Genomic DNA, 62,347 nt, shown 5'->3' with positions numbered 1-62,347 from the left:
CCAAAACATTTCTTCACCAATGTGTTTGTAAAGGTGTCTAGTAACACATCTCACAAAGACTGAAATTCAGTTTCCCTAGGAAAATCTTTGACAGCTAGGGTAATTCTGGGTCTCATTCACTCACTATACACTATACTATAGGGGAAAAAATCACTCCCAAAAAATATGCTTTAAGTGGGATGTGAGGGGTCTAACTAGGTGTTTTTAATTATTCTGAATCCATTGCAAGCATTTGTTTTGCACAAAAAAACATTAATTGGGCTAAAAACAGACCATAAAATGATGGTTTAGTGATGAGTCATCACTTTTCACAGTGGTATGGGGGTCCATTTCTAGCCCAAGGAATGTTTTTGGTACTTCCAGTACTTTCTAAAGATATCCCCCGACTATCTACACTTCCTGCAGCATGTCCCTGAGCATTAAAAAAAATAACTAGTAACTCAAGTTTTCAAATAATTGTAGTGAAGTAAAAGTACAAGATTTGCCTCCAGGATGTATAGTGGAGTAGAAGTAAAAGTACAGAAAATTGGAAATACTCCAGTAAAGTAGAAAATACCTCAACATTTTATTTAAGTACAGTGCTTGAGTAAATGTACTTAGTTAAATGGTTACACACTCCTGTCCTTGAGGCAAACAGCATCAAAAGGTTCCTCTTTGCTTAGTCACTGGTGATGTGCACAGAGCATTTAGTGGTCACTCTTCATTGCTACAGAGACATAGTTTTTGGGGGGGGGGGGAAAGTGAACTTATGTGTGCGCATCCAACCCAAAAGGGTTCAGATGCAGGGTAACAAGAACAACATATAACGCATGTAGTAAGCCCTGCCGAGCATGAGGCCCATATAGGGCATGAGCCTATCTCCTGTTTCTGTAGCGTGAGGCAGCTTGATGTACAAGTACACCCTCTGGACATGACGTGACTATGTCGCAGGGACTTACTCGCAATCCAACCCTTGATGCTGAGTGCCAAGCAGGGAGACACTAGATCCCGTTATTATGGTCTTTGGTATGACCTGACCAGGGATTGAACTCCCAGTCTCAGAGCGGACACTCTAACCACAAGGCAACTGAGTTGCTTATGTAACACTTATTACAGTGAAAACTAGCATACTGTATCAAGGCACATTGTGTCAGTCTCTTGTGTGAGAGAGGACAATATTTAATTTGATGTCAGCAGCAGAAAAACAAATTAACGAAAATCTTTGACAGCCCATGGACTGACTGCCCCACCTGAAGCAGCCTCAGACTCATGATATGCAGCCCTGGGCCTTTAATTGTATTTCTTATTCAGTGGTGTAACATATTTACTCAGTTACTTTGTAGATTTAACATGTGGTACATGAACAAATTTAGCCCTAGTTTATACTTTCTCAATTTGAAAGCTTATATGCCATGTTTCATGTTGTTGTATCAGTATGAGTTATAAAAAAGGGACCCCAATTGAAATAAGCCCAAAAGCTTTCCTATGGTATTTATCACTTTAGTTGACCTTGTGCCAGTGAACTGTAGCCTACTGTCCTGTAGCCTACCTTTTCCTGGGCAAAACCTCTAAAAAATAACATCTTCAATCAATCAATCAATCAATCAATCAATCAATCAATCAATCAATCAATAAACCAATAAACCAATCGATCAATCAACCAATCAATCAATCAATCAATCATCTGCTATTTTGACAAGTTTAAAAAGAACTGACGCATATGGCCATGAGAACTTTTACTTTTAGTACAAGTAAATGTAATGCCAATGTATGCAGAGAGAGAGAGAGAGAGAGAGAGAGAGAGAGAGAGAGAGAGAGAGAGAGAGAGAGAGAGAGAGAGAGAGAGAGAGATTGGTAGGTACATGCCATGGTCAGCTAAAAGGATACACCCCAAAAAGCCTATGGCTTGTTTCAATTGAGGTAATTTTTTTTTTACTCATAACATTTAATGACAGACGGATAGAACACAGTACAATGCAGAAGATATCATCAAAAACTAGTACAATATTACAATAGGCTATACAATATTAGACAAAAGGTAAACTTACTTACTGTACATTTAAAATTCTGCATGTGCTTTCTGTTGGAGGCACTGGTCCTGTGTTTCTCACTGCAGCCAGCAGGTGACGCTAAATCACTATTGTTAGGTTTCTGCGTGCAGGCCTGGGATTTGACCATGTCTCTCACTCTGTCTTCTACTTTTTATTTCTTTAAATATATATATATATATATATATATATATATATATATATATATATATATATATTTTATCAAATCACACAATTATTAATTGGTAAAGTAACATTTTTCATCTAGAACTTCGCTTCGGCAATAAGTGTAAGCCAATTTCTTTGAGGACATCATCATAGCCTCGCCGTAGGCTAGAGCCTACCGCAGGATGCAGAAGGCAGGACGAACATGTGTAACCGCCCATTAAAACAGAATTTATCTCTGACACTCAGTGATGTTGCAAGAAGTGGTCCTGCAATGCACGCATTTCATTTTTACAGCATGAGAAGAACGAGTGACAGCGATGATGACTAATAATCTATGACTATGAGTCTATGACCTTAACCTGTCATTCACGAGCCCACTCTTCTGCTGGCGAGCATCAAGACAGGTGAGTAGTTAGCTCTGTGTTGTCTTTTAACTGTGCTCTCTTGCAGTTAGCCTAAAATAATGCATTTTTATTTCTGTGACTTTCTCTCTCTCTCCGTTCTTTTTAAGACCGGCTTATATGCAGCCTTTGATAGTATCTAAGCTATATATATTAACATACGACATTGTGTTTTCTCCAGAACTTTGCATCATGTCCATTTGGGTATTTTTCTCCCTGCTACTGCTGCTGCTTCAAGTGTCATCTTCAGTCGGTGAAAGTGGCTCCAGTGGTGAGTACACGTTATCTGAACATATCTTAACTAACTTCACTCTTCAATTGACATGCCATTGATCTCAAGCTGCAGTCCGAAACTTGTTATTATTGTATTCTGGAACTTGAAGTGAGTGAAATGATGACGAGCAGACGGAGTATGGGAGTCTCTTTACTACTTCCAAACAAATATGAGCAAACACACAGGTACAACCACTTCCTCAATTAACCTCGTATCTCCTCCCATTACCACCCAACCAGTGTCCATTCTGAGGTGAGATAGATACCTCCATCTAGTGTCCAGAGATGTGTTCTCCACAGTAGGCCTATGTCAAATGTCTTAATGAATACACAGGACCACAATGGAAACAAGCCCTCAGGGCTTTTTGTGCTATCCTTTTAGCAACATCTTTGTCTCTGTACTATTGCAAAACTGTTAAGTTATTCAATCAATACAATGTTATTGTATTGTATGGCAGGTAGAGTATGTTAATACAATCTGGTTCTCAAACTATTTTATGTCATGGAGACGAGACATGGACCCCCAAATTGATATTTGGCTGCAGTCCTCCTTTGAGGAATGCAGAGACCCCGGTGTCAGGAAGGACACCTAGTGATTGACAAGCAGGGACGTGCAGAGGATGTTTGAGGGCAGGGGCTGAAATGTCCTTTTGAATCCTTCTAAGATTTTTTGAAAAACCTTTTGATTCTATGTCAGCAATCTGGCCAGCCATCGTCAAAGAAAAGGTCCTTTTCACTTAAATGGAGCTCAGTTAGTCTGTTCTTGAGAGACTACTATGTCAGAGGTTCTCAAACCTTTTAATGTGAAGGACCCCCAAAATGATATGTATTTGGCCACGGACCCCCTTCTCAAAATATTTAGTTCCAGGGACCACCCAGAAGCAAAATTTGAGTTACAAACGTTCGCTTTGACAATACATATATTCAAAAATTTGCACACATTTTCACGACTTTTTCAAAAATAGCAGATCTACAAGCTCGCAGCGCGGCACTCGGTGCTGCGCTGTGAGCTTGTAGATCTGCTATTTTTCACTGGTTTAAGCATTCAACAATTCTAGGCCTACTTAACATAGCAAAAGGACCAAATGTATTAAAGGTTCTGTTAGCCAGGAGGTCCAGCTCACATAATATCAAACACTTTTTTAGATCCACCTATCGTATGACAATAGCACACTGGGTTTGAAACAGTGTTGTAAAGAAACTAAGTATGTTGACTTTTACTTTACTATTTACAATTTCAGTAGACTACTTTTAATTCTACTCCACTACATCGACAAATATTGCTCCTTTACTGAACTACAATCATATGAAAACTCAAGTGACTAGTTACTTAGTTTGTAGATGTCGATTATTACAAATCACTTCAGCCCTCTATACATTTTGTCCTTTTGAAAATAGCCGATCTACAAGCTCACAATGTGTCACGAATCTCGCGATGCGAGCTTTTTACATTTTAAACATTGGAAAACTTGTGAAAATAGACATTCTTCATAATGAGTACTTTCTACTTTTGGTAATTTAAGTACATTTTGATGCCAATACTTTTACTCAAGTACATTTTGAATTCCGTACTATTACTTGTATTTCTACATCGCAGTATTGATAGTTACTGGAAACGAGACTGCCCTCTCCCTCTGTTCCCAGCAAACCCCTGTTGCCACTACCCTTGCCAGAACTCTGGAGTGTGTGTGAGATTCGGCACCGACCGCTATGACTGTGACTGCACACGCACTGGCTTCTATGGGGAAAATTGCACTAACCGTAAGTTGAACCGAATAACGTTTCTTTCCATTTAACTGTTGTGTGTTTGTGTTTGACTGGAGTCCCCCAGAACAGGAGTATATACTGGGCCCCCTCCTTTCCCCCTAAATAAACCTTTACCGTAAAACTTGTCACGGTGTGACCAGTTGTGAAGTTGTAAATGACGTGCTGTTCCCACAAAACGTTCGCCCCGGCACACAATTCATGTAGTCTGGGATCACTTCACTTTTCGAGGTTTGATCCGGTCGGGAGAGGAAACCACTTTACGTCATGTTGTAGTACTCAAAGGACTACAATTTGCCGGAACTATCAAACCGGATTCAGTTTTAACCCCAAATAATTCCCCTGCGCTCAAGGACATACTTTTAGGGCCTACCTAATAAACTCCTTGATTGGCGTAGTTTTGCTTTAGAAAAAAATGTTTGGGATATGCATCTTTTATTCCAACTCGTAGCGACTGGCAAGACTACACTAGGCTACTCGAGCATTTTAATAGGGATTGGGGAAACAAACGGAGGGAACCAAAACAAAGTGACGCCACTTCTTCGGCTTGTGGTTTCCGCCTAGACCGGATCAAACCGCCCGTTGTTAACGATCACCAGGCTTTCCCTCAGAAAGCCTGGTGGGCGAGGTTTCAATTCATGTGGTTAAAACAAGGAGTAAGGACCATGTTCTAGAATTTAATAACAAAGGAATGATGAGAGAGCGAGAGAGAGAGAGAGAGAGAGAGAGAGAGAGAGAGATGCACAGTGACAAAGCAATATTCAGTTTGTGGTTAAAGGCCTGTGTCATTTCATGCAGCTGCAGTATGACCTTGCCAATGGGACATCCTCCAGTATAAATGTTTTGTGTCTTGTCTAACCATGAGAGAAAAGTGCCATTGAACGCAATGAGTCTTTTTCCCGTCTGTCACAGACACAATAGCTATATAGCTATAGCTATAACTCACCTTCTAACCAGTCCAGTTCATGACACATGGCATGACACAGGGCACAGCCATTGAGATAGAAAGTCAGTGTGTTGCATCGTCTTTGTTCACTCCGCCAGGTCAATGATTTTACAGCTATGGCAGATCATTCAAACCAGTGGTTCTCAAACGTATTAATTTCAAGGCCCCCCAGTTTGGTATACACATTATACCACAGAACCCAATAACTCGGAGAGTGTAAATATGGAACCAAATGGGCCCGTATGGATAGATAGATTAGATACCCTCTCAGAGTTACAGACCTGTAAGTGTCCAATGTGTTCCTAATTATTAGGTAGGGAACCCCCGTCAAGGACCCCTGGGGCCCCCTTGACCCCACTTTGATAACCACTGATGTAAACAAAGAATATTCATATAATATTCAACATTCAATGATGCAATTGCCAAAGCCAGCTTACAGTTGGAATTTGTTAGACAGGAACTCGTCAAACACAGTTCCATCAAATACTTGTCTTGGGTGCACGGCTCAGGGAACAAATGAACTTTTAGAAAGGAGATGCCTGCACTCACTTTAGAATGGAATCTTGGAATTTTTATTTCAAGTTGCCCCAGCAGCACAGCAGCAAACAATCTCAGTGTGTCTCAGAGATATACGCTGAGGATGACCCCGACGGGTCGAAACGTCCTTTGTTTGCTGCTGTGCTGCTGGGGCAACTTGGAATAAAAATTCCAAGATTCCATTTTAAAGTGAGTGCTGGCATCTCCTTTCTAAAAGGCCCTGTAGGCAACCACACTAAATAAGAAGAATGCAGAAGTAATGTTGCCATCGGACAACCTAAAGTTTGACACACTAGTACTGTATGGTTCCAAATCTTTTATATAATGTGTGTTAATAATGAAGCACACACGATACATGAACCACGTGACCTGTGGTGTTTCTGACCGCTCATTGAAGCAACTCTTTCTATCTTGCATGGGTCCAACACCATGCACTTATTTTGTGGGAAATTCATACATGGATTGGAGAAGCTCTGAAAAAAAAAAAAAAAAAAAAAAAAAAACAGACTTACTGTAATACTGCACAGACCCTTTCCAAAAGCCACGTGACCAACTCATTACTCACAGTTAAAATGGGAGTAGGAGTATATTTTATAAAATAATTGCTTTAAACAAACAATAAGTCAGCACCCACGTGACTGCTATGACACATTTTCCTGGATCTTCCAAGTATGAGACATGTGAAAGGGAAATGAAGTGGGGGGCTCCTCTTACACCCTAGCTTGTTCAAGTTGTAATGCTTTTGTTTCTTAGCTTTTTGTTATTTTTAAGTGCTATGAAGTTTGTTACAAACAGCATTGTTTGCGCTTTTGACTGAGGGTGAATATTTCAGAATATACCTCTTAAATATAATGAAGTCTGCACACTGGACCATGTTCCACATTTTAAAATGTCCCAGAACCACTGCTTTACAAGAACCAATACATTTTAAACTTTGGAGCATGATCCAGTGTGCAGACTTTATTTTGGATTCTGCCCAGCACCTTGTTTTTTAGTGAGTGGATGTGCATGCTTCATCGTTTGTTTATCTCTTAAAATTAAGGTTTATATTGAAGCTCAAGGTTTATAATTTAGTACTACTAGGATTTGTTTCTCTTTATCCGTTGGGCCAAAGTGCAACTGGAGGGCTTTTTTGGTTGCTACAGATAAGGGGACGCATTTTAAATACTGCCCAAAAAAGAAACAAAAGGAAATACGTGCCAACGGGCAGATAAGGGGGCTGTCGCCTGGCCATCGACAACGTTGTTCTTGGGTTGTAACTTTCTACGTCCAGGGACTTACCATCTTAACAACTCATTTACTGCCTATGACTAGTTTGACGAGTTATATAAGTGTGTCCACTCTGCCTATGACTAGTATGACGAGTTTGTAAAAGAAAAAAAAAAAAAAAAAATGTTTTTTTTTTTTTTTTTTTTAATTATTTTTGGACCCCATCAAATCTAGTAAGGATGATTTCAATCGCGATTTTGCATGTTCAACCCCCATACAACCCCATCTTTCAAACAGGGCGGCCATTTTTGATTACATAACATGTAAAACATAATGGCTATTATCTCAAGAATGCCTGAACGGATTTCCAATCGGATTTTTTTGTTTGAAAGCTGTGAACAAACTGCACAAACATGGTGCATCATCTGTGCATGGGCGTGCATGATCCGTGCACTATAAATTACATTGAAGTCTATGGAGGCTTCTGGCGGGGAGCCCTGATGGGAGCTGTTTCAAAATGGCAGTAAATGAGTTAACCACTTAAACTCTATTGTTGACCCACCAGGGGTCTAGACCAGGGGTTTTCAAAGTGGGTGACGGGGCACCCTGGGGTGCCGTGAAGGCTGTCCATAATTTGATAATATTTAGAATTTATTTTGACACTTAAAATTAATATTCTGTATAATTCTAAACTAGAAGTACAAAGTCATTTTCAGTTCTAACCAAAATAACTATTAGGGCTGGGTTCAATAACCACAACACCGCCATACCGTGGTTGTTTAATGCATACCGCGGTGTCGAGTTCATAACCGTGATTATACCACCATTATTTTTATAACTAAATATATTATAAAATAAAATAAAAAAACATTCTAACTTAAATGGATGACAGAGTTCACACCAGAACTATGACGACAGGTATCGTTATAGTGCTTGGTGTGAACTTACTTTAAGGCCAGTCCACACCAATGCAACTAGTCGCAACTCCTTGCAACCAAACTGTTGCATGCAACTACTTGCAAGTTGCAACCATTATCCTTAATAGCTGTTGCAAGGAGTTGCCACTATTTGCAAGGAGTTGCTTTGGCGCGGTCTAGGGCTACAGCAGTAGTGTAATGCATGCTGTGGTGCTGTTTTTTAATCATTCAAAACAACCTCTTTGGGGATATACCATGCCGATACCGCCATACAGTCGGTAAACAGTGACTTATTACCATGATAACCAGTCAAAATCCATAATGCCCCAGCCTTATTATCTCAACATTTTCCTCACAACATAATCACGGGGAGAATAATGGCAAAAATGCCCTTATGTTTTCCCTTATATGGAGGTGAATTAATTTGAATGTACAACGCAATTCTGATTTACTCAATTAAACACAAAGCTGGGAGTGAATTATGAATATATGTAGGGGTGCCTCAGAGGAAAAAAATATTTATAGGGGTGCCCTGAGCCGAAAAGGTTTGGGAACCCCTGGTCTAGACTACTAGGCCCCCTCCCCTTTTCCCTCTACACCAAATCTATTTGGTGAAAATAGCTAATCTACAAGCTCTTCAATCCGATGTGAGCTTTTAGACCAGTTATCCCCCCCCCCCCCCCAGAATAGGGGTGCTAGCCGTTCAGATTGTTATGTCTGAGTTTTCCTTTCTAGTAACACAAGCTGAATTGTTCACACTGTGTTCCGCAGCCGAGTTCTGGACCAGGATTCACCACCTGCTGAAGCCCAGCCCAGATACGCTCCACTACATCCTCACACATTTCCACTGGCTCTGGAGTCTCATCAACAACAGCTTCCTGCGAGACAAGCTCATGACAATAGTTCTGACAGGTTAGTGGTCTGCAGCAGTTCTGACAGGTTAGTGGTCTGCAGCACCAAATGCCGCTGTTGTACAATGAACTAGGTGTAACATAAAGAATACTCCCCCCTCCCCCTGTCCGAAAGGCACTTTATAGGCCAAATGGGAAGTGGTTGTTTAATCGGCACCCATGTGGCTGATTTGAAAAGGTTGTGGTGGAGGCTCTCCCTTTAGTTCCTTATACTGGCAGTTTGTGTGCAAATGGCAATGGCAGACAGACGGACAAACAGACAGACTCACATGATCAGATAATCCTCTGCCTTCGGCCGTTCTGGCCTTCCAGCCCTTTCCGGCGAGTATAAGAATACACATGTGAACCAATAGGGTCATAACACAATGACAAGTCATCTAACACCGTCATGCTCAAATAATGGGCCGTCTACACCAAGCACTAAAAGGATAACCGTTCCAACAGCGGATGGCAGAGTCCACGCTGGTGCTACAACGAGAACATTAACTTAAACAATATAATTATAGTGTTTGCTTGGTGTGGATGGCTTTTCAGACCAAACGTACAGTACTGATTGATTAATCAATTATTCAACTATGTGGGGACATCCCTAGAGCGCCTCGACTAAAGAAGCTCTTAGTCCACTAATTGTCACAGGAATTTGTCAACAAATTGATTTAAACAACAAACCTGAAAAGCCTTGAACACACCTAAGAATACAAAGCAAAATGTATGAGCTATATTTTGAAAAAGTTGTTATCTAGTTGTTAGCTAGTGCTGTTAAGGGGTCTAGGAACGCCAGGGGTCCTTAAAGGGTTTCCAGGCCGTCCTCAGCTAAATGATTGATAGTTAGTCTGGGGTCCGAGATATTTAAAACAATCTATTCCATATCTAACTGGAGGACCATGAAACGAAAAGCCTTGAGAACGACTTCAATAGCGGACTCAAACGAAGGCAACAGATAAATCAGCTTGCTTACAACTAACGTCTTTTTGCCATTCGCCTCAGTTCCCTTCTGTTATGTTCACGACACGTAAATATTTGGATCGGTCGCATTGGCGGGGATCTCTGGTCACTTCAGTGCTGCCTCATTCATGGAAGAGACGAGGCAGGTCGTGACAGAGATATTGCTAAGCGTGGGTCAGACACAGTGAGGTAATGTTAATGTTATGTGAGAGGCACGGGTGTTCTTAGCAGAAAGAAGGAAGGGGGAGTTCACAGAGGGCTCGTCTCATCTGCAGATGTACTACATACACACCACGCACATGCACGTGCACGTGCACACTAATAGACTTTTTTATAGTCACAAATAACATCTGCAGCAGCTGTTCTGTTTGGTCATTTAAATGTTTGCGTGTTTATCCGAGATTGCCAAATTGCATTTTAAAAATCCTATTTAATCAGTTTATTTCCTGCCATTAAGATGCCCCGTGGACAGTTAGAGCAAAGAGATACTGCATGCAAAAACAACTTTATCTGACTTTACTGACTTTAAAAGCTGCTATTTCTATTCTGTTGAATATGTGCCTTTTTTTGGTTAAGGATTGTCCTTGAGAGAGCCTTACAAACTTTCTTGAAGAGGATTTAATTCGATCCGGAAGGTGTAGGGAGTGAGCAGTCCTGAAAATATTATTTCAGCACGGAGTTACCAGGGGGGAGAATAGTCAGGCTGGGTGAGGTGATCGAAAAGATCACCAAGGTGGTACAATTTCATTATCCCGGCGGCCCATTGTACTGACATCCCGGAATTATGAGAGGGCCCCTGCAGGTATGGACATAGAGCTCACCTACCGGTCTTGTATATCAGCCCTGCACAGTCAAATCTGGACTGTTAACACTTTGAGTGCCATAGTTTTGCCATAACTAATGTCGATTACTGCCATTACTGCCATTCCTATTGTATTTACCTGATTTTCGGCGGCTCTGTGCACGCGACGCGTGCCCATTGTGCGCGCGGGTGCTCCCATTCACGGGCGCCGAAAGTCTTTTCTTTCCCGTGGAGAAGAAATGAAAGCCTTATATGCTTTTAATTTGACACCACTAACCACATGGGCCTGTTCAGTGTCCAAGTGGCATGCTACTGCCCCAACTGTCTCTTGGGGGGGGGGCTTAGGGTGGCAGGTGAGCTTTTAACAGTGGATGTTGGTGACACTATAGGAGGCTCTGGGCACTGTGGGTTGTCTCCGGGCCTGGCTCCTCCTACGTCTCACTAGAAGTGACTTTTAAAAGTGATTTTGAAACCCTTTTGATTCTTGCAGGTTTTACCGCTGTATATAGCTTGCTTTTAGGTTCTTCATCTCAGAAGAAGTGGTTTTGGCTGCCAATCCTCTCCACCCCAGGTTGCCGTCTCTCCCTAACCCTAACCCTTTTTAATTCATTACATGGCGAGAATTAGGTACACCAGGTTGAAAGGGGTTAACATTAACCAATGAAAATGATAAGTACTAGTAAGACACCTCAGGGTGACATGCGCCAATTCTTGGCCATCTGGCCAGTGATGTACCGGTATATGGTTACTCATAAATATGGAAACCCCTGCATGATAGTCAACAATGTTATGTCAAAACATGCCCATATATGGGCATTACCAAATATGGGCCATCCCAGTTATGTCCTTAATATTGATAACATAATATCCTTAATAATGTCCTTAATATTGGTAATATACTGTAGGAATCTCCATATATGGGCATACAACTTGTTAATTAGTAAAGCCAAGCAGGACCTTGGCGAGTCAGGGCCTGGGTTTGATGCCTTGGGATCTCCACACATAATGCATAAGGGGGTACCCTAACAGGGCATCATCTGGGAATGCCCATACTGTATTTGGACATTTTATTTATTTTATCCTTTTATTAATATATATCCATATACCGGTACATATATGGACTTAATATTAAAGTTTTTGGCCTGGGATTGATGACATCAGAAATCTCCATGTATGGGCATAAAAGGGATTTTGTTTCAGGGAATGACCATATATGGACTTTATATTTTATTTTATTCTTTATTAATAATAATATGCATCCATATACATACAATATATTTTATGCCCAGCCATCTGGCCAGTGATATTTACCAATGACATCAGGGATCTTCATATATGGGCATAAAAGGGATACACATATATGGACTGTCACTGTGATATCACCTGTGATGTCACAGTGACAGAATGGATATCCAGGGTTTGATCTTTGATGAGGTGATGTCACGTGACATCACTTCCTGTACTGACTGAAAGACGGAAGGACAGACAAGCTACGACATTTCTCATGGTATACTGCGACCTTCGGTCACAATTAAATCTCACATGCAATTCCAGTAGACCCACTGTAACAGGTTTTTCTTAGATTTTTTCATATCACAAAAATTAACCATTTTGGACATAGAAGGTTTTCCCCCCCGACAGTGAAGGCCATGCCTGCATTATCCACTCCCTCATGTTTCTCTGCGTGCCAACTGTTAGAGGGTGGAGCGGCCTCCCCTATCCAGACATCCTGCTCATATTTACTCAGTCTCTCCCATAGCTCATGCTGGATGCTCCTGTTGGCTATCTACCAGCTCGCTCATAGATATGACTTCCACCGCGCTCAGATATATGGATATTTGAACCCTTTTCTTGGCCCTGGTAGCTTGGGCACGGCTAAGGGGTCACTTGAAAGTGCTGTGGTGGAGGAAGGGAGGTGGACAGGGGGAAGTGCCCTGGGTGTCGCACCAAAGACCCCAGAAGCAAAATTCGAGTTACAAATGTTCGCTTAAAAAATATTTGTATTCAAATATTTGCACAAATTTTTACGACTTTTAAAAATAGCAGATCTACAAGCTCGCAGCGCGGCACTCGGTGCCGCGCTGTGAGCTTGTAGATCTACTATTTTTCAATAGCTAAAGTATAAAATAATGAAGGCCCCTCCAGTTTGGGCCCTAGTAACTCAGTCCCACTCCCCCCCCCCCCCCCCCCCCCCTTGTGACGCCCCTGGAAGTGCAGGTCTGTGGAGCTGCGCTATGAGTCGAGCATGGTATGAACACATCAACCACTCGCTTATCTCTTTGCGCAGGCCACACCTGCTCGAAGTATATACACGTTCCCGGTACAGGAAGGTGCTTCAGATAAAACCTTCACTTAAGAAGATCTTGTTTATAGATGATGTGGAAGCCTCTGTTTGGCTGTTGAACAGAATACACTGAGCTGAACACACTATTTAGTTTAACAAATAACCCCTGAAATAACTCATGTGCAGAGTTCTTCCTGTCAACTCTAATCGCCTGAGAGATATAGCAAACATTAGTTAAGTTGACTGTCCTCAGCTCACTTCTCTGGCAGCGGAGCTCACCTAACATTCCACTGAAAATTACATTCCCTTCTTGAGCGCTGGAGACATTTCCATCCCAAAGGATATGTTTTATTACTCTGCCTTATGGGAAGTGATTTGGTCGACCTAACAACACAAAGACAAACGGAGTCTGGACAATAGATCATGATCCCTATTAGTGACTTAAATGTAATAGATCACCACCAAGGTGGTCTTTTTATTTGACTATGTTCTTCTATCCAGCACATGGGTTTTTTATCTGTCGGATGTGTGTGCTTTGTTGAATTCTTTACATGTTTGAAATTCAAACATAAAGAGGTGGCTGATTGTATTTGTTGAAAGTTCCATAACATCTGTGTTCAGATGCAAATGATCATCATAAAGCAGTTTGAATCCATACATTGTATGTTTTATCCCAATAGCAGATCTACAAGCTCACAGAGCTTGTACTGAGCTTGTACTGTACTTAAAGTAAAAGTACCTCAAAATTGTACTTACATTAAGTACAGTACTTGAGTGAATGTACTTAGTTACTTTACACCACTGCTATTCAAACCCAAATACAACATATTGGAAAGCAGAATATCTGCTGCATAAATAGGCAAATGTTACATTATACTGAATGTAATGTACTGTATGATGCTAACACTGTAAAAGGCAGATCTATTTTTTTATGTGAAAATTATTATCATTTCTGTGAGGTAGATTTAATATACACACGCACACACACGCGCGCACATGTGTTTGAGCGCATGTGTGCAGTGCTGAAGCTGTTAACATAAGCTACTCACACAAACTATTGATGCCATATTTATTTGCCCAAGATGCTGGTACTGTATGATCAATACGTTAATTGGACCGACTTTGTCTTTTTCTTCCCAAAGTCAGATCCAATCTCATTCCAAGCCCGCCGACTTACAACTCCAAATATGGCTACCTCAGCTGGGAGTCCTACTCCAACGTGACGTACTACACCCGGATCCTTCCCCCCGTGCCAGAGGACTGCCCTACACCCATGGGAACTAAAGGTGCTGGTCTGTGTGGGAAGGCTTAGCCCAGGGGTCTTCAACGTTTTCAGGCCAAGGACCCCTTTGTTGAGAGAGAGATGAAGCAGGGACCCCCACAACCTTATCATAGATCCGATATAGTTTCATTGTTTGACAGCTCAATCATCAGTGTATTTTGGATTCATGTCAATTTGTGCTTTCAGATATTTAACCACTTGAACCGTCAATACTTAATAAACTTGACCTTTCACTCTGTACTTAGTCTGCTCTTTTTACCCTCTACACCAAACCTCTTTGCCGAAAATAGCCGCTCTACAAGCTCACAATGGCGTGAGCTTGTAGATCTGCTATTTTTGGCTAAAGTTCTTAGAATATGGACACTAGGATTCAAGTGGTTAATATATAAAAAAGGAGAAAAAAAATATCACTCAAAGATTTGGAGGACCCCCTGTAGGAACTCCTACAGGGGGTAACCCCCTGTTGAAGACCCATGGTTTAGCCCGTAACACACAGTTTTAACAGAATATCCTGACACGTGTAGCTAATAGTCTACTGGAAAATCCTGAGTGATAATTTAACTCTTGAGGGTTAAATGTTGAGTACCCCAAAGTAGTTTTCTTTTTTCTTTTAGAAATGTACAGTACAGTACTGTATGTATGTATACATTAGAAACTGCAGCTAACTTGTGTATGTTGACATATATAATATTTGCAAAATATGTATGATTTACAGTAATTAGAATACTATTATGGATATATTACAACTCCTCCTACTTCTAAAGCATATATTGGGGTCGTTGAAATCGTTAAAATATCATCGTAGGAATTTGTTTGAGTAAACTCAAAAGACACATTTTTGATGTGTCTTCTGGTTATTTGAAACAGCTGTATGGTTGGTTAGGTGACTGGCTGTCTGGTTAAGCAGCTGTGTGATTGGTCTGTCTGTCTGTCTGTCTGTCTGTCTGTCTGTCTGTCTGTCTGTCTGTCTGACTGACTGACTGATTAGCTGCTTCTCTGGTTAACTAGCTGGATGTTTGGTTACTGGTAGTGATGTTGGGTGTTGGTTTGCGCTTCTTGGGTTGGCTTATTTTCCACACACCATCACACTTCAAACCCCAACCTCCCAGTCTCTGAGCTGGTTGTCTTACTTGTGGTGCATTCGCAACGGGCATGCACGATAAAGATAAATCGTTCTCAGCTCATGTGGATGGTAGTGTCCACACCACAACGATAACAGCGACATAATTGAATGATGTATACACCGACATAATTATCGTTAGCGATAATTATGTCGGTTATCATCACTAACGATCATTATCGATATAGTTACCTTTGTCGTGCCCGGTGGGAATGACACTTTACTGTGGAGCCAACATTACTGAAGAATGTTGAAGAAGAAGTGTGTGTGTGTGTGTGTGTGTGTGTGTGTGTGTGTGTGTGTGTGTGTGTGTGTGTGTGTGTGTGTGTGTGTGTGTGTGTGTGTGTGTGTGTGTGTGTGTGTGTGTGTGTGTGTGTGTGTGTGTGTGTGTGTGTGTGTGTGTGTGTGTGTGTGTGTGTGTGTGTGTGTGTGTGTGTGTGTGTGTGTGTGTGTGAACTAGCTGGAAGGTTGGCTGATCAACCGTTAAGGATATAGGTTTGAGGTTCTTGTTGGGTTCGCTTATTTTCCACACACCATCACACTTCTCTTTTGTGGTGTGTGTGTGTGTGTGTGTGTGTGTGTGTGTGTGTGTGTGTCATGTTCCTGACTTCCTTGAATGTAAACCAACATCACCTCTCTGGTGTCAACATTTCTGCTGTATATACCTTCCCTGTTTTTGAAATGATGGACACTTGTCAATGTCGGGTGGCTCAACACTGGTACTGCTTGTTGCTCCTTGTTGTCATACAGTAGATAACATTTCTAATCTGGAATCTTGACAGCTAACTTGAATTAAAGCAATGAGTGATGATAGGTGAGATGTAAACAGATATGAACAACATGGGACATTCCTCAACAACCCTCAAAACTACTTCAATATTGTCCAAAATGGTCAAGCAGTTAGTGAAATATTGTCCATGTAGGTGATTGTTTATGCTAATTGTATTTATTATGCAAATTGCCCAACATATGCAAGTTAACATACAGCAGTTTTTAAAAGCTGGAGACACTTCTTAGACTTTGGGCTACTCAATATTTATGGGTTCACAATACTACCAGGTAGACCACCGTATAACTTTATTTTTTTGTTATTCAGGGAAAAACATTCTCCCAGACCCCAAGCTCTTGGTTGAACGTTTTTTACTAAGGACAGAGTTTAAGCCAGATCCACAGGGGACCAACTTGATGTTTGCCTTCTTTGCCCAGCATTTCACCCACCAGTTCTTCAAGACCCACAATCGATTGGGACTGGGCTTTACCAAGGCTCTGGGGCATGGGGTGAGAAGGATCATTCACTTCAATTACATTACAGAATCTCTAGGCCTGTCACAATTATTACTTAAATAATCGTCAAATCGCAATTATTTGAGATAATCACAATTTGCATCGTCATAATCATTTCCATGTTGAGAAATGTATAGTTTCACACAACAATTTCAAAATGTAGTGGAAATAGCAGATCTACAAGCTCACAACGCATCACGATATGATGCTTTGTTAGCTTGTAGATCAGCTATAATTTCCACCATAAATCTATAAAGAATAAGGTTATTAAATATGCAAGTCATTCCTTTGTATATTTAGGTTATTTGTCATATCTGCCCTGTGCAACAGCCAAACAGAAATGTAATTTGTATTCATATATTCCAGTATTCAGTGACAAAAACACAATTAAATTGTTAATCGCAATTATTCGTGTGACAATTAATCATCATCGTGACAGCCCTAAGAATCTCTGTATATCTGATTCGAAACGAAGTATAAAAAAATCTGACTTTAGGTCTCAAAATAACCAGCCTCAAGCTTTAGATTTCATTACTTGTTCTGATACTTTTATAATTACCATTTTCTAAATGTGTAGCTAAAATGTGTAACTAGCTGATTATTTGGTTTTACTGTGCATGGGAAAGGTCTGTTCTTATTTAGCAAATAGAGCGCTGTAGAATCCAATTTTCTTTTTACAAATGTCTGCTTCTCTGACTGACCCAGGTGGACGCTGGTCACATCTATGGAGATAATCTTGTCCGACAGCTCAACCTCAGGCTTCATAAGGACGGAAAGCTGAAATATCAGGTACTGTAGAAGATTATTCAGGCCAGCACCAATACGGGATGCATATACTGTGTATTGTTGTATTGTTTGTGTGTTTTAGTGTCCCGATGGCTGTATGGCATAAAACGAACAAATAGACAAACGAAGAATTGATAAAGAATCAATATGTCTGTCTGTCTGTCTGTCTGTCTGTCTGTCTGTCTGTCTCTAAGAATGATGCAAGAGTAACATACAATTTATTACTATTAGAGTGACTATGAAATCATATACATTCTGCTGTCTGTCACGTCACTTCTGTCTTTTTTCTCCACAACTGACTTAATTAAACTGACTTTAAATAAATCTACTGAAATAGTTACATTCAGAAGCGCATGGTGCAACTTTTGCGGACGATTCCTGCAAGTTGTCTAATCTTAGATTCTTTGCTCAGATTGCATTCTGAGAAGGCTATCTGAGTTTTAATGTGGTAGATGATGCATCAGCTGGCATAAGAAGTGCTGACTGTTACTACGTTCCCTTGATGCCTTGGTGTGATAAGATTCTGAGATTGGTACCTTGCAGTGGTGGAAGTAGCAACACCAAAAAAACATGACTCTGATGATGTTGTGAGCTGCTTGTAGATGTTATTTTTAAGTATAAAATAGGGTTTAATAATCATAACCTACAAAGTAACTTAAAGGTAATGTAAAGTAAAGTAGCTACAATTTTCAAATAATTGCAGTGGAGTACAATTTATGCTTCAGAGATGTGGTGGAGTAGAATTGTTGCTATAGAACAACATACTCAAGTAAAGTAAAAGTACTTCAAAATTGTACTATACTTAAGTAAAAGAACTTTACTTTCCAGCACAGTTGCCGTGCGGACAGTATGTCTTTCTTTGAAAGCATCTCTGCTTGACAGCACTTTGAATTTCACAATAACCCTTCACACAACTGTTTTTTAATAGAAAGGCCAACGGGGGGAAAAAAAGAAAAGAAAGTTGGATGTTTAAATAACACAGGATCTATGGGAAACGCTGACTCGTTACATATAAAGTCGTACATCTTTTTTACATCACAAACTCCTCCTTTGCAAGAAATTTGCAAGAAAAAAAAAGAAAAGAAAATGACCATTTTAAAGTTCCGTTTCTTGTTCCATTCATGCAGGTGATCAACGGTGACGTGTACCCCCCGACCGTGGCGGAGGCCCCTGTGAACATGAGCTACCCGGCCGGCTTGCCCGCCGCCCAGCGCATGGCCATCGGTCAGGAGGTGTTTGGCCTGCTGCCAGGCCTCACCATGTACGCCACGCTGTGGCTCAGGGAGCACAACAGAGTGTGTGACGTCCTGAAGGCGGAGCATCCCACCTGGGGAGACGAGCAGCTCTTCCAGACCGCCAGACTCGTCATCATCGGTGAGGGATGGAGAGAGGCCGGCTGGCCGACGTTTAGTTCTTTTTTTGTTTACGTTTCACGGGAGGAAATATTCCCTGACACAGTTTACACAGTGAAGATCATCTGGGGGAAGCGACTGTGTAAATAAAGGAACCACACAGTGCGTCAGCGGAGAATCCAGGCTGTTTAACCCGGGCGACTAATATGATGGAATATCATCACTTGCATTCGATTAGATGGGAGCTGAATTGATGCAGAAAAAGTCTCTGACTCACTTGAATTTAACGTTAACAAAGGTTAGATTCAAGCATCATTTTCAAGCGTCTCTTGAAAATGTACTATTTTTGGCGAGCGACACCGTCGCGTGACAAGGTATGATCATGAATGAGGCTTCACAGAAAAATCCTCAGTGTTAATGCATCATGCAAGAGGTATTGCATGAAACTCAAATGGAAATAACTTGCCTTCCAAAACGTGCCTTATACGTTGTAGCTCAACAGTAAAAATGTTGTTGCTCTCACGGGGGACCTGTCATTCAAAACTCATATCCTAAAAAGATGGGATATGAAAGTTACAGATTACAGCTTAAGATGACCGCAACACTGAGCGTTTCACTGTTTAGTAGTCAGTTATTTTAACTAAATTCTTTTTAGGTAATGTAGCCTTTGATATGTTTGATCAGGGGTGTCACAAGGGGGGGAAAAGTGGGACTGAGTTTAGTTACTAGGGCAGATTTAAAAGTTCACTGCTGCGAGCTTGTAGATCTGCTATTTTGGAAAAGTCGTGAAAATGTGTGTATACCGTATTTTCCGGACTATAAGGCGCACTTAAAAGCCTTTAATTTTCTCAAAAAACTACAGTGCGCCTTATAGTCCAGTGCGCCTTATATATGGATCATTCATTGACATTGACATTCCCTTTAGCACAGCTCCATCTGTTGGATGCATAACGCAACGGTAGCGTCTATTATGTGCGCCTTATAGTCAGGTGCGCCTTATATATGAAAACAGTTTGAAAATAGACCATTCATTGACAGTGCGCCTTATAGTCAGGTGCGCCTTATAGTCCAGAAAATACTGTATATGTATTTTTTAAGCGAACATTTGTAACTCAAACTTTGCTTCTGGGGGTCCCTGGAAGTGCTGGAACTGCAGGGAATCCTTGTACCCCAGGGCCCAGAATTTGGTGCGACACCCCTGTGTTTGATAAACGTCACAATTTAACAACAGCAAAACGCTGTCTTTTTCCCACATGCGTAGGGGAAACCATCCGCATCGTCATCGAGGACTACGTGCAGCACCTGAGCGGCTACATGCTGGACCTGAAGTTTGACCCCACCCTGCTCTTCAACTCCCAGTTCCAGTACCGCAACCGCATCGCCGTTGAGTTCAACCAGCTGTACCACTGGCACCCACTCATGCCCGACCACTTCCACATAGACGGCACGGACATCCCCTACTCCCAGTTCCTCTTCAACACCTCTGTCCTCACGCACTACGGGGTGGAGAAGCTGGTGGACAGCTTCTCTCGACAGCACGCAGGAAAGGTAATCGTAAACTGTCTTGATCACTACATCTACAGTTACGTAATCTCTGAAGAACAGATTCCGAGATGTGCTATTGCAAAAATATTCAAATATCCACTTTAACCCTATGAACACTATCGTTAGCGGTCTCAATCTAGCACCCTACTTTTTTCCTTCTACTTGAAAATAGCCTATCTACAAGCTCACAATCTGTTTTAATAGGCAGATGTTTGCCTATTTTAGCTGAATGTTCGCCTACACATCCAGAATAGGGACACTAAGGTCCATGTGCTATCATTCTCTGTTATGGAAATAATATATTGTCCATTCGGAAGGTGAACGCATATCTTAATTCTAACCAAGACTATTATTGAGAAGGGTGGATCGGAAGGGGCTGGTCGTTAGTTGAAACTGTTTTGTGAACATGCAGGTTGAACTGCAGAGTGCCAGGGAATAAACTTGAGTTATGAACCTATTGCTGTTAAAAGTGAAGAATGATCCACAGGCGTATCTAGGTTGGGGTATCCCCGCTTCCCGCACCGATGAGCAAGAAAGTCGAGGAATATTTAATCAGAATAAAATGTGCTTGTTGTTCTGTGTCTCCCAGATTGGCGGCGGTCACAACATGCATCGGGTGGTGACCCACGTGGCAGAAGGTGCCATCAAAGAGTCCAGAGCTCTGCGTCTGCAGCCGTTTAATGAATACAGGAAGCGCTTCAATCTCAAGCCGTACACGTCTTTCTCAGACCTGACAGGTGAGCCATATTGGCCTATTGCAGGGGTCTTCAACAGGGGGTCCGCGACCCCTAGGGGGTCCTCAGAGTTACTACTGGGGGTCCTCCAAATCTTTGTGTGATTTATATTAACCACTTGAACCCTAACGTCCATATTCTGAGAACTTGTAGATCGGCTATTTTCGGCAAAGAGGTTTGGTGTAGAAGGGAAAAAGAGCAGACTAAGTACAGAGTGAAAGGTCAAGTTTATTAAGTAGTGATGGTTCAAGTTGACATGAATCCAAAATACACTGATGATTGTGCTGCCAAATGAAAAGGTTGTGGGGGTCCCCGCTTCATCTCTTTCTCAACTAAGGGGTCCTTGGCCTGAAAACGTTGAAGACCCCTGGCCTATTGCACATACCGTACCATTCCTCAGAAGGCGTTTACAGCGCCCGGCAAGCATGAGGAGATATTTCAATTTCCTGTTCAGTGGTACCAATTCCAAATAACTCCCGTCCCTGTCCCTCCTGTGCGACGATGCAATCATTTGTAAACTACTTCAGTACCAGCTGACTCTCGCTGTAACATACAAACGTTTAAAGGGATTGCTATTTATTACCAAGGAATGTTATGTTTGTGCATGACCCTGTTGCACAAAGCATTACTGTAGGTTGATCACATGTGGTTGCAAGTTGAGCTGGCTGAATATGAAAGTCTGTTTCATCACAATCAAACTAGATGTTTGCTGTCATCTCCTATATTTTTAACCATACGAACCCTTATATGGTTTGCTGACCAGAGTTCCCCAGGGGTATAATACTGGGCCCCTCTTTTTTCCCCTCTACACCAAATATATTCACCGGAAGTAGCCTATCTACTACTGTACAAGCTCACAATGACCACAACCCAGAATAGGGAAACTACTGTAGGGTTCAACTGGTTAAACAAAAATCAACCAGCGGCTTCTCTTTGTCATTTTGTCTAAGTAGGAAGTAGGAATTGAACTCTGATCACCATTTCATGCAGTTTACATGATTTAATACCAGTGGCGTAAAGGAACTAAGTTACAATTTTGATCTACTTTTAATTTACTATAGTATTTCCAATTTTCAATACTTTTACTTCTACTCCCCTACATCTCAGAGGCAAATATTGTACTTTTACTCCACTGCAATTATTTGAAAACATCATTAAAGTATTTATACTTTGTGTATTATGATTATTACAAAAAAAAGAAATCATTAATGACTTCAGCCATAACTATAATATTTCGGCCATTTGAATATAGCCGATTTGCAAGCTCACAATGAGTCACGATGCGACGCATTGTGAGCTTGTAGATCGTCATTTTCAAAATATTATTTTTATTCATTTGAAATTTGAACATTTAAATTTAGAATTCTTGACTATTACTTGTAACAGACTATTTCCACATCGCCGTATTGATACTTTTACTTAAGTAAAACATGCGACTTCTTCCACCACAGTTTAATTCTGAAGTCGGCCTTTTCCCTTTTCCAAACAGGTGAGAAGAAGATCTCCAGGGAGTTGGAGGAGCTTTACGGAGACATAGACGCCCTGGAGTTCTACGTGGGCCTCATGCTGGAGAAAACACGTCCCGGCGCCATCTTTGGAGAGAGCATAGTGGAGATGGGTGCACCTTTCTCCCTGAAGGGCCTTTTAGGAAACCCCATCTGCTCCCCGGAATACTGGAAGCCCAGTACCTTTGGAGGACAGACAGGCTTTGATATAGTCAACTCAGCCACACTGAAGAGTCTGGTGTGCCTCAACACCAAGTGGTGTCCTTACGTAGCCTTTAGTATTCCAACCACCGCAGAGGACCAGATGCCAAGAAAACCAACCACAGAACTATGAAGGCCTTTTCACACGGGGAGCCAGGGTTCCATTTGAAAACTAAAACAGAGAGGATTACATTTTCTTAACCACTAACGCACTAAATGTACAGTAATTCTTCGCACAACAAATTAAGGTAACATTTTCGATTTGTTAAATTGTGATCTTGTCAAACATAAATATCAGACAGTCTGACATTTCACCAAAGGAAGTGCATGTATTTAATTCAGTCTGATCTGAATCAGGGATAATATCCCAACCAGCCATACAAATTGAAATGTCAACAAACCAATGATCAAGTCAACAGCAGTCAATCTCTATACTACCAGCAGACGGAACCCTGCGGGGAATGACACCGCGCCTGTGCACTGCACTCGCCTGGATCCATGGGGTCGCATTGCACTCCTCATGCCAATACCGTAGATATGCTTTTACGCATTGCGGCCCACGCCTCTCTGCCGGCCCGCTCCTCTCTCAGTGAAAATGAATTACTTGGTGCTTCATTCGCTCCCCTTGTGAAAAGACCCTTAATGATGATAGTGAGCCATTACCGATGCTAAATTATTACGATGTATACTATTATGTCCTTATTCTTGTGAATTTTGTTTGGTTAACTGAGCAGCCATCTTTGTACACATTAATTGAATACATCAAGTAAGAGATTAGTATTTTCAGTATTTGTTTTCTAGTCGGCCTGAGCCCCACTTTTTTCAAAGTATAGGTCCCCAGAAAAGGAAATGTATAATGAATACATTCTTCTTTCAATTTAAATGTCATTGTCTTAAAAAAAAAAAAAAAAAGTATAGCAAATCTAAAAGCAATGTTTTGGAGCTTGTAGTTAAGGGTAATGTTTTTGTAAAAAAAAAGAAAAAAAATGATCACCGTTTTTCAGCAGTTAGCCTTATTCTACTGTAAAGGTATATCGTCACTGTGGGGCAGAAACCTTGTATCTACAAGTTTCAAATTTGTATGTTTTTTTTTTTCGTAAAGTAAAGCCCTGCTTCATCTCACAAGACGCACAAAACTAGTGAAAATAGCAGATCTACAAGCACACAACCCCTCTCGATGCAAGGCGTTGTGTGCTTGTAGATCAGCCATTTTCACTATTTTAAATCATTTTAAAAATGGACATACAAGGTTTCCACCCGACAACAACGATATGCAGGATCAAGCCCAGTGGCTGCAGCTTGGATCTACAGTATCATTTTATATTTTCTGCCCCGTTATCTGTGCAAAAACAAATCTCAAGTCAAAATGTGTTAATAAAGGCTGTGTTTATTAACTGTTGCCTACTGTATATAATGATTTCTCTCATTCACATTGTGAACACAGAATTGTGTCATCTTGAGAAAAAGTGGTGGCTTCTTTTCAGCTAATATCACAGATTTACAGTAAGTTTATTCTCTAAGCAGCCTAATAGAACAACCATTATGTAATATGGTCTATTGTTTCCCCGTATGTATTAATAGAGTAACTTCAAATAAATAGTTATTTATCTAGATTACATTATGCAAACAGCAATATTTTATACAAAAAATAAAACTAAGATTTTATACAAACGTTTTTACAGAACCGTGTCTTGAGTAAAATCATTTGAGTATACAGTACAATATCCCTGTGTTCTCTAAATGTGATAAATATAGCCCCACTGCAAAGTGCTTTGGTTTCAATAGAGGTGTTAACAGTCACTAGCTTGATGCAAAAATATTACCTCAATTTACTACAATGTGCTTGTAAGAAACTGAAATATCTGACAAATGCAGTTTCTATCCTTGGCAGTTTTGATGAAAAATGCTATACATATGTACTGTGTCAATCATCTTAAATAATCAACATGTTACATGAGATGAATCAGAATTAAAATATTCTACGGCAAAATAAGTAAGCCCGTGAGTGTAGTAAGTTTAGACCTATACTGTTTCTTTAAAATATAATCAAACAAAATACAGTAGAAAATACATGTAAGAGGTTACCTTGAACACATACAGTATAATTGAGATCAAGTAATTAGCAACATAAATAATTTGCACATTTAGTGATGCAAAACTTACTGGGGCTACAAAGCATAAATGAACACGATCACACAGGCATACACAGTATTATCCTTAATGTAAATTAGTCTGAGCTTTTGTACTTTTGCTACAGTATGCAACAGTAGTTATTTTCCTTACCAAGGCTGGGCCTGGCCATAAAAAAAACTTAAATTGGAAAAACATTCAGTGATGAGGACAGAATGTTCCACACCAGGACGTTTTGGACACTGCATTCCCGGGAGGTGCCCTATAGCTTTCCCCACCACCACACCACCTACTTATTGCGATGCATTCTGGGAGTCGACTGCACGTTCTCCTGGCTGTTCGCCAGCGAGGAGGCGAACAGGGCGCTCGTCATTGAAGTGGCGCTCGAGACGCCCGAGTTGATATGCGTGCTGCTCGACACGCCCACCCCACCCGTGGCGGCGGCCGCCGTCGGGTAAAAATGGACGTCCACCGCCACGGTGGTGAGCCCCACGGAGACGTGGTGGGAGAGGAGGAGGGGCGGGCTGCCGTGCGAGATGCTGAGGCTGTGGTGGATGGGTGCCACGCAGGACTCGCTGCCGGTCCGCAGGGTCAGTGAGGATCGCAGGCCCTGATCGCGGGTGGCCGGCGGCGGCGGGGAGGGCGAAGGGCACCCGGATGGCAGAGATGACGGAGGAGGTGGTGGCAGGGCCTCCTCCTCCTCCTGGCTTGGACTGTGGTTGTTGTTGTCCCCTCTGTCGGCGTTACCGTCGGCCCAGTCCTCTGTGCACTGGAGCTGGATGCTGGGCTGGGAGGACAGGCTGCGGCCTTTCTCCCCCTCCGTAGGAGGAGGGTCGATCTGGAACGGTTTAAAGAGGGATATTGATGACATTTGTCCTTATGGAATCAGGGATATAAGGAACCCATGGCCATGTGCAACAGATGTGGAGTATATTACGGCATCTGGGGGCGGAATGTTGTCTATAGCAGTGGTTCTCAACCTTTTCAGTCCGCGACCGCCCCCAAATTTGCACTGGTGACCTGGAATTGTAGGAGTCGGTTCCACAGATAAATACTGTGAAAATAGCAGATCTACTAGGCACAAGACAGTGTGAGCTATTTTCACAAAGTTTACATGTGGAACCGAGTCAAACTAAAAACTGGTCAAACATTGACCAGTTTTTATAGTTTGACTTTTTATGTTGTTTGTTGATTACTTTTGGTGTCTTTTTTATTTAGTTACAGAAAGGGTCTTAAAAGTCCTAAATTGTAACTTTACTGTCATCTGGGGAGATCTGGGGAAAATCATGTGTGGGGCCCCGACCCACAGGTTGAGAACCACTGGTCTATAGCACTAGCCTTGCGTAGCCAGACAAATCTGCCATTGAAATGAAAGATTGGCCTTATGCGAGGCTACTATAGTGCATTTCAGCCGGATGTACAACCGCGTTGACCACTTGGCATTTTTATCATTAGCAGCTTTTGCGTATGTACTTGTATGTATGTGCATATCGTCACTGTCCAAGTCTTGGAAGTCTCCAAGTTTCAAATTTGTATGTTTTTGGAGCTGTGTGAAACACAGGCTCCCTATACGTGGCCGTGTGTGTGTGTGTGTGTGTGTGTCTGTCTGTCTGTCTGTCTGTGTGTATGTAGCCTGAACTTCCTAAACTTCGGCACGCCACTAGTCCCACAGTTTTGCCACCACACACTCGCGCCATATGTCAAATCGACCGGCTTACTCAGGAATCGTGGGCTATTACTTTTCTAAGAGAAAGGTTCTATAGTTTAATTGATATTAATTTATTAGTGAATTAATTTTCCCCATTGACTTATAATGGGAAGTGCAAAAACTCACATTCAATTATTTGTCTCTCGCAAACCATAGGGGCTAGAGTTTCAAGACTTGGAGAGGAGGTTCATAATGCTTTCAAGGATTAAATAAAAAATAATTGTGTCATTTGGCCGCATGGTGGCGCCATAACACCCCACTTTACGTTTTGGCCTGTAACTCTTGAACCGTAGGTCGGAAAATTAAAAATATTTTTTCCCTGGATTCCTTGGGTCATGACGCATCTCCCCATATAGGCCACGCCCATTTGCGCCATGATAGATTTTCCGCCATCTTGAATTTTCTCCAAAACACACTTTTTGCTCCTTTTCCTACATATTTTCTTCAAATGTCACAAAAATCGGTACACATGATCCACACACACACACACACACACACACACACACACACACACACACACACACACACACACCATTTTTCGTAAAGTAAGCCCTGCCTCATCATACAAGACTGTCACACAAGACTAGTGAGAATAGCAGATCTACAAGCACACAACGCCACACGGTGCGAGGCGTTAAACGCCAAACGGTGCGAGGTGTTGTGTGCTTGTAGATCGGCTATTCACTATTTTAAATAATTTCTAAAATGATCAATACAAAACGAACGGTTTTGAACATACAAGTTTTCCACCCGACAACGACAATATGTGTATGTACTGTAGGTATGTATTTTATGCATGCATGTATGTGATTTGATTATGACCTGTGTGTCAAGGAGAGGGTCAGGATAGGTCTCCACGGTGACAAGCTGGTCCTCCAGCGCGGGCTGCAGGTCTTCCTCCAGCAGGTCTTCCACGGCCGGCTCCATCTGCACTGTGACCAGGCTGAGAGCGGGCGGCCGGGCCCGCGTGTCCGCCGTGTTGGGGCTCTGCTCGATCACCGCCATGCACTCATCGTCCTCGAAAGCCCTGCACGGGCAGGACAAACACTCGCCATTTGACGCGCCACTAAAAACCCCACGATAGGCTGGTGACTCCTCAGCGTTAATATAACTCTGAGAATGTACGGTACAAATTTAAATGAACACTGAGGAGTGAGGATTCTACTGTGTATTTGCGCGGCATCGGTATAATTTTGAATAATGCATTAAACTGTACGATTTATATGTGCAACCTGGAACTTACTTATTATAACGAATAAAATGTTCTAGCACATCTCCAGTAGAAAGCTGTGTCTCAACAGGCTGTGTCTCACCCCAGTCCTGCAACAGGTTAACCCCTGCAAGGCTGCGGGGCCGGACAATACTGTATATCTGGGCGAGTACTTCGAGAACAGTCGAAGGATGTCCCTAGAGACATTTTGAACACATCCTTGCATCAGGCTGTTGTACCAAAATGCACCATAATTCCAGTACCAAAGAAGTGCCCTGAGCCTTCTGCACTTCTGCACTCACGTTTTTTACAGGTCGCTCCAATGAACTGCAGCAGCGAATGAGCTATCAAGTTTTTTATATCTATGCTCAACATGTCTCTCTGCATGGATTCTGGACTTTCTCACCTGCAGGCCACAGTCAGTTAGAATAGGAGGAAAAAGTTCAAGCACCATCACACTGAGTACCGGCTCGGTTCCACCTTGTGATATATCCGCTCTAGACCGGATCAGAAAACTGAAAAGTTGTATTCTGTCTTGTAAGAGTGGTAGAAGCTTGGTCGACCCGGGTTCAAATCCTGGGTAGAATGTTAAACTCACGGATTAGCGTCTTTAAATACTCACCTATTTTCATAAGTTCTAGCGATGGCAAGGCGCTCTGCGTGTCGCATGGGGACTCCGAGGTTCCGCTGTGCTGTAAATTGATCACCTGAATAAATAAATGCTGTTTCTGATCGATGCAGATTCTTTCCGAACGGGGATACTTGTGGGTGTCATGAGGTGCGTGTGGTGGTGAAGCAAGGTGGTGACAGACCTGCTCGGCTGGTGGGTGCAGGCTCGTTCTTCTGGACCAGAGAGTAGAAGGCCATGGTGACGAAGATGAAGGCCAGGGACACGCCCACTCCCACCACGATGGGGATGTCGTGTTTCTCCAGGACCGGCAGCCATGACGGAGACCGTTCTGTCTTTCTGCATGACACACGGGAGATATACATGATCATACCCTTTGACCGTGTTAAAGGTATGAAATGTACAGTGGTGTAAAGTAGAACTATATGTTTATTTTAGTTTAGTTTAGTTTATTTGATCAGCTCACAGTAGCAAGCATACCGGTACATGTACAGGTATACAAGTCTTACATCCACAAAATCATAAGAGAACAGTAGCAGTGTTTGAGGTGATCAAAAGGAATAGGCTGAAGCTATAAAGTTTATGAATGCATATCCTACATATTCATGGTTTAAGATATAGTAATATGTTATAATATGTTATATGTTATAATATGTACTCAAGTACTGTACATAGGCCTAAGTGCAATTTTGAGGTAATTTGACTTTATTGGAGTATTTCCAATTTACAGTTCTCTTTCTCTACTCAACTACATTACAGAGTAGTTCCAAATATTGTACTTTTACGCCACAAAAAAAAAGTGAAACGTTTAGTTAATAGTTACTTTGTCGTTTTTGATTATTATTACAAAACATATACCGGTACACTTCAGTACAGTATATTTGAAAATAGCCGATCTACAAGCTTACAATACAGTCCTGTAGTCCCAACGTTTTATTCAACTTACTTGGGATCATTGCTGGTCATGGGGGACTGTGAGGTGTTCCTCTTCAGCCACTCTGTGGGCTCTGTGTCATTGGCTGATTCGTCCTGCTGCGAGGGGCGAGCTTGCTGGCTGGCATTCGGGTGGGTCTGACCGGCCGCAGTTGCCCGTTGGGTACCAGGAGCCTTGACGTCTGAGGTGGAAGCGCTGGATGTCAAATCAGGAAGACGGACGGTTGAGCGGGGCGACTGCGGAACAAGAGGAGTTCCAGGCTGGTCCTGGGGCGTCCAGGATTCTGTCTCTGGTGGTTCGGGTTGCGTGCGGAGGGGATGATGATATTGCGTTGGAGACGACTGGGTTGGAGGAAGGGCAGGCGTGGTAAAAGTGAGCTGTGGTTGGGTCGCGGATGGCTGCTCCGGAGTTTGGGTCTGTTGATAAGGGGTCTGTGAAGGTTGACCGGTGTCGTGAGCAGGCTGAGTTTGCACATACGGATTCTGATGCTGTGTTGAGGGCGGCAGAAGTTTGGATAGGGGAAGAAGACTTGGGGGTCGCAGCGGATGACTTCGAGGCGTTTGTGAGCGGGCGGGTGAAGACTGGGTTGCTGTAAATACAAGCTGTGCTCGAGGGGATTCCGCAGAATCCAGAGATGAGACACCTGGACCTGAACGATGAAGGTTCAGCTTTGTTGCAACGTCCTGCAAATCGGTGAACGATTGCTCTGAAGACCCAGAGGTGGACAACTGAGAAATCTGTGTTTGAGTGGAAGCAACCAGGACTTTATTTAATGAAGCCACAGTGGGTGGTTCTGATATCAAATCCTGAAAGGAGACTCCACTGGTCTGGGCGTCATGTGTTGTAGCCCGTGTTGGTGGCTCATTGATTTCATGTTGGATATGTGTATCTGATGACATCTGTGTTGTCTGGAATTTACCCTGTGAGAGTAGATACGGAGTGTGTAGGACAGACAGCTGGTTGCTGATCATTAAAGGTTGACTGTATGTTATTGGGGGCTGAGTATGTGCAACTGAAAAGGGAGCATTAGTCAACTGCGGTTGACTGTGTTGGTCGGTTGACTGGACCTCCAGATATGGCACAAGAGGCTGCAGCAGCGGAGGCTGCATCTGTGTGACTATGGGTTCGGTTGGAATGGTTGTGGGCTGATCTGGTGGGAACTGTGATTGAAAGTCAGGTGGCCCGTGCAGACTAGACATGGCTCGGTCCTTCAGAAGCGTAGATGATATTAGAGGCTTGTCGGCAGTAGGACCTCCATGAGAAGAAAATCCTGGAAATAGAAAAGAGTCATATAAGATTGGGGTTTTCAACATGCAACATTGCACACATGCAACCTTGCAATACTTGCATGTGTTCAGTCTGCTTCTGGTCATACTGAATTGAAAACATGCATTTCCTTTTGCAAAATGTAAAGTGTCTGATCATTTTGATATGAGTTCCTTTTATCACTTTCAACCTGGTGTCTGTTTTGGCCAGGTTTTTATATAATAAAAAAAAATCACACGCAGGGTGAAGTAAGCATTGCTATATATGAGTTCATTTCAATAAGCATCCCACGAAGCTTGGCCAGTGTGGGATGATGAGGCGGGACATACGGACATGGGAGATACATACAGTACAGACCATAGGAGCGGTTAGCACCGCTCGACAAATAAAAAAATAGATAAATAGCATACTGTATTTAGTGCTCACATCGCGTCGCATCATGACGCTTTGTGAGCGTCACATTTTTTCATGACCAGATATTACACACAATAAGGTTAACACCTCTGTGTGCATGACATATACTTACTTGACTGGATAAAATATGTAGGTGTGGTTTCTGGTGAAACTCTCTCACTGTCATCGGTACTCTGGAAAAATACATACAATGGCTGTTTTCTGATTCAGAGGAGGAAGTGGAACACAGACATGACGGTAACAGTCAATAGTGACAAAGGTGACACACTGAGCGAGGCACCGGGAACAAGCCGCAAAATGAGTCACGAAACGTAAACTGGGCCACCACGCAAGCTACAGGAGTTGCACAACAGTGTTCTTACTCACTGCTGGCAAATTCAGTCTTGTCTGCTCGGCCGTACCAGTCGGATCCTCTTCTGCTTAAGATAAAGAGGATAACCATGAGCAGGAACAAAACAAACAAACAAAGACTCTGCTGCCATTTGAGTGTGCTGATGCTGCAAGCTGTGTGTGTGTGTGTGTGTGTGTGTGTGTGTGTGTGTGTGTGTGTGTGTGTGTGTGTGTGTGTGTGTGTGTGTGTGTGTGTGTGTGTGTGTCTGCGCGTGGCCGCGCGCATGTGTCCACGCGTGTGTGTGTGTGCTGGTAAGAGGCTCAAGGCTTGCATATCTTCGCATGTCGCTTCAAGTAAGCTAGATCGACCCTTTTCCCCTGCCACCCCGTTCCTTTGAGTTTGTGTAGAGCAATAACTTCGCATCATATGACTTTTGGAATGGTTGACACATCGGGTAAGAAACGTGGTTACGTGGTGCCTGAGATTCAGGTTACGAGGAAGCTGATCAATATCTGATCTACGGTATGGATCATTGTTTTCACAGAGGCAAGAAGCGCCTATGTGAGCGTGGTGTTATTTTCTACTCCCTAGTTTGGAAGATTTCCAAACGGGGAGGCGGGGGGAAAGGGTCGATCTACTTCAAGAGCTAATGAAGCCCCCCCCCCCCCCCCCTCCACACACACACACACACATTTCCATTGCCCCAAAATGTGCCTTTCTTGATAAGAGCTGTCAATGCCATTGTGCAATCTCAAACGTGTTTCCAGCTATCTATGTGAGCGTGGCGCACATTTTACTTCTCATATCAAGCCTGAACTAGAAGCAGTGCTCTTCCGAGCACAGGTCTCCACAGGTCTCCATCCCTATTTTGCAATTTTTTACTATTTTGAAAAACCTTTTTAAATAAAAAGAGGATAAGGGGTAAAGCATGGATGAAAATATTGCTCCATATGTTCAGCATCATCTGCCCAAATCTTTCAACTGCCATGTTAAATGTGAACGCAAATAAAGATGTTAAATCTGTGTGCGTGTGTGTGGTTCTCAACCTTTTCAGTCTGCGACCCCCCAAATAATCATATTTTAACTGGGGACCCCCCGCCCTAACGAGCACTAAGAGTTGAGGCATTCGATTTTGTATAACATGGTTCTATTGTGAAAATAGCAGGTCTACATGCCCACAACACCTCATAACGCGAGGCGTTGTGAGCATGTAGATCTGCTATTTTCACAATTTCTGACTCTAATATTTGACAATTTGGTCAATGTTTAATTTGTCATTTTAGAGGTATTAAAAAGTCCTTAAATTGTCACTTTAGCAGCAGATACCCTCTATACACTTAAACTTTATGTTGGTTTGTTTACTGTTGAGTGACAAAACAATGTTGCACATTAAGTTAACTTTCTGGGGGCCCCCAAAATAATTTGGGTCCCGACCCACAGGTTGAGAATCACTAGATTGCACAGTAGGAAACTGGTTGACGGACATACTAATACTGTCTACAGGGAGTCTGTGTGTGTGTGTGTGTGTGTGTGTACCAGTGACAGTAAGGAGCGTTGGCCTCTCCTGCCGTCCAGCTGTGTTCTCAGCAGTACAGTAATACTCCCCTGCATCAGACAGCTGTGCACTGGAGAAGTGAAGATCACCGTCCTCTACGTGCAGACAGAGAGAACACAAGCAACAGATTACATCACCCACAGGGTGACGTAATCAGATTAGATGTGACCAGATTATCCACCTCACGAATAAACATCAGTTTTACAGACGTCAGTAGAATTCTACAACTCTAGAATGGCATTTACTGAAAGGTGTGCGACGGAGTGTCCGTTCTAACTCAGGGCTCACGATTAATTAATCAGCTCAGTGGCCTTGAGGTTAGAGTGTCCGCCCTGAGACTGGGAGGTCAGGGTACGATTCCTGGTCGGGTCTTACCAAAGACTGTAAAAATGGGACCCAATACCTCCCTGCTTGGCACTCAGCATCAAGGGTTAGATCACCACTACTGACTTCCCGAGCGCAGTATGGCTGCAGCTCACCGCTTCAAGAGATGGGTCAAATGCAAAGAACAAATCTTGCATACAGCAATGTATGTGACAAATAGTAGTAATCTTAATCTACATGAGACCTATATATATATTTATTTATATATCTTTCTACTGTAGTTATTCTTAACCACTCGAACCCTAGCGTCGCTATTCTGGGCATGGGTCATGGGACCCAATCGAAGCCTATACTTGAGGAACCAAGTAGGGTTTAAGTGGTTAATGTATAGCTGTGAGGAGGTGCTGTGTTTTGAAGAAGTGGGTTCTCACCATCGATGTGCCTGTCCTCGCCGGGAACGACAGCGGAGCGTGTCCCGCCTCCGTCTCTGGTCCAGGTGTACGCGATGGGGAGCACACCCACTGCCCTGCATGGCAGCGACACCGAGGCCCCAATCCTACTGCTCACCTGCCGCGCATGGGACAGTATGATGGGGCTCACTGAGACGAGACGGGAAGGGAACACAAGGTGCACAGATAGAGTACTGAAGTCAAAACCATGTGTTACGACCTCTTTGTAGCCAATATGGCAATATGAATGTACTGTAGGTCTGTGTAGCCTTCTTTCCCCTGGTGTGAGCCTATGCATCATATAATAGATATGAAACGCTACTCATCTTCATCCGCCTCTGCAGACTGCCGTTCAGTAACAACTTGAGACCGGACGCCCGGGGAAAACTGAGGGATCGCCAGGGCCGTAGCGCGTCTAGCTCTAGGCGAGCTCTCTCGAATGCGCCCCCCCACTCCCGCGCGCGCACTTGCGGGTTTTGCCGTGAATTTAGTCGGTTTTGGGCCGGTTTTGGGCTGGTTTGGGTCCACTCCCTCCATTTCGGCGCCCCCTCGGCGCCCCCTCTAGGATGCCGCTCTAGGCGACCGCCTATACCGCCTATAGCTAAAAACGGCCCTGGGGATCGCTGCAAGTCAAAGTACAAAGTACTGGCCAATTACAACGCGTCTTTTCCGGGACTTATCAATTCAATTCAAAAGAGCTTTATTGACATATTTCAGTCTTTCAAAGTTTATAGCTCTGCTCTGACCTGAATAACTAACATTAGGATGTTGGATAACGCCAATTCTGCAATGTGGTTTGCATATTTCATGTTTACCGTTGTTTCCTGTTGAGATTGGAGTTGTTGTGTTACGACCTCTTTGTAGCCAATATGGCAATATGAATGTACTGTAGGTCTGTGTAGCCTTCTTTCCCCTGGTGTGAGCCTATGCATCATATAATAGATATGAAACGCTACTCATCTTCATCCGCCTCTGCAGACTGCCGTTCAGTAACAACTTGAGACCGGACGCCCGGGGAAAACTGAGGGATCGCCAGGGCCGTAGCGCGTCTAGCTCTAGGCGAGCTCTCTCGAATGCGCCCCCCCACTCCCGCGCGCGCACTTGCGGGTTTTGCCGTGAATTTAGTCGGTTTTGGGCCGGTTTTGGGCTGGTTTGGGTCCACTCCCTCCATTTCGGCGCCCCCTCGGCGCCCCCTCTAGGATGCCGCTCTAGGCGACCGCCTATACCGCCTATAGCTAAAAACGGCCCTGGGGATCGCTGCAAGTCAAAGTACAAAGTACTGGCCAATTACAACGCGTCTTTTCCGGGACTTATCAATTCAATTCAAAAGAGCTTTATTGACATATTTCAGTCTTTCAAAGTTTATAGCTCTGCTCTGACCTGAATAACTAACATTAGGATGTTGGATAACGCCAATTCTGCAATGTGGTTTGCATATTTCATGTTTACCGTTGTTTCCTGTTGAGATTGGAGTTTTTTCATCTCACTCACGTCACTTTGTCTGCTGACCTCACTCAGCAACGAAATAAACAGAAAATAAACAAAAATAAAAACAAAACAATTCACAGGAGGCAAGCAGTGATCAACCCATGATGTGCACTGCAATGTAGTTTCAAATGCACTACATTGCAGGCGTTTTTTGAGAGTGAAAAAATAAGAAGACACGTATGACATGAGTGATATCTGGGCAGCTTGCCCCAGGAAATGTGCGAAGCTCAATAGGGAACAACGGTATGTCAGTGAATGGATACATTTTGTGACTATTACTGTTACTTGAAATTATTTTGGTACGAAAATATCCATTTTAGACGTAACCAAATCCTGTATCCATAACTCCATGTCTGGTATTGATACTTGCTTTGGCAATGTAAATGCCAATAAAGCTCTGCTGAATTGAATTGATAACCAAGTCCCAGAAAAGACGCGTTGTGATTGGCCTGTAGTCACTTTGACTGGCAGCGATCCCTCCGTTTTTCCCAGACGTACGGCCTCAAGTTGTTACACGTCGCTCCAATGAACTGCAGAGGCGGATGAGGTATCTAGCGTTTTATATCTATGGGATAAAAGGCCAGCTCTCTTCAGTGGAGTGGACTGGGCTCCATCATCACTCCTCTCTGGTATGCCAGCAAACACACTACACACCTTTTGTACTCTGTATTGCAAACACTGACGTGATGAGAAGACTTAAAAGGCGGGTTTGGTAAAGGGTGTGTGTGTGTTCATTATTTTGGGTTCCCTTTTGTGTTATGTTTTGATGAGCAGGAGTTAGGTGAGGGATTGTGTTTTGGTTCATTAATTTGGTAGTTACGTTAGGCATTTAATTGTTTGGTTTAGTATTTTCTTAACAACCCCACCCTGAAGAAAAATAATAAAAACCCACTCCATGGCAGAAGCCCTGCTTGCTGGTGATTCCTTGGGAGGTTTCAAGACGGGGTCACGTTATTACGCCGCGCCCCAGTTCCCTTAGGCTTGGACCATAGGGCCATAACATATGCCCCCTGGAACATGAACACATTTCCCCATTCAAAATCCCATCGATTTTTTGTTAGAATCACGTAATATAGGAACAATAAAGATATATACAGTATATATTGTCTGGGCATCTTACTCATATTGTTACGAAGCATCAACTGAAAAAGTACTCATTTATCCAAAGTGTAAGACCACGAGAAACCCAAGAAATGACTACCTCTCCCATTATACATGTTGCGGCCGCCTCCCGGGCACCACCGCCACACATAAATAAACAGTGTTTTAAATGTAATTAAGCAGTGAGTAGCATTGTCAGTTCTCATGATATCTAATAAGTAATATCTCAGGAATGTGCTTCAGTGGGGACAGTGAAAAAGTATTGATGATCCAGGGGCCGTGGTTTGGCGTCAGATATCGGTAGGCTATAGTATAGTGTGGTGTCTCGCTACGGGCAACGCCGCCAGGTAAGCACGTCACCAGAGAGAGAGAGTGGCACGGAGGGAGAGCGAAGCCAAGAGGACCGCACCTACCGCTGGGACGCGTCATTGATGGACGGTACCTCCCTTCATTCATGCTCCATCAGCTTGATGCCGCCGCACCTGTGATAGCCGGCCCGGTTGAGCACCACGCCTAAAAGCGCTGCTAGCGCTTGCTCTCCCTCAGTCTCTCTCTGGTTCTCCGACAAGCTAAGACGTGCAAACTGGCGGTAAGAGCGAGCCCACCACTATTTCCCATTATTGTGTATTACGAAATACTTTACTGACATTGCCTTGTCCTCCCCCCTATAGGCAACTACGGAGCGCCCATATTAAGGACGATGGGCAAATAGGCAAACAAAGAAACGCATGGCAAGGAGCGAGGAAGGAGCCCTGTTTAAACGGCCCGGCGCCGCCTGCCCGTTTCTCCCCCCCCCCAGGGAGCCTAACCTAACCCTGACTGATACCTACCTCTCTGGCCCTAATTCCCCAACCGGTAACCTTGACTTACCTGGCTCGGCACAGGAAGAAAAGCCGGTCTCTAAAAGGGACATTGACTTTGTTATTATTTAAGAGTTATTTATTCTCCTTTTTGCCATTTGTTGTTTATTGTTTATCCTTTAAGAAAACTATACTAAACAACGGTGCATTCCTCCCCGTTTGGCCTGAAGCCTCTGCAAATCACCCTGTGTTCATATTGATTTAAATAAATATAGCCTGTGGGCTTTGCACCGTACCTTTGTTGTGTCTTTGTTGGGAACTTTACACCACAATAGACACAAAGAGGTCCAATTAACCATTGCCGTTTGTGAAACTATGAGTTCAACACTAAAGTTATGGCTCTTTTCTTGCACAATTCAAAATCTTCTTTGACATTCAAGCTTTACCAGCAACTGTAAGCGTGGCTGCGCTGCGGTTTTGGCCAGCGGCGTTGGAGGCCTCACAAATGTACGTTCCTTGATCGTAGCTCCTCACGGACGGGATATAGAGTGTTGCGTTTCTCACCCTGTGTGAGAGAGATAGTTGTGGTAACAGCATGTAGGCATATCATATCAACTTGTTAAAACAGCACTTCCTGTGGTGTGGGTTCAGATCAAGACAGATATCGATCAGTTTACTACAGCACATAAAAACAGTGGTGTAAAAAGTACTCAAATGTTTTACTTAAGTAAAGTTATCAATACTGCAATATAGAAACACTTTGTTACAAGTACATGTCTGGAATTTACTTGAGTAAAAGTACAAAAGCACTTAAAGTACCAAAAGTAAAAGTACTCATTATGCAGAATGTCCCTTCAGTTTTCAAATGGTTACAAATGTTTTCAATCTACAAGCTCACAATGCGCGTTGCTCCGAGATGTAATGGAGTAGAAGTAAGAAGTACCGAAAATTGGAAATACCCAAATAAAGTACAAAAACCAAAACATTTTAATTGAGTACAGTACTTGAGTAAATATCTGTATTTAGTTACTTGACACCACTGTCAACTTGTTAAAACAGCACATCCTGTGGTGTGGTGCAAATCAAGACAGATATAAATCCGTTTACTACAGCACATAAAAACGAATGCATCTCAGTTCCACTCAGTCAAGATGTTAAAAGCATACTATGTTACTTTGCCCTGTGTTTAGATAACAAGAAAATACAGATGTTTGTTTCCCTCTATACCAGCAGTCATCAGCCACTGGACTAGTGTGGTGCTTTATTTATTTACATTTTGAATGTATACACAGGGCAAAGTTACATACTAAATACACAATACACAAAAATAGAACGTGTTATACGAGTGCTACTGTATAATTATCTTAGGTATAAAAGAAGTGGGAAAAAGGTGAGCATTTAATTGAACCTCTGGTATATTTTAGATGAACATACCCCACGACAACTTTGCCCCCAGTCTTCTTTGACCCCTGCTTGAACCACCTGATGGCGAGAGGCTGGTGTCCCCACACCTGGCATTCCAGCAGCACCCGGGCACCCATTGGCACTGTCGCTGCCTGGGGCCACAGCTTGACGACTGGGGGTGCTGGAAGGGAGACAAGAAGACGGGGAATATGCATTTGTGCTGAGGTGGATTTATGATTCAGTAAGTGCAGTGGTAAAGTAACTGAGTACTCACGTACACTTTTGAGGTATTTTTTTTTTTTAAACTTTTTTACATTTTTTCAGTACTTTTACTTCTACTCAATCTCAAAGGCTTTTACTCCAATACAATTATTTGACAACGTTAGTTACTGGTTACTTTGTAGATTTGGATTATTATCACAAAACATACGCCTACAGTAACCACTTCAGCCTTACAGTAGGCTATATACATTTCGGCCATTTGAAAATAGCCAATCTACAAGCTTAGATCTGCTATTTTCAAAAGATTCGTATACATTTTATACATTTGAAAACTTGAGAAATGTGACATTCTGCATAATGAGTACTTTCTACTTTTGGTACTTTAAGTACATTTTGATGCCAATACTTTTGAAGTAATTTTAATTATTTTACTAATAGAGTATACTACTTAAGTAGAGAAATTGGTGTACTTTTGAGTGATTTGTAATGTCATACCCAGCACGGTTAGGATAGCTTTGCTGGAGGTGACAGATCTCTTGAGGTGACTGTTGGAGGCCCTGCAGAAGTAGCTTCCACTGTCAGACTCTTGCACACTGGAGAGAGGAGAAACACAGGTTTGCAGGTCCCGTTATGTACAGCAGTCAGTGGTTCTGGACCCAAACTAGTGAAAATAGCCGATCTACAAGCACACAATTGTGAGCTTGCAGATTTTCACTAATCTTAATTATTATTGCAGTCAATAGGGTACTAGTGCGACGCACCCAAACCATCCTTTTTGTCTGCTGTTATTACAGTGGATGTTATGAATCATCATATAATAATACAGCAGCATTTCATTAATTATAGCAGCATTTTATTATTAGCCTATAAAAAAGGTGTAGTACTTTACAAACGCTATTAGTCTGTCTTTCACAAATGAATGACTACTTCTAGGGCAGGGCCTATCAAAATAAACTGGTGAGATAATATAGTACATGATGTTGATGGCTTAATATTTGGTGTACCACTACCTGGGGAAAAATCCACCAACCGCCACTGTGTAATGACTATTAGGTTTCACTGTCTCCACTGTTATCCCCCCCACCTATTGCATTACTGTATTGGCTGTACTGATGTACGGAATCAAATGAAACAATAAACATCTTTTCTTATGGGGGTCTCTGGCACAAAGGCTTTTCATATGTGGGTCCGCTGCCTCATACGTATTGTTTTGGGGGTCTTTGACACGAGAAGTGAAGTTGTGCAAGTTCTTTGTTATCTCAGAGAGAATGAGTCAATTTCCACTCCTTCACCTGTCTGGCCACCATAACCACAAGATCATCATCACAAATACGACTCATACGTTAGCAACCTACAGTTTGCACCCAACAGTTCCTCCAGTTGACACACATGCCTGGCTGTCTGTATCCACGATACGGCTGAACTAGCCTTGCTGTCATGATTGAATAGTGCCTGTGCATTCTTTGACATTTTACACAACCAATACACCAATATTACATTTTTTGGACGACATCTGTATTATGCAGCCGATGTGTCCCGATATTTAACCTTTTAACATTTTCTAAGATAGCAGATCTACTACCAATACATTTTTGGGGGCTAAACATTACCTTTTTTAGTCAAGTTGACTGGAAAAAAAACTGTTTATATTGTACAAAATATGGGTCAAAACACCGGTAATCGGTGGTTTAGGAAAAACCAGGATTGCCAGTTTGCGCTGACCCCAAGTCAGTCAAGACAGGTTTGTGCACACCATTGACAATCACCTAGTGTACACCCACCCACAAACGAACCTGGAGAAGAGGAGGTCTCCACTGGGCTGGACAGTGAGGTGATCTGTGGGAGTGAGCAGCCGGCTGTTTCTGTACCAGGAGACATGAGCTGTGGGCCTGCTGAGGGGAGGCCTGCACACCAGGGTAGCTTTCTCTCCACTCTTCACTGTCAGGTTGGAGGGCTGCTTGGCGAAACTCCAACCCATTGCTGGAAAGAGAAGAGAGTCCAGCATGTTGCATCAGAGTGAGAAAGTTAACCTCTTTTTTTAACATCGATTTTTATTCACCACAGATATGCAAACCACTCAAATGACAGGACACAGGAAAACATGGACACCAGAGCTTCCTATGAACATATCAAATATGATTATAATATGGCATTCTTAGGCTAAAAGTGCAATTTCAGTCAGCCATAACTCTAGCGCCACCCTTAGGCCAAAATGTCCAACTGCACAGAAGGTATCTCAAAATCAAATGGGAATGGAATAACCTTGCAAACTGAATATTTTTCTTTCCTGAGCGCACTACTGTATCTTTTGAATAGTTTTCAACGGGAGCACCAAATTTTTACGCTGTGCTGGAGATGCCTGCAGCGTGACTAGGCACTGAATGTCTAATTTGCCGTGGTGCGTTCACATGTGGCGCTTTTATCTGGGCGCCCAGATTTGTAATATTTTCTTGTGGATGTTTGGAAGTGTTTTAGGTGAGCGCCTTGTGGCTTCAGCTAAAAAAAAAAAAAAAAAAAAAAAAAACTATTTGGTAGACACACAGCCTGCAGTACCAGCAGAGAGTAGGAAGGCAGACTCAGAGCGGAGCGTCTCTCTCTGATTGGACGTCACACAGTGGTAGTAGCCTTCATCCAACTCAGACACATTCCTGAGGAACAAAGCCAAAGTTAGAACTCACTCATATTTGTGTCTGACTGGAATAATGGCCAAAACGGTTACCTCAGTGCAAGAGGCTGAAATTTAGCTCAGCGGCTGACCTTTTGTTTATGAAAATCATATCTCTTAGCCAAAAATTGGACCTGAACACAAGCAGTTGCCTGTTGTCCTGGAAGCTGAACGAGCCGGAGCCGTTGGTCAGCGGAGCGCCATCTTTGAACCAGTGCACGGTGGGAGCCGGGGAGCCGCTAACAGTGCAGCGCATGGAAGCGTCTGTTGTACCCAAAGCAACGGTGATGTTCTCTGGCCCCTGTGTGATCTGCAGCCTGCTAGGAGCCACTGAGAGAGGAGCCACGGAAACACCTGTGATGAGACTTATTACTCCACTTTGTACACCTTAAAACTACAGTCCAAATCATCAGCTTAGCACAATGAAGGTGACAACCTCTATTAGTTAGTTAGTAAAACAGACCTGAGTTGTACTTTGGTGTGATCTTTTTCAGTCTACACCAAGTCTCTAAACCAAAAATAGCATATCTACAAGCTCACAACGCGTCACGTTGTGATGCATTGTGAGCTTGTAGATCTGCCATTTCTGGTGAATGTTCACCCCAGAATACAGGGATGCTGGGGATTAAGTGGTTAAACGCCAAGTATAAATGTGATTTTCAATCTGCCCTAATGGAAACACATATTCTCTCAAGTTTTCCTCGTAACATACTGTATCTATGGGGGGGAAATGTACATGTAAATGTAGCCTACGTACCGTTAATATGACAAAAGAAGAAACGTTATTTACAGGGGTGCCCTGAGACAAAGCATTTTTGAGAACCAATGACTTGAGGGAAAGTTATGTTTACTGCTGAAGGGGCAGGGCTCAGATACTGTATGAATAGTTTTGGGTCATAGACAAGACGAGACAAAATACTGTCCATGGTTGACTCACCCACAACAGTTAACCTGGCTGCCTGGCTCTCCTGGCTGATGTTCAGTAGAGGGTTGACTGTGACACAGACATACGTTCCCTGGTCCCTCAGTGTGACATTAGACAGGTGGAGAGTACCTGAGGTCTTCTTTTGGGCGCCGCCTCCGTACTGACCCTGAGCAGACAAACCATAAGCCTGACTTGGGGCATAGCATATACAGAACGCACTGGCCCCATCCCTTTAAAAAATGTAGTTCATTAGCTTTAAAACAGCCCTGAAAATCCATCTTTCAGGAGGTCAAGGGGGGAAGTAGTTATCACTTCTCCCTTAGACAGGTGAGACGTGATCGCCTGGGGCAGGACATACTGTATGTGTAAACGGACGCGGGACATACCGGTATACAGACAAAGCCAGATGTAGGAGCGGTTGGTTCCGCTCAAAAAAGAAAGAAGAAAGGTTCCTGTCACACAAAGATTTGGCGAACCCCCTCTAGTAACTTTTGAGGACCCCTAGGGGTCCCGAACCCCTGGATCAGATCAACTGAGCTTCATTGCAAAAATCAGCACTCACCTGAATCTGTCGACCTGTCTTGGCGGGTGTTTGGTCTTTGAGCCAGGTGATGTGTGCCGGAGGTGAGCTGTCCCCTGACACGCACTGCAGGAACACGCTCTCTCCCTCCATGACTGTCTGGGGGTGGGGACTGAAGAAAACAGACTCCAAACCTGCAAACACACAAGATCTAAACATGGTGAAAGTCATCATCAGGGTTGTTGCACCACATTCTGGGCCCTGGGTACAAGGATTCACTGCAGGCCCCCCATGAATGTTGTTCATATAGGGGTAGGGGCAGTGATGTCATTACGTGCGCATCCCGCATCAAAAACTCATTCAAGTCACCCAGGGACTCATTCATGTCATGGTCCTGGGGTCCCGGGGATGCGCCTCCATTGGAGTCCATGTTAAAATAATAAAGTAAAAGAAAAACATTTTAAAATTCCACAGACACCACCATTGTTCATGGGTGAAAGCATCCTACTTTACCCTACGTTAACACAAATAAAATCCACGTAGAAAGAAAGTCTTAAACAGGCGATAGAAGCGTCAATGTTTTGATTCCACCAACGTCCAACGCCATTTTGCGCGCCCGAATTCATTAGGGGCACATGTTTTAGTAGTTTTAGTAGTTCTAAGTTCAAACATTAACCAAATTGTAAAATAAATATAAGAAATAGGCAAACATTTTGAAAATAGCCGATCTACAAGCTCACAGCGCTCGAAAACATTGTATTGAGGACTCATAAAACTTTTCTGGGACCCATTTGAATGACCACCTGTGGGTCCCGGGACCCATTACATTGAAAACCTAGTAACATCACTGTAGGGGGTTTAATAATTAAGGCCCCTCCACCTTGGGCCCTAGTAACTCAGTCCCACTTTTCCCCCCCTTGTGATACCCCTGGTCATCATCTACAGATTCCACAATCGCCAATCTCGGGCGGAAACCTTGTAGCCTGGATTGGAACCTGAAGAATCTGCCATTACAAAAAAAATGTTTTGGTCTGGCACCGCTCAGTTTTGATTGGATTTCACTCCCTCCGAAGTGGTCAGGTTTTTTTTTATACGCCCCTTCAGGTTCCATACAGAGAGTAGAATGTCTACACAGTGATATTAGTCTGGCCATGCCAGGCTAGAAACCTCATACAAAACCTCATACAAAACCATTACTTTTCAGACAATAGAAAAAGTCACAAGCTCTTGTTAATACTTAATGGTTTATATGTATACGACCCACATACAGATGTTAGGGTTATTTCTGGGGCATATTGAAGCCTCTACTAGTCTACTTGATTTCAACAATGCAGAGAGACAGGAAACGGCGGGAGAGAGGGATGGGGAAGGAGCTAAGGGACTCAGATTCGGTCAGATTCTAACCAAGGCCAGCTGCGCAAGGACTGAGACACTGGGTCATCCTTGGATGTGTATGTGCGTGTGCGCGTGCGTGTGCCATGCGTGCGTGCGCGCGTGTGTGTGTAATATGTGTGTGTGAGGGCCCGGGATTCACAAACCAGCCTTTTCCACCTGTACGGCGGTACTGATGCGGTGGGCTCCGTCGCCAGCACAGCAGACATATCTCCCCAGGTGTTTGTGTCTGAGCCGGGGGATGAACAAGGAGCCGTTGGCCAGAACCTGGACCTGCTCCACAGAGCCAGGGTGCATGGCCGACAGAGGCTCTACTCCATCTCTACCAGCTCTCTCCCACCGCACAGGCAGCGCCTTCTGCTGCTGGGGATCAAACGCTGCACAATGCATGGTGAAAGGAACTCCCAGCACAGCAGCGCCACCCTCAGGCCGAGTGGAGAACACTGCATTGAGGAGTACAATGAAGAGGTTTGATGAAATTGATTCAGATGCTATGTTAATTATTTTTGTTGGGGAACCCCTTGGAGTTACACTTCATATATACTGTATATGATGTCGTGTGCTGAGAATAGCCATTCTAAAAGTTGTCATACATAGCCTACTATAACCCATCACATTGCGACTGCTATGTGTAAGCTGTGAGCTTATATACAGTACATCTGCTATTTTTGGAACATGACACCATTGTATGATGCAGCATACACTTAGGTGAGTGTTATAGGCTATTAGAGGGAATTAAGATATTTGAAACACCATGAGTGGAACCATGCATGCCTAGATGGAGAGGAGATGTGTGTAATATTACTGTAATATGTGAACACAATCCTCTGTAAAAATGCATACTGTCTGCTCTGTCTCGATTGATTGATAAAACCCAGGTTATTGATGATAAGACACAAAATCCAGATTTTCCCACATTTAGAATTCTGATTATTCTATTTAAGGGACTAAAGATAAAGTTATTTTCTCCCATATAGCCTACTTTCTGAAAAATAAAGAAAAGAAAAAAAATGCATTTCAAAGGAAACTATTAAAGCAATGAGAAAATAATGCGCCTTGTACTGTACATTATCATCATGCAGCAGACTATCTCAAACATAATGCAGCTCAGTCGCTCCAACTTCAATCACATCATCATTTTTTCACTGCTAGGCCAACATGAAGCTTTACGTTGCTAGGTTACCGATGAAGCCAGCCTAGGTTTTTTTTTTAAGCCTTTGTCAAATTATACATGAGGTGTGGAAATTAGCATGGTCTCAACAGTGACAAACATGCAGCAGTATGGTGACAGAGGGAGGTTGCATTTCTTGTCTGCAAACAATCGATACTTCTTCTTTTGGGAAAATCGCGCTCTTTCTAACAACCATCATTTCGACCAGAGGGTTAGCGACTCACTCCACGGAGGTTAGGTTTAGGGTGAGGGTTAGAGTCGGGTGTCGAAAAGATGACATGTAGTAACAGCGACACGCTCCCCTTCTTTTTTCCTCTCCTACTCTTCTTGCAAAAATGTCATTCATTTAACCAGTTAAACCTTATATTTCGTTGAACAGGGTCCCCCAGGCATCTACCATCTTCTCTAGAAACCCCTCCCTTTTCCCCTACAGCAAGTTTTCTTGATTATTGAGAACTAGTCCTTACCCGTTCAAAGATATGAGCTCCGAAATGATGTGGGTGGGTGTGTGCGTGTATGGGGTGTGCACTGTGCACACAGTATATGAGGGATGGAAAGTAACTTTCTGGTGCTTGCATGATAATATGTAGGAGCATCAATGTAAGAAAGACCCGTTTCGTTTAAAGGCTACAGAGATACTGTGTACCGATCTACATGACAACATCTGAAAGAGGGCCAGCCAACCCCCCCCCAACCCCCCCCCCCCCACCCACACACACACCCCCACCCACCCACCCACACACACACACACGCACACACACGCGCACACACACACAGAGCTGGTTAAACATGTTGCCCCATGCTAGATGCAGAATAGATATGCCTCATGCTAGATGCAGAATAGATAGTAGTTACACCATAAAAATGCTAATATACAGCATATGATTTGTGAAAGTGACAAACGGGCTTCACAGTTATGTCAGGTGTGTTCATATGCTAATGGTGATGCGATTTCAGATCAATTGCTCCAGCCACTGAGGAGAAACGCTGTGACAGACACTCACTCAGACAGACATTCGCAAAATTATAGACAGTATAGATAAGGATGCAACAGTTCATGTGATCAAACGTCTGTAATCTTTCACAAGACACTTCTACAGACTTGTGATCAAAATAGAGTCCTCTCTAATGGAGATTAAATATATTAAGCAACTGTTTGACCCCAAAACAATACCTTCAGCATTAGCACGAGTCAAACGCTCAGAAAATCTGATGGAATATTATGAATGATAAAGTTGTAACTGGAGATATAGTGTACCTATTCCTTTCTATAAGGTAGACTTAAAGGGGCTGTAAGTGATATTTTCTGTTAAAATAAGTATTCACAAGCAATAAACTGTAATCATTGCTGTAGTATAGCAACACAGCGGTCTCTCCTGCTAAGTACATTTTCACCTCAGGATACCAATTTGATCCAGTCAGTAAAGAGAACTCATACAGGATAAATTGGAAGTGCTGAAACAAAAAAAGAGCAGACAAAATCAGAACTGGAACACTAGGAATGATATTTGTGCAGTTCTCACTCCTGGTTGGATAAAATTAGTATCCCAAACTTAAGAAATTGATTTTCTGTTTGCTAAACAGCTGGACAGATGGAGCAAGCCTTGTTAATGAACAAACTCTATCACAATGATTAGGCTACTATTGGAATAGTTAACTGAAAACCTTTTAACAGATGGAGACATATCACTTTAACAAAGCTCCATCTGTGGCAACTTTGCCACACACATGTAAGTTGTTTGACAACATGCACTTTCAAAATACAACATAAAACATGCACTGTATTGTCAGTCACTCACCCAGTTCACACAGTGCAGACTGGATAGGGAAGCAGCAGCAGAAGACAAACACCAGGAGGTGGGGCGCCATCTGCTGGAGGGGCCTGGCGGAGACAGAGCCCTGAGTCTCACTGCAGAGCACCATGCAAGGTGTGAGGAGAGCCCCAGACTGCCTCTTCTACAGAAGCATCTGGAAACATCTGCACACACCACACACACACATGTACGCACGCACGCACGCACGCACGCACGCACGCACGCACGCACGCACGCACGCACGCACGCACGCACGCACGCACGCACGCACGCACGCACGCACGCACGCACGCACGCACGCACGCACGCACGCACGCACGCACGCACGCACGCACGCACGCACGCACGCACGCACGCACGCACGCACGCACGCACGCACGCACGCACGCACGCACGCACGCACGCACGCACGCACGCACGCACGCACGCACGCACGCACGCACGCACGCACGCACGCACGCACGCACACACACACACACACACACACACACACACACACACACACACACACACACACACACACACACACACACACACACACACACACACACACACACACAAAACATCAAGCCTGTGTGTTCCCCCATCCATCTGCTGCCACGCATTTGTTGCATGTCTAGCCTTGATACAGATCCTTTGTATTCTTTGATTAACTTTTTGATCAGCATTATTTTCTTAGCGATTATTCTATTGATTAGGTTTCTACAAATCGAATAATCGAGAAGCGTGTTTTCTTTGATAATGTATTGTGTTTTTTTATATCAATCAACAAGACAAAAACATCAATAAATAAATCGACTAAATAATTTAGTCTGAATCACCACTCGAGTCCTGTTTTACATTTTGTCGTACAACAGTGTTGCACTTTTTTTCTTTGCAACGCATTGTGAGTTTGTAGATTAGTTATTTCTTTATATAAATAATGTAAAGAAAGTCCACTCCCCCCCCCCCCCCAAAAAACAAAAAACAAAAAAACGATGATGAGTTTTATTTAAACTCTATTGAGTTGATTAGTTCACTTAACTGTTGCACCTGTCTGTCTGTCTGTCTGTCTGTCTGTCTGTCTGTCTGTCTGTCTGTCTGTCTGTCTGTCTCTCTCTCTCTCTCTCTCTCTCCATCATTCCTACTTTGGTGTGATGCAGTGGCTCCGCGGCCCATCGCAGCTCCAGCCACGACCTCTTTCGGTCTCTTGAATGGGGACAGCCACTTTAATAGAGCTCAGGCTGTGGCCCCTCCACTCAATGAAAGTGACATGAAAAGAGCGTGAAGAGCTTTGTACTTTGCAGGAGATCAGTTATCATCAGCGCCCTGCAAGGAGGGCAGAGCTGGCTGTGTGATCCTATAGGCTTTCATGATTCTCAATGTGTCCATTTAAGGACACAGCTTTCATTGTCAGAACACGACAGTTTTTATTATTGTGTGTGTGCAGCCCTGAATTTGAAATAAATCATTGCTGTCAGACAGCCAGAAACCTCTTATCTCCATATTTATACTCCCCTCTCCATATAATCATAAAACAGATTGCAAAATAATAATTAAGTTAAAGGCATCAGAGATACCAGAGAGAGAGAGAGTATAATATAAAGACTGTACTTAGTGTGCTTTTTTCCCCCTCTACACCAAACCTCTTTGCCAAAAATAGCCGCTGTGAGCTTGTAGAGCTGCTATTTTTGTCTCAAGTTCTTAGAATATGGACACTAGGGTTCAAGTGGTTAATATAAAAAAGGAGAAAAGGGTTTCTATAGCACAAAGATTTGGAGGACCCCCTTGTAGTAACTCTGGGGACCACCTAGGTCCACCTAGGTCCACCAATACGCCTCCATACAAAAGGCATTGCAACATACTGTACCCTGGCAACACGAACACTGTCACACAGAATGTTTGACACTTGCTTTGGTAATGGAAACGTATGTTTTCTAATGCCAATAAAACACCTTTGAATTGAATTGAAGCAGCAGCCAGGGGTGGAAAAAGTACTCACATGTCTTACTTAAAAGTACTGCAATGTAGAAACACTCTGTTTAGTAAAAGTCCAGAATTCAAAATGTACTTAAGTAAAAGTACTGGCATTGGCATTAAAATGTACCAAAAGTAGAAAGTACTCATTATGCAGAATGTCCCAAGTTTTCAAATGTATAAAATGCCTACAAATCACTTAAATCTGTGTGTGTGTGTGTGTGTGTGTGTGTGTGTGTGTGTGTGTGTGTGTGTGTGTGTGTGTGTGTGTGTGTGTGTGTGTGTGTGTGTGTGTGTTTACAGTTTAGGCATTTAGCAGACGCTTTTAATCCAAAGCGACTTACAATAAGCAGATAAAACATCACAATAATAAACAGGATAATATGTGTGTGTGACACAGACACACATACTATCTCCCGCTATTAGCAATATAGCAACAACTGGAGGTTATATCACATGTGATATTTGGTATGTCTTGCTGTGTATGCAATGTATTTATTAAGATGGTTTCAGACTCATTCAGTGATCCTAAAGGGGTACGCAAGAACCTGAAGAATATTGTTTCATTACTGTATTGAAAGATACATTTTTCTGGCCATGATAATGCAAATAGTAAAAAGTGACACTGACGAAGGCCGGATAGCCGAAACATTTGTCCTTGTAAGTACATGGAGAAGAAAGAAATAAAAAAGTGAACTCACTCTTGTCATTCTGAGTGCAGCCCATCATTGAAGAGCTGACACCTAACTGCAAAATGTAACCTGCTATTAAAGGTTCACCATCAACACTTAGCTTATCCTTTATCGGTAAGAAGTGCTCAGAAGCTGTGTGGTGTTAACATAATATTATGAACCTGTGTGATTCACAGCAGAGTGTTTACACTGTGAGCAGTTTAGCATGTCATCATTGCCTTATAATTTATAACCCCCCAAAACAGTTGCAGGCTACTTCTCATTGCAGATTTTTTTGAAACATCACTATTCACTAAACATGGCATTAAGGACCGGAAAGACCGCCTCAGTCAATCACCAGTTCATAATTAATTGATCAACTAACCGATGAGACTAGCTATCAAAATGAAGCTTCAAAAACAAATACGAGATCAATGTCATTTAAATGCAATTCCATTAATAAGTATAATATAAAACTGGAAATTAGTCTACATTTAGTCTACAAATTCAGCTCTGCATGTAAATTAAGTGACAACTATCTCTCAGTTTTATCACTATATTATCTAAACAATTAGGGTTGTCTTTTCTTCTTTAATTGGATCTTCCGAAATGGAACAAAACTGTGATTTCTAATATCAAGTCTTGCTCCCCTCCTCCCCCCTTTAATTGCCTCTCCTCCCCTTCCACCCAAATACAATGACAAACACCACCACCTAAAACCGTATGCCTTCAACAACAACAACAACAACAAAAAGTCTTCAGACATGCCTGAATGCTTTGTCCAGCGTGTTTGTGTGATGATGCAGGTGATGGAGATACAGAAATAGAAACATATGTGATGCCTATGAGCCGGTCTACGACGTCACACAGTATACTGTATACAAATCACTGTACTCACTAAAATAGTCACATTAAAGTGAGAGAATCCACATGCAGATTTCACACTCATCTCCCTGCCTGTGCCAGTGTGGTGGTGGTGATCCCTTTTACATATCAGAATAATGATACTTACTCAATGGCGTCCAGTGGTTGTCTTTGTGTTGCGGTGGAAGAAGCCCATTCAGTGGCTCCTGTGTGAAGCCTGCGCCCAGCCTCTATCCTCCCCATGCATAATGTTTAGCTCTCAGCTGGCTGAGAACTCACACTCACGCACACGCACACGCACGCGTGCGCGCGCGCGCGCGCGCACACACACACACACACACACACACACACACACACACACACACACACACACTGCACATTGAAGCATTAATAAAAGGTGTGTAGATTACAGAGATTATTTAGACTGAATATGGGAGGAATTATTTTTTATAGGAGAAAACAAGATGCTGCAATAACAATATTGACGAGTACGACAAGTAGGCCTATACAGTACTTCCATGACAAGCAATACGTCTTGATACTAGTACAGTATCAGTTGAGATCTGAGATACATATTTCCAGCAAATAATATCAGCTGAGCTGATGATAAATATAGGCCTAGTATCTCTAGTCTACCCATGCTCAGTTGTCAGAACTGCTTTATTATACACTTATGCACACAATAATTATAATTATTATCTGAACTCAGCTATACCACCCCACCCTCCAAGAAAAGCATTGAGGGGGCAATTACAAAAAAAGAATAAAAATGTTTAACAGCAGTTAAAAGACAATAGGTTAAAGATTAAAAAACAAAACATATTTCCAAACATAATGCTTATGCTGCACATATAGTAGCTATGTAGGATAGTTAGTTTAGCTTTCTACATTTCAATTTGCCTTTATAATAGCTAAAACCAGGGACAGACGGATGCATTTAAATATTTACATAAATGTTATGTCCATAAAAATACCTTTCTCTTTTCTCGCCTGGTAGAAAGGATCTGCTAAGTACATGCCTATAGCCTACTTACCAAATCTCAAAAGTGCCAGAATTCTTCCTGCAAAAACAAATGGCATAACTTGCTTGAGGTACAGTATAGGGCCTAGCCCTAGTGGTTTGAGCTATCTTAGGTCATGTGACTCGCCTAATCACCAAATATTCAGGACAGCTGAGACACCTGGCTGTATGGGGCTGTTAAGTCTGACATCATTTTGTAGGCAGAGGAGAACTTTTGGGGCCAAAAGGCCCCAGCGCCCGTGAATCTTTTTACTATTTTTTACTATTTACTAATTTGTCTTCTCTTTCTTGTTGACAGGAAAGTGGTAGAATTATACTTTAGTCCTTATTTTTGTCTCGGATGTGTTGAAATAGCGAGGGACACATATTGACAATAAATCTGCTTGGAGGTCTGACTACAAAATGATGTCACGGCTTAAAAGCCACATAAGGAGCCAGAGTGCCAAACCCAGCCATCAGAGTAGATACTATCTGTCTGGCTTTCTGTGGTTACCTGGTGGTATGTTGGGTTGACGGCCACCTGACCCCCATAGGCTGGCCCCCCTCCATGTCATAACTTTGTGCTGTTCAGCTCTGGTTGGCTCACCAGGGTATGATGGCGGCATGGCCTCTCTTTGCCTAACATATTAGGTAAAGTGCTGGCTGTTGTTGTATTGTTTTAAATTGTATCAATATTGACACGCACGCACGCACACACACACACACACACACACACACACACACACACACACACACACACACACACACACACGCACACGCACACGCACACGCACGCACACACACACACACACACACACACACACACACACACACACACACACACTGTATATTCCTCCTAGTCCTACGCTTAAGAAATAATGCAAATGAACAGACGTACAGTGTTTACACAATGTTTTTACAGGAGCTAGGTGGATACTGATGCTGAGAGAGGTGAGAGCTGGTCCCTTTCTGGTTTAAGAGGGTGTGGGTGGTTTAAAGTGGGCCTTCTCAAATACCCCCCACCCGCTCCAATTAAAGCACACCAACAGCCAGTGACTCAGTTCATTGCATAACAAGTTAATTGTGACAAATCTGTTTGAATCAATGGCAAAGACGAAGTCAACACACAAGAGCCATTAATACCTGTTTTTGGTGACACTGCCAAGGGCCATCCAAAAAGAACAGATCTACAAGCTAACGTTTCACAATGGAGTTAAAATAACACAGGGGTTTTGCCGTGTAGGCTATGCAGATTAGGTTACTCCATTAAAGGGGCCACTACTTTCCAGCAATACACCAGTTATCATTGCATTCAAAATGCCAGATAATAGATTATACATGGTTCACAGCCTTGCAGTCCAAAGAGCAAAACAGACCCATATTTTTGGCATTTTGGATGTTTTGACTGACCTTAAAGGACAACTCCGCCCTAACTCACTTCTAGGCTCATTTCCATACTTATATTGATCCCAAAAGACTGTCCATGGGGTCTATTAGGCAGAAATGCCCCTGTTGTCAGGTTTCCCCAGCAGAACCCAGCAGCTCTCATAGCTTAGAGTGGAGCCAATAAGCCTATCACTTTTACACTATTTGTTGTGGTCAAAAGTGATTTTATTTTTCATGAATGTGTTACTAGATGTCATTACAAACACATCCATGCCTTGGTTGTCCCACACAAACCACCACAATCTCATAAATAATGTTTTGGGATGAGCATTCGGCACTCGGCAAAGTGACTGCACTGGCCAATCACAGGGCATCTTTTCCGGGACTTGGCAAAACACATAAAAGCCTAACATCTATTTAATAGAGTGGCTTGTGTGGGACAGCGATGACATGGATGTGTTTGTAATGACAACTAGTAACACATTCATGAAAAATAAAAACACTTTTGACCACAACAAATAGTGTAAAAGTGATTCATGAGAGCTGCTGGGTTCTGCTGGGGAAACTGGACAACAGGGTAATTTCTGCCTAATAGACCCCATGGACAGTCTTTTTGGATCAATATAAGTAGGAAAATGAGCCTAGAAGTGATTTAGGGCGGAGTTGTCCTTTAATGTGACCAGAAACTCACCTGCTATTATTAGTTTAATGTCATGAAATATATGGCAATACAAAATAATAATAACTAGAAGCAGTGCTCTTCCGAGCACAGGTCTCCACCAGGCCATGCGTCCTGGTGGTGCTACTGTATAATAGGCCAATGTAAAAAGGCTGGAATATGTTCTTCACCTTAGACCTTTCATGGCAATCGGACACTGCATGCATGATTTGAGGCATTGTGTTCCAAAAATGTGTTTTACTAAAGTCTACCTGCTGGTGGCGCTATAAAAGGCCAACATGAAAAGGGTAGCATTTGTTCCTTGACATAGTGGGAACGTGTGGCAAATTTCACGGTAATCGCAAGCTGCGTTGATGATTTGAAGCATTTTGTTCAAAAACTGAGCAATCCCGCAAACTTTGGAAGCCAATATTAGCCAATTAGGATGGAATATGAAATATCAGACGGATCGGACTTGATCACATGACTATAGAGATACTGTGTACCGATTTGCATGATTTTTGGATAAAATCTCAAGGAATAATAGGAAAAATTGTGTTTTACATAAGTCGGCCTCCTGGTGGCGCTAGAAAATGCTGATGTGAAAAATGCAGGGAAAGGGTTTTTCCTTGGCCTCTAGGGAGTGCGCTTACAAAGTTTGAAACTGATCGGTGGAGTTATAGGTAAAACCACAAATCGGCCTGTTATAGCGCCACCATGAGGCTGATTTAAAAAATGTGAAGTGGCATTTCTTCCTCGACCTAGTGGGAACGTGTGTGTGCGATTTCATGATAATTGCACTTTGCGTTTGGGATTTGAGGCATTTTGTTCAAAACGGCTCAATCCTACAAACTTTGGAAGCCAATCTTAGCCAATCAGGATGGAATATGAAAAATCGGACAGATCCGTGTCGATCACATGACTGTCGAGATACTGCCTACCGATTTGTAGGATTTTTGGACAAAATCTGTAAGAGTAGTGCACAGAAATGTGTCTTGCGAACATCGGCCACTAGGTGGCGCTAGAAAAAGCCCATTTGAAAAATTTAGGGCAGAGGTTCTAGATTGGCATCCAGGGAATGTGTGTGCTCACTTTGGCAGCGACCGGGCCAACGGCGACTGAGATTAGCTGCACACAAACTGCGAGGACACACACACACACACGGACGGACACACGGACACACGGACGGACGGACGCACGGACGGACGGACGGAGGGGAAAACATACTCTCCAAACTGCGAGGACACACACACACACACGGACGGACACACGGACACACGGACGGACGGACGCACGGACGGACGGACGGAGGGGAAAACATACTCTCCCCTCAGCCTTCGGCTGGTGGAGACAATAATGATTTATTCTGTATCAGTAACGCAAGGATCATACGGTACATAGAAACATAGATTGATCATACTTAGCCTACATTAAGGAGAAACAGATTTAGCAATAATACTTGAACACATTTGGCATGTTATGGCAACTAGAAACACATTTTGAGTTTTGAACTTTCACTTTTACTTATTTTCTAGACATGGATGGTATTATGTCATATATAGGCCTATTGATATGCCTAAATTATACTTGCTAGTATGATGGTGCCTTGACCGAAAACAGCAGATATACAAGCTCTAATGTAGCTTTTAATTGGTCTGACTTAGCCTGACACTCAGCATGAATTGCATTTTGTTAAAGAGGTGTGGCTAGCGATTCAGGGTCTGGAACCAGGCTAGGTCTGACTGGTTGCCAGAACTTAACTCCCTATATCCGCTTGATATCTCAGGTCAATCAGAGATATCAGATATGCGGCCATGACACAGAAGAAAATGGAAAGGGACTTCTGTAACTGGCCTTTTTGCTAATACATCTTAAAGGAGGAACCTATCTTCTTCATAATAGTATAATTAGTCCATTTCTGTATACTCACTCAGAGTCCCAGAGAAGGACTGTAGACAGTTCAGAAACCTTGTTACCAGTGATACCATCCATAGGCAGCTTTGATAAATACAAACCAGCTTTCAAACCATTTTTTATAGTTTCTAACTTGGAATTCCCATTAGTGAATGCAACAATGAATGCACTGGTAGGCAGGTTTCTGAACTGTTCATTGCCCACCCATGCAGTGAGTAGCCAGAAATGGTCACCTTAAGAGCATTATGAGGACCAATTATATTCAGATAAGATTTCAACTTGTGCTCCGTACCCTTGAGACGTCAAACGTGGCCAGGAAGGTTCTGGTGGCCAGAAATACCCAGGTCGCCGGATTTGTGGGTCCGACATGTCTGAGGTCGCCAGAATTGACCCAGGGCAAGAGTTCTTGTATTCGTCTTGTATACAGAGCTGTGTCTGGCTTCCTTGAATTCTGCACAAAGAGTCATCCTTACTACACAAACCCTTTCTAATTATTTTTAATAATGACTACCAATTTAGTCATTCTGCTAGTTCCCCAATTTGGCCAATTCTTTTTTTTTTTAAATACCTGGCCAATACGGAGGCTCCAACGAGCATTCAAACCGTTAGTTTCTATGTTGGTGGGAATGAACTTTAGGCTGCAGCACCTGAACACTCACTCAAACCTTTTAAGGTGTGGTACAACCAATCACACACTGCCAATGATGACCAACAACAGGTGGCACCTTCATGCCATATAACATATCCAGGAATTGAAATGTAGATCCAGTAAAATAATCTACCAACATTTGATCATGATAGTGCTGCAGAAAGAGGACATACAAGATACAAGGTGATAAGAAATAAGAATCCTGACACTTCATGAATGCACCTTGCTGCTTTATTTACAGCTCAAATTGATTTGATCTTGATATTAGGGGCAGACATCTGAAGCTAAAGATGCCAACACATTTCACCTGTGCATCCGATAGCAAAAAAAGGACCAAGTGCAGTTGGTTGATCCAGAGTCCAAAAATGATAATTAGTATGATTTTCTGGATTAGAAAAAAATGAAACATAAGAGACTTAACATGTAAAAACCTTTTCTATGACCTGAAATACCTCATAAATGACATGTCAACTATGTACAAAAACATCAATAATATATTATCTTCTATACCCACTAAAATATACAGTACCAAAGAAGCAGCTATTGGTCAATCTGAGGAACTCATTTTGTCAAAAATGCTTTTGAAAACAGTTTAAATATCCTTCAGCTGTAAATATGAAAACTCAAGCAGGGTTACATAACCCAACATAAATATGTTTTAATCCATGTGCTGTTTTGGAATACTGCAGAGTGTGAGGAGGCAGGTTACGTCCAACCTGCTCCAGTGAATAAACAGTTTGTTCAGCGATGGACCGTCTCTGACCATCCAACAGAGTTCACACGCTTTGTTGCTTGATACAAGTCTTGTGTTTAGTTGACATTGTGAGTACAACGTTTCAGACACAAATCCCATGACAGCTGATGTAGGCCACAGACAAACCCCAGGATGGGGTAAACGTCATTTGATAAAGTGAGGGTCGGGGGGGCTGGAGTCCTGGACACGTCTAAAGAGTCAGAAAAGCGACCATGAGTTTTAGCAGCCTTCTTGTTTGTCAAAAAGAATTTGTTTCACAGTTGATTCCGTCATCCGCCCAGTCTAGCACAAACTTGGCAATATATAAAAAAAATACTACAATCGTGCACAAGGTAAAAGCAGAAAGTTCATCTTTAAAAATACAAAAAAAGGGCTAGTATTCGTCCGTTAGTCTTTCCCCAGTTCATGTGTGTGTAGGGGATGTGGTGCTCCTCATGGCTGCCCCACAGGCCCACCGAGGAGCCTCAGTGAGACGGGCAGCTGGGTCCACCACCAACAGCCTAGATATCAGGTCTTTGACCGCATCGGAGCGCTCATCCCACTCTGGTGAGCTGAACTGAGAGCGACCCTCCTCAGCTGTTTAAATGGGGAGAAGACACCTTTGCCTTTTTCCATTATGACACGGAGGCTCTCCTCGGTTGTATGGTTCCCCTCCCTCAGCATGTTGAAGATGCTTGTTGTGTGTTGGTGGTCAACCCTGAGTGGAGAAGAGGGTTGATGTGGGATCAGAGCATAATCATGTTCAGCAGGACAGTCCTGGGTCACAATGGCTGCATTTGCATGCACAACATGTATTCATTCAGAATTAGCTCATTCCGAATAGAGATTCATACCCAAACGTTTACATAGGACCTGAACAAAAGTCTATTCTGATTCAAACAGTATATACCACCCATCCAGACCGGGAATGAAAATTCATTCTGAATGGATATTCTATTCCATTCTGAGGTGGAATCATATCATATCATATCATTCAAGAACTTTACTTACAACATGCTATGACACTACAGCTTTACGTTCACACATTGATGGCACAACAGATACAGTGGTGTCCCGTTCACTCCCATTCTATGCCAGGGCCGGATTAACCATAGGCCTCGTAGGGCATGTGCCCTGGGGCACACATGCCAAGGGGGCACAAAAATATTTTGGGGAGAAAAAAAAAAAAAAAAGATTTTTTTTTTTTTTTTTTTTTTTAAGCTGAGGGTTAAATAACAACTCGAAATTGATCAAGGGAGCATCAGGTACTTGTTTTATTTATTAAGCTTGCATAATGTATCTGCCAATGGCTTAGCTGTATGTGGAGCCCCATAGCCTACATTAGCAGGAGGAGGAGGAGGTTTCACAGAAATAAATCTTAATCAAACACACCAAAGTTTACATTTACCAGTTGGAAAGGCTTAGATAAGAACTCGAGGTTGTGATGAGATCATTTGAGAAATGGTTCATATATTTATCATGGTGATATGGTCTGCTGCTTAGCTCTTTGACCTCACTGAGGCCCCATATAAAAATCATATAAAATCAATCAGTGGATTAAAAACGCCAAAGTTGTCATGGTCATGTTGGCAAGGGTTAGACAGCAACTCGACCTTGGAATTAGAGCATTTGCTCCATTTTTTATCAATCTGTGATATAATTTCTCAGTTAGCCTGGATTAGCTTTTGTGGGCTAAAAAACGTCTATTTAAAATGTGGCAGAATGGGGTTGTTTTGGCTGCTGGGGGAACACTTAGAAGATGAAAATGGCTTGGTTTGGGTCCAGGGTCTTGTGGCATATTTAAAGCATATTGTTCAAACATGTTGTGTCCATTTTAAGGGTGGAAAAAGTCATTCTTCATCATGTGGTGAAAAAAAAATACTCTACAGGTTGTGGTAGGCCTACAATGTATATATTTATAGTATATGTGTGTAGGCCTCCATAATGTAAAGAAAAGTAGCCTAGTTCTCAATCATTCCCACACTGAGTCTGTGCATTCACATGATTCAGCCATTCATTCACTGACATGACCTGTCACCTGCATGTGCCCCTCCCCTCCCAAATGGGTGCACCCACGCTTCCTGTATCCTGACCTGTGCCCACAATGCCCAGCTATTTTGGCGGCATTTCAGTGTAAACAACAATTCAACATGGGAAGGAGAAAACAGTTAAGCGGTTGTGCAAAAAGACAAAAAACAGCAGAAAAAAGCGCGGCATAAAGCAAGATGCGATTCCACCACCGGCGCAGCCACCGGCGCCGCAGCCGTGAATGAGGCGGCCTTGGCCCGCGAGACCGTGGCCGACCCGGCGTGGGGGGCACTTGAACTTGGTCGCCCTGGGGCACCACACAGGGTTAATCTGGCCCTGTTCTATGCAAGTGAAGGATGGAGCTTCCAGTTGTAGCATGCCATTTGCCCAAAATTGGAAGTTCAAAGTGTCTGATTTAGAGGCATGGTTACCTGTGGAGGTAGTTGCTCACATCCTCTAGACTCAGATGCAGATCATAGTTGATGATGCTAATGATGTCCTTGTGTGACTCAGTGCATCTCACTTCAGCAGCCTGAGGATGAACAAACACATGAAAAAGTGTAACTACGTAGTATAAAATACCTCTGCCAAATAGCTCATATCAGCTGACAAAGGAAAGCTTTATGAGGCCCCGTGCAAACGACGCCGCTTTCACCAGAAAACAGCAAAATAAAATGTCAGCTATGCCTTCTGTTCAGACGACAACAGCATTTTCAGGGGGTTGAAATGCAGCAAAGTGAGACCGAATTCTAGAGGGGAAATCTTTGAAAACTCTCTGCTTCGCGTCACCATCTGAAAAGCATAAACGGTGAAACCAGCAAAAAGTACATTTACTCAAGTACTGTACTGTACATTTTTTTATGCTAATACTTTCATACTTTTACTCAAGTACATTTTGAATAAAGGAGTAGTTCACCCCCAAAAGTATTATTTTTCAATCGATTACTCACCCCATGGAGACTTGAGTTCAATAAAACATTTTTTTGTCGTAATAAATTTACCGGATGGAGACCCAAATGCATTTGAATCAATGGGCTTACAAAGAGTCTCCTCAAATTATTAGCTTAGGAATGCGACAAAAAAGTATTATTGAACTATTATTGAAATCTCCATGGGGTGAGTAATCGATAGAAAAAAAGTCATTTTCTGGGTGAACTACTCCTTTAATGTCACGTCAAACATAGACCTCTATGGAGGCCTCCTGCAGGTCACGTACAAGGTCAGAGAGAGAAGGATGAGGCTAGCAGGACACCTGCGTCAGACACCCGGAACTGGCAGCAGGCTAAACAAGACTTTGGGATTTTGAATAAAGTTACATTGTATGATTAAACGTAGGGGTGGGCTATATGGAAAAATATTATATCACAATTCTTTTCAGCCAATTATCATGAACACAATAACTTTTTATAATAGTGATTTTATAATTATTTATAATTATGATTTTTTTGATATGATAATGAATTATATTACAGGTATGATAAATTATACATGGACAACGCAACTACATTATGCCATTGTGGTACTGCAATAACAGTGAGATACTTGTTTGCACTAACAAGCATTGACTGCTATGGTCTCTTTTGTAAGACACTTTATGTATACATACTTATATATTATTCACCCCTTCTATTGATGCACCTTCTCTTTATTGGTACTGTACTGCTCTTGTTTTTGTTTGTTTTCTTCCCCTCTTATCTAGCTTTTTTCTTACGTCTCTTTAACTTTGTAAATAACTGCTGTATACTGCTGTGCTACAACTGGACAACTGAATTTCCCCCTTGGGATAATAAAGGTATCTATCTATCTATCTATCTATCTGCGCTGATCAATCTCAGGCCCATTTCAGTCAAGGGACTGAAAGGGTCAGTCGGAAATCTTTCCAAAATATTCGTAAAGAAATAAAATGAACAGAGCAGTGTTTTACATACCAAACTGCCTGCAGACACAAGGACAAGGACATCATTAGCATCATCACCGTAGAAGTCCTGGATAATTTTCAGTCGCAGGATCTCCTCCATGTCTTCAGTCTGCAAGATAACAGTGGACATAAAAGGGCCATTCAGATCATCTAATGTGCAGTACTATTAGTTCTTAATTGTGTGACAATTTGGTTGACTACTATTTTGAGTTATTTCCTTTTTGTCTATTTTGCTGCTGTTCCCCCCAGTTTTGGGACACTAAAAGGGTGTTTTATAACGCAGACACTACTCTGTAGAATGCCCTCCCTCCAGCCCCAGCTTTTTTGTGTATCGTCCACATTTGCGTTTTCTTAATGAATGGCATTGTTTTGTATTTCTTTTTTAAACTGCCAATAAAGTATTCTATTCTATACATTAAGCTTGCCGTCGGTATCGCCGTGCAAGCAAAATAAACAACTACACGTTTGTTCAGTAAGAGGAGTATCCCTGTCTCTCCAGCTCTTTGATAAACAGAAAATACATTTTCAGGTGGGTGACAACATTTCAATCAGTACCCATTTATCAGCTTTTGGCTGATAATTTCTTTGTGTCATCATTTCCATTTCACTTGTTTAATCTGTATCCTGTATGAGTTTTCTAACCTGATTGGATAAAATTGGTATCCTGACCTGAAAATTCATTTCCGAGAGCTGGAGAGACATGGAGACTCCTGTTATTGATCAAAGACTAGTCTATACAGCAATGAGTACTATCAGAGTAATATCACTTTGACCAGCCCAGTGATCTGGCCTCACCAGAGTCAGGAATCGGTGAGGACTCGGAGCCGGAGGTCCTTTCTTCTTTTTTTTGGGACCTGGGACTTCTTTCCCCCTCTTCACAGGACCTTTCGATAACTGGTCCGTCAGATCGGTCGGGATGTTGGTGAAGATCACCGCTTTTTTGGAGACCAGATTCTCCAAAATCCTCCACAGTCCCGCATACATTTCCTCCTAAAATAGAAACTCTCATTAGACTCATGCCGCCTCTGTCTACTTTGTTTTAAGAAAGAAATTCTTGATTAGATGACAAATAAGTCCTGCATCATTGTTACTTGCTACTGTTGTTCAACTATGAAGCTAGTAAGCT

General features: G+C 42.6%; 2 protein-coding genes and 1 long non-coding RNA gene across 3 annotated transcripts; 1 reads left to right on the top strand and 2 right to left on the bottom strand.

The window, feature by feature from the left end:
• Positions 1-2,498: 2,498 nt before the first annotated feature.
• On the top strand, positions 2,499-23,126 carry ptgs1 (prostaglandin-endoperoxide synthase 1; the record flags this gene model as incomplete). Its single annotated transcript, XM_080738699.1, has 11 exons — positions 2,499-2,599; positions 2,778-2,867; positions 4,514-4,630; positions 9,014-9,154; positions 14,327-14,470; positions 16,683-16,864; positions 17,576-17,659; positions 18,784-19,030; positions 20,270-20,556; positions 21,143-21,290; positions 22,777-23,126. The coding sequence occupies exons 2-11, from the start codon at positions 2,789-2,791 to the stop codon at positions 23,124-23,126; spliced, it is 1,779 nt and encodes a 592-aa protein (XP_080594825.1). The 5' UTR covers positions 2,499-2,599; positions 2,778-2,788.
• Positions 23,127-25,016: 1,890 nt separating this feature from the next.
• On the bottom strand, positions 25,017-30,051 carry LOC308296370 (uncharacterized protein). Its single transcript, XM_080739630.1, has 5 exons — positions 29,616-30,051; positions 28,854-29,008; positions 28,664-28,733; positions 27,654-27,858; positions 25,017-25,961 (listed from the first exon to the last, which is right to left on the bottom strand). The coding sequence occupies exons 1-5, from the start codon at positions 29,633-29,635 to the stop codon at positions 25,413-25,415; spliced, it is 999 nt and encodes a 332-aa protein (XP_080595756.1). The 5' UTR covers positions 29,636-30,051; the 3' UTR covers positions 25,017-25,412.
• Positions 30,052-30,152: 101 nt separating this feature from the next.
• Positions 30,153-31,685, bottom strand: LOC308295311. The gene is made up of 3 exons (XR_013962574.1): positions 31,650-31,685; positions 31,396-31,456; positions 30,153-30,873 (listed from the first exon to the last, which is right to left on the bottom strand). It is a non-coding gene; the product is annotated as an uncharacterized lncRNA (long non-coding RNA).
• Positions 31,686-62,347: the final 30,662 nt, after the last annotated feature.

The sequence above is a fragment of the Nannobrachium achirus genome (assembly GCF_963921795.1).
Source record: "Nannobrachium achirus genome assembly, chromosome: 12".
Taxonomy (NCBI): domain Eukaryota; kingdom Metazoa; phylum Chordata; class Actinopteri; order Myctophiformes; family Myctophidae; genus Nannobrachium; species Nannobrachium achirus.
The sequence above is the reverse complement of the archived record's forward strand: the minus strand, read 5'-3'. Positions and strand labels throughout refer to the sequence as shown.

Bases quoted from the DNA above. Each gene is read 5' to 3' on its own strand.
- LOC308296370 (XM_080739630.1), bottom strand. From the start codon at position 29,635: ATGACCAGCAATGATCCCAA. The intron at 28,734-28,853 runs GTCTGTCACCAC...ATCAATTTACAG, and splicing joins TGCACCCACCAGCCGAGCAG to CACAGCGGAACCTCGGAGTC. The intron at 25,962-27,653 runs GTCATAATCAAA...AAACCGTTCCAG, and splicing joins ACCCTCTCCTTGACACACAG to ATCGACCCTCCTCCTACGGA.